The 72,089-nt window shown below is 37.8% G+C and overlaps 3 protein-coding genes and 1 long non-coding RNA gene across 8 annotated transcripts; 3 read left to right on the forward strand and 1 right to left on the reverse strand.

The window, feature by feature from the left end:
• Window positions 1-6,704: 6,704 nt before the first annotated feature.
• LOC104220104 (uncharacterized) lies at window positions 6,705-11,359 on the forward strand. 5 transcript variants are annotated; one of them, XR_011403184.1, is made up of 4 exons: window positions 6,705-6,989; window positions 9,575-9,656; window positions 9,732-9,848; window positions 10,395-11,359. It is a non-coding gene; the product is annotated as an uncharacterized lncRNA (long non-coding RNA). The 5 variants fall into 5 exon arrangements; XR_709429.2 differs by having other exon boundaries at window positions 6,705-9,656; XR_011403182.1 differs by having other exon boundaries at window positions 7,677-9,848.
• A 5,631-nt stretch (window positions 11,360-16,990) lies between these two features.
• Window positions 16,991-19,715, forward strand: LOC104231761 (non-specific lipid transfer protein GPI-anchored 25). Its single transcript, XM_009784813.2, has 4 exons — window positions 16,991-17,419; window positions 18,595-18,630; window positions 18,724-18,810; window positions 19,121-19,715. The coding sequence occupies exons 1-4, from the start codon at window positions 17,053-17,055 to the stop codon at window positions 19,270-19,272; spliced, it is 642 nt and encodes a 213-aa protein (XP_009783115.1). The 5' UTR covers window positions 16,991-17,052; the 3' UTR covers window positions 19,273-19,715.
• A 1,298-nt stretch (window positions 19,716-21,013) lies between these two features.
• On the reverse strand, window positions 21,014-26,758 carry LOC104231763 (proteasome subunit beta type-2-A). The gene is made up of 3 exons (XM_009784814.2): window positions 26,476-26,758; window positions 26,259-26,382; window positions 21,014-21,525 (listed from the first exon to the last, which is right to left on the reverse strand). Exons 1-3 carry the CDS (start codon window positions 26,631-26,633, stop codon window positions 21,193-21,195), a joined length of 615 nt encoding a protein of 204 aa, XP_009783116.1. The 5' UTR covers window positions 26,634-26,758; the 3' UTR covers window positions 21,014-21,192.
• A 17,685-nt stretch (window positions 26,759-44,443) lies between these two features.
• LOC138871792 (uncharacterized) lies at window positions 44,444-45,153 on the forward strand. Its single transcript, XM_070149693.1, has 2 exons — window positions 44,444-44,989; window positions 45,094-45,153. The coding sequence occupies exons 1-2, from the start codon at window positions 44,444-44,446 to the stop codon at window positions 45,151-45,153; spliced, it is 606 nt and encodes a 201-aa protein (XP_070005794.1).
• The last annotated feature ends 26,936 nt before the right edge of the window (window positions 45,154-72,089 follow it).

Genomic DNA, 72,089 nt, shown 5'->3' on the forward strand with positions numbered 1-72,089 from the left:
GGTAGAAGTCTATGATTAGAAAACGAATGTCTATTATAAATAGTAGACTTATCATCAAATTGAATACAAATCATACCATCCGGATTTTGAGTAACATGCGAAAATTCAGTATTTGACAAGTCGTCAGTAATCTGACTTGGGGATATGACAGAATTTAAAGTCCAAGTAGTTGGGAAATTAATTTCCTCCCACCTAATAGGTCTCCTAGTGGTGACCTTGGACCTTGCAAAATTGGTTTCTACCAATATGGTCTGATCCGATGTATCGTATAACTTACATCTAGGATTCAAAGTAGATAACAATTTGAAATAAATCCTATAAGACAGACATATAAGTTCAGAACCAGGCGCATAATTATAACCATGCGTTTTCACATTTAAAGTCAAAGCATCAAAAATATTAACATCAGAAAGAGATAGTTGTAGATTGGGTTGAGTATTAAAATATACTGGACCATAGGCCACTGTAGATTCGATCGAACCCATCAGAGACTGTCTGAAGTTCAGATTTCTAGCATCTCTAAGAGCTGCTAAAAAGGTCTCTGGTAATCCTTTAAGGGTTAACGATTTAAATGCAATTTGAACCATACAAATATGCAGATAATGATAATGATGTTTATATAAATCTATATCATGTTTGTTTAACAAACAAATAGTCTGTTCAGACGAATTTAATGCTAAAGACTGCTCAGTTGTTTTTATCAATTGTTTAGAAGAAAGTTTATCAAACCAACCATAATCATAAATGGTTTTTATAGAAACTTTAGGAATTGTCCATTTATTTAATAAATCAAGGTTTTGAGGTATATCTACCTCTTCAAGTCTAGTACCTTTAGTACTTGTTTCTCCCAGATCCATTCCAAAAGCTTCATATCTATGTTGAATATTTCATATCTATTACATATTTACCATGCCAGTTCTTAGGCTCTGATACCATTTTACACCAGGATCAGGGGTAGGCGGGCGGTAGTCCGCACGGCCATCCAGATCTAGCTGCTTTAGTACCTTTGAAGGTTGGCGGTAAAGATTCGAAATATACGGGAATTCTATTATAATTTAATGACTGTATGGAAGGATCTATATCCTTTTACCCAAGCAAGGGGTCTGTCTAGGTCTGATACATACTCTTATTGAGCTCATGTGTCTAGCAGTTCTAACTGTGAAAGAGATAGCCCTTTTGACAACTTCAGCGGGCTTTAATGTCACAGCTGGATAGACATAGCCACTAAGGCAAAACCAATAAAAGTAGTACCAGAGTCGACTGTACCACCATCTTGGAACCAAGCCAAGAAACTATATTAAAATTTCTTTATATTTTGAAAAAGTCTGGATTCTTCATGGTTAATATGCAAGAGAAATTAGTTCTTCAATATAGATATGAATCTGTTTGGCAGCTTACATAGATATGAATCCGTTTAGCAGAGAAATTAGTTCTTCAACATAGATATTTAGTTGGAATTAATCCTTCCTGAATGCAGCTTACATCAGCACCACTATCAATCATAGCTATGTCAGTTATAGAAAAATTATTATCGATCAAAATAGTACATTTAATATACCATTTATGTGCAGTAATAATTTGCATCATACCTAAAAACATGTCAGATTTTTCTTCAGTCAGATCAGAAATTTCTTTTCCTTTATCATTAGAAAATTCAGAAATTTCTTTAGTCGAAAAATCAGGTAGAGAATTATTTTTCTCAATTTGAGTAATTCGGTGCTAAAATCAATTTGGTGCGGAATCATTAAATACTATTGGGGTCGAAATCCATCTCGGATACAGAAGGAATATCTTTATCTGAAATATTGTCATTGTCTTGAACAATATTTGTTTGAGGGTTAACTTTAACCCTTTCAACCATCTTAACCCTTTCATCAGGTTTATTACTAATTTGACTAGCAATAGTGTGTAAAGAGGATGCACGATTGCGAGCTGGACCGTATACTGGTTCAACAGGGGAAATATGTTGAATAGCAGGTAGAAGTCTATGATTAGAAAACGAATGTCTATTATAAATAGTAGACTTATCATCAAATTGAATACAAATCATACCATCCGGATTTTGAGTAACATGCGAAAATTCAGTATTTGACAAGTCGTCAGTAATCTGACTTGGGGATATGACAGAATTTAAAGTCCAAGTAGTTGGGAAATTAATTTCTTCCCACCTAATAGGTCTCCTAGTGGTGACCTTGGACCTTGCAAAATTGGTTTCTACCAATATGGTCTGATCCGATGTATCGTATAACTTACATCTAGGATTCAAAGTAGATAACAATTTGAAATAAATCCTATAAGACAGACATATAAGTTCAGAACCAGGCGCATAATTATAACCATGCGTTTTCACATTTAAAGTCAAAGCATCAAAAATATTAACATCAGAAAGAGATAGTTGTAGATTGGGTTGAGTATTAAAATATACTGGACCATAGGCCACTGTAGATTCGATCGAACCCATCAGAGACTGTCTGAAGTTCAAATGTCTAGCATCTCTAAGAGCTGCTAAAAAGGTCTCTGGTAATCTTTTAAGGGTTAACGATTTAAATGCAATTTGAACCATACAAATATGCAGATAATGATAATGATGTTTATATAAATCTATATCATGTTTGTTTAACAAACAAATAGTCTGTTCAGACGAATTTAATGCTAAAGACTGCTCAGTTGTTTTTATCAATTGTTTAGAAGAAAGTTTATCAAACCAACCATAATCATAAATGGTTTTTATAGAAACTTTAGGAATTGTCCATTTATTTAATAAATCAAGGTTTTGAGGTATATCTACCTCTTCAAGTCTAGTACTTTTAGTACTTGTTTCTCCCAGATCCATTCCAAAAGCTTCATATCTATGTTGAATCTTTCATATCTATTACACAATTACCATGAAAATTCCTAGGCTCTGATACCATTTTACACCAGGATCTAGGTAGGCGGGCGGTAGTCCGCACGGCCATCCAGATCTAGCTGCTTTAGTACACTTTTAAAGGTTGGCGGTAGTCCGCACGACCAATAAGGATTCGAAATATACGGAAATTCTATTATAGTTTAATGACTGTATGGAAGGATCTATATCCTTTTACCCAAGCAAGGGGCCTGTCTAAGCCCGATACATACTCTTATTGAGCCCATGTGTCTAGCAGTTCTAACTGTGAAAGAGATAGCCCTTTTGACAACTTCAGCGGGTTTTAATGTCACAGCTGGCTAGACATAGCCACTAAGGCAAAACCAATAAAAGTAGTACCAGAGTCGACTGTACCACCATCTTGGAACCAAGCCAAGAAACTATATTAAAATTTCTTTATATTTTGAAAAAGTCTGGATTCTTCATGGTTAATATGCAAGAGAAATTAGTTCTTCAATATAGATATGAATCCGTTTAGCAGCTTACATAGATATGAATCCGTTTAGCAGAGAAATTAGTTCTTCAACATAGATATTTAGTTGGAATTAATCCTTCATGAATGCAGCTTACATCAGCACCACTATCAATCATAGCTATGTCAGTTATAGAAAAATTATTATCGATCAAAATAGTACATTTAATATACCATTTATGTGCAGTAATAATTTGCATCATACCTAAAAACATATCAGATTTTTCTTCAGTCAGATCAGAAATTTCTTTTCCTTTATCATTAGAAAATTCAGAAATTTCTTTAGTCGAAAAATCAGGTAGAGAATTATTTTTCTCAATTTGAGTAATTCGGTGCTAAAATCAATTTGGTGCGGAATCATTAAATACTATTGGGGTCGAAATCCATCTCGGATACAGAAGGAATATCCTTATCTGAAATATTGTCATTGTCTTGAACAATATTTGTTTGAGGGTTAACTTTAACCCTTTCAACCATCTTAACCCTTTCATCAGGTTTATTACTAATTTGACTAGCAATAGTGTGTAAAGAGGCTGCACGATTGCGAGCTGGACCGTATACTGGTTCAACAGGGGAAATATGTTGAATAGCAGGTAGAAGTCTATGATTAGAAAACGAATGTCTATTATAAATAGTAGACTTATCATCAAATTGAATACAAATCATACCATCCGGATTTTGAGTAACATGCGAAAATTCAGTATTTGACAAGTCGTCAGTAATCTGACTTGGGGATATGACAGAATTTAAAGTCCAAGTAGTTGGGAAATTAATTTCCTCCCACCTAATAGGTCTCCTAGTGGTGACCTTGGACCTTGCAAAATTGGTTTCTACCAATATGGTCTGATCCGATGTATCGTATAACTTACATCTAGGATTCAAAGTAGATAACAATTTGAAATAAATCCTATAAGACAGACATATAAGTTCAGAACCAGGCGCATAATTATAACCATGCGTTTTCACATTTAAAGTCAAAGCATCAAAAATATTAACATCAGAAAGAGATAGTTGTAGATTGGGTTGAATATTAAAATATACTGGACCATAGGCCACTGTAGATTCGATCGAACCCATCAGAGACTGTCTGAAGTTCAGATTTCTAGCATCTCTAAGAGCTGCTAAAAAGGTCTCTGGTAATCCTTTAAGGGTTAACGATTTAAATGCAATTTGAACCATACAAATATGCAGATAATGATAATGATGTTTATATAAATCTATATCATGTTTGTTTAACAAACAAATAGTCTGTTCAGACGAATTTAATGCTAAAGACTGCTCAGTTGTTTTTATCAATTGTTTAGAAGAAAGTTTATCAAACCAACCATAATCATAAATGGTTTTTATAGAAACTTTAGGAATTGTCAATTTATTTAATAAATCAAGGTTTTGAGGTATATCTACCTCTTCAAGTCTAGTACCTTTAGTACTTGTTTCTCCCAGATCCATTCCAAAAGCTTCATATCTATGTTGAATATTTCATATCTATTACATATTTACCATGCCAGTTCCTAGGCTCTGATACCATTTTACACCAGGATCTGGGGTAGGCGGGCGGTAGTCCGCACGGCCATCCAGATCTAGCTGCTTTAGTACCTTTGAAGGTTGGCGGTAAAGATTCGAAATATACGGGAATTCTATTATAGTTTAATGACTGTATGGAAGGATCTATATCCTTTTACCCAAGCAAGGGGCCTGTCTAGGTCTGATACATACTCTTATTGAGCTCATGTGTCTAGCAGTTCTAACTGTGAAAGAGATAGCCCTTTTGACAACTTCAGCGGGCTTTAATGTCACAGCTGGCTAGACATAGCCACTAAGGCAAAACCAATAAAAGTAGTACCAGAGTCGACTGTACCACCATCTTGGAACCAAGCCAAGAAACTATATTAAAATTTCTTTATATTTTGAAAAAGTCTGGATTCTTCATGGTTAATATGCAAGAGAAATTAGTTCTTCAATATAGATATGAATCCGTTTAGCAGCTTACATAGATATGAATCCGTTTAGCAGAGAAATTAGTTCTTCAACATAGATATTTAGTTGGAATTAATCCTTCATGAATACAGCTTACATCAGCACCACTATCAATCATAGCTATGTCAGTTATAGAAAAATTATTATCGATCAAAATAGTACATTTAATATACCATTTATGTGCAGTAATAATTTGCATCATACCTAAAAACATATCAGATTTTTCTTCAGTCAGATCAGAAATTTCTTTTCCTTTATCATTAGAAAATTCAGAAATTTCTTTAGTCGAAAAATCAGGTAGAGAATTATTTTTCTCAATTTGAGTAATTCGGTGCTAAAATCAATTTGGTGCGGAATCATTAAATACTATTGGGGTCGAAATCCATCTCGGATACAGAAGGAATATCCTTATCTGAAATATTGTCATTGTCTTGAACAATATTTGTTTGAGGGTTAACTTTAACCCTTTCAACCACCTTAACCCTTTAATCAGGTTTATTACTAATTTGACTAGCAATAGTGTGTAAAGAGGCTGCACGATTGCGAGCTGGACCGTATACTGGTTCAACTTGGGAAATATGTTGAATAGTAGGTAGAAGTCTATGATTAGAAAACGAATGTCTATTATAAATAGTAGACTTATCATCAAATTGAATACAAATTCTACCATCCGGATTTTGAGTAACATGCGAAAATTCAGTATTTGACAAGTCGTTAGTAATCTGACTTGGGGATATGACAGAATTTAAAGTCCAAGAAGTTGGGAAATTAATTAGAAAACTAATCAAATATTATAGTAGAAATAAATGTACAAAAAAGGTAAATACAGATAATTTATAATATTTATATTTTGAATTAATAAATAAATAAAATATAAATAAATAACACTCAAGAAAATTATTGACAAATTTAGATAATTGAAGAATTTTAAACAGTATAACATAAATATAAAAATATATATTTTCAGAATAAGAAAATATATACGTATGTTCTACTCAAAGAGAAGTAGCATCAAAATATTAAGTCAATTGACAAATTAATAAAAAATTACATTTGTAAATTAGTAAATGTATAGTACTAAGTACGGCTAATTTAATAAAGAATAAACAATGAATAAATAATTTATTCAATTACTATAATACTTTGTATCCTTTGATTTTGTATGGATTTTTATTATATTTATGTATACTACATTAAATAATAAAATAATATAATTATTATTTATTAAAATAATATGATATATTAGATCATGATTAATATTCCGTCCAATTATGTGACACTTTGACCCAAAAAAAAGAATTATCTAAAACTACTGGTAGGAATAGTACTGTAGATATTTCGACAGTTTTGGCACATTTCATTTTCGGAAAATTTCCCTCTCGCCGAAAAAATATTAAAAGATTTGCCTTCTCAATCTTCTCTCTTTTATCGGGCAGCGACAAATCTATGGCTTCCTTCGAGACAGGAGCATAACCTTCATAATATTTTTCTCAGCTGTTTTTGTTAGTTTTTTATTTTCGTTCGCTCCGCAGTTGTTCGCATTCGAGAAGGTTTCGGTGTTTAGTAGGTGGGTTTGAGACCGGAGGAGATCTCGTTTAAGGCTTAATTCGGTTTTGAGTCCTCAAATAACATACGGTAAAATCTACTCAACTTTTCTTTTGTTAGCCTAATTTTTTTTATTTGCTATTTGTTGTCGCTTTCTTTTACTTGTGAAGACCAAATGTTAAGTCTCTTTTGCTATTTATTTTGCTTGTGAAGAAATAGCCCTAAATTTATTCTATCAATTCGTTCCTGTCTAAATCTCTGATGTTTTTCTCATGTTTCGTGGTGCAATAGGTGTTACAGATCTAGATTTTCTGTTTCATGTGTGATCTTGTCTCACTGACAGTCTCAGCTCCTATTTCTTTTTGAAATAATTTTATGTCACTTGATTACTCCTTTTTCTGGTACAAGATTAATTAGTTGGAGAAGGGAAACCCTAGTAGCCTTATCTGCGAAGAATAAGATAGGCTTCCTTGATGGGTCTTGTGTTAAACCTTTACCTCATTCTCTGAATGAGTTAGTTATCATGGCTCCTTAACTTACTGACCCATCAAAGTAAGTATCCGGGTTAAGGGCTTGCCCATTGTGCATATGGTTCATTTTTTTTTTTTTTTTGGGAATCAATATATAAAATCTAATCCTGTTTTTTTCTTCTTCTTCTGGTTCCAAATTTTGCTGTAATAATTTTGTTAACATTATTATGTTTGATATGATCTTTCTTTCAGCATTTTTTTTCACTTCATCTTCTTTTCCTTCCATTAATTCCTGTTTCATTTTCAGCCCTTTACAATCACTGAGTAACATAAGCCTAGTTATACGACGACGAACGGTGATTATAAAAAGTTGCGAAAGGTGATTATAAAAAGCTGCGAAAGGTGATTATAAAAAGTTGTTTTTGCTGCCTCCTGGGAAGGAATACTTTCTTTTTGTGGGAGATAAGTCCTTTGAAATCAAGGAAATTGGAGATAATTGGCATGAGACTATTGAGAGGAAGGGGAATTTTGTCAACAGACTATCGGTTGATAGGACTAACTTACTGGGGATTTGCAAATACCTTAAAATTACTTCAAAAGGCAAATGTAGAATCACTAGAAAGTGGGAAATTATGAATCAGTTATATTCATATGTTATCTTTCAGAACTTTAATGTGTATTGTAGATACATCAGAATAGTGTCACAAAAAGGCAAGACGAAGTCCACCATAATCATTCCAGAGATAAGAGTTATGCCATATCAATAATTCTAGCTAGGTATAGCTATGCAGAGATTGTCGAAATCAAAAGCTAGCCCAAGAATGAAGTCAAAGTAGTAGAAGTAGCAAGGAAAGAACAAAATGTGATTGTCATTTATAATGGTTTGCTGAAATCCAGAGTTGAGTATTTGCAGAGGTGCTTGTTGGGTATTTCGAAAACTTAAACTCAACCATCCCAATAAGAGTGAGGTTCAAAGATGGGCAGAGAAGTTATGGAATATACCCGGGGGGTTATAGTTAAAGAGCTAATGGTCTCCTTTTTCTATTTGAATTCCCTTCCAGAAAAGAAGCTGCAAGAATTAAAGTGAGTGCCGGGTCACTTAAATTGCAGGTTACATTTGAAATGGTGGTTGCCAGTGAGTCTCTGTCATCGGAGAAATTGGTGTCAGATATCATATGGGTAAGACTCCTACGTTTCCAACGCATCTATGGTCAGATAATATCTTTCAAGAAATAGGAGATAAGCTGAAGGATTCATTGAAATGGATGAGGAAACCAGAGAAAGGAAGCATATGAGATGGGCAAGAATATGTATTCAATATTCAGGTGTAAAATTACCGGAAAATATGGAATTAATGGTGGATGATTTGGTGTTCTTTGTTCCGATACTGGTAGAATCTAATATTTGGGTTTAAAAAAGTGATCGGAAAGTTGATCGAAAAATCAATGACCCTCATCAAGATCGGGAACATGAGCAAACAACCTCATTAATGCAGTGTGAGAAATTGAATTTTTCCAATGAGGATTCGTCATTAAGGCAAGGCATGCGTGATGAGCGAGATAATAGCTGTGAAGAGCGAGATGATCGGAATCTAGAGGGGGCTGGAGTAATAATGGAGAATGTAACGGTGTAAATCCCAAAAGAAACATCGAGAAAGTTATGGGCAAGCAGACTGTTAACGGACATTACATTGGAAAAAATTTAAGAGGCTCATATAAAGGACACTTTCACAAGTCCCAACTTGCTTTGGACCGAGGCTCATATGAATGGAATGAGGATTCATATCCCTGACCCCAACTTGCTTTGGACCGAAGCGCAGTTATTGTTTCGAAAGTAGGAATTATCTAGTTATCCATTCTCTCTGAATTATAGGTTATGTGATCAAGTAATTACCGATTGATAGTTAAGGTTGATTTCATATTTAGGTATACATCATATGGATTTCTAGTTATATAGCATTTTTTCGGTAAACAATAAAAATAACAATAAAAGATGAGAATGATGTCATCTAAGAACAAATGTTAATCATTTGTTGGAAGAAAATAAGGAGTGTGTATTCCACGTCTCTTGTCATTTTAACATGAATAGGTATTGACATTGTATATTTTTGCTTATCTTTGGATATTCTGTTATTCAGTCCATACTTATATTCTACATTTCTATTCATCAAATATAAGCCTTCAATCGATTCTTCTGTAACTCCAGGTAGCCCTATGGCAATGCTAGTAGCGTTCCACCGACGTTATAAAAGAGATAGTTTTGGCCCCATTATTGTTCCCAAGGACAAGTTTGTGCTCTCTCTCACAATCTCTTTTACTTTATTTCTACCTGAAGTAAGTGGTTGAGTTTTACTTGCTTTCAGATTATGGGGCGACAAACCCAAATATCCTTGCAAAACTTTGAAATTGGGGGTGAGCGTGAAAGAATGCCTGAAGCAATCATACGCGCATTCGGTATTTTTAAAATGTGTGCTGCCGAGGTTCGTACTACTATAAACTAGACAATATCAATTTTATCTCTAAAATTATACTACCTCAACTTTAGAAGGGCTTCTTATGCAATAGAGCCTTTTCTGTGTCTGAGTTGGTTGTTTCTTCTTTCTTTTTTTTTTAAGCTGATTTTTCCATGATTGTTTTAGCATTTGTAATTGGTCAGCTGCTAACTGCTCTAATTCTCTGCTTTGTTGGTGAATTTTTGGTATGACAAATTTTTTTTTGCTTCTTCTGCTTACGTGTTTAAGTAATGGGATTAGCTCAAGTTTATAAATTTAGCTGGATTAGAGCCTTTTCTTTGGCTGGCTAAGCAAGACTTTGTTCCTTTTTTTTTTTCTCTCCTTTTTCTTTTCAGTTGTTTTTTTCTTTTTCTTTTCAGCAGATTTCTTATTGAGTGTTTCAGAACTTGTTGGCGGTATGCTTTCTAGCTGGTCTAATTATACTTCGTTGGTGGGGATCTTGGGGGTTGGCATAATGGTTTATCAGACTTGGCATAAAATTTTCTTTGCTTTTGTCTATTTTGTTGAAATTAGGAGCTCACCTAGAGAACAAGGGAATACAATTCAAGTTTCAGCAATCAGGAGCCCACCTGGAGAACAAGGGAATACAATTCGAGTCTCAGCAATCAGGAGCCCACCTGGAGAACAAGGGAATACAATTCGAGTTTCAGCAATCAGGAGCCCACCTGGAGAGCAAGGGAATGCAGTTCAAGTTTCAGCAATCAGGAGCCCACCTGGAGAATAAGGGAATACAATTCAAGTTTCAGCAATCAGGAGCCCACCTAGAGAACAAGGGAATACATTTCGAGTCTCAGCAATCAGGAGCCCACCTGGAGAACGAAGGGAAGAAGCAATTCAAATTTCAAATAATCAAGAGCCCGCCTGGGGAACAGAGGAAAGGAAACAATAGTCAAAGGAAGACATTTAAAGGGTTCAGCAATCAGGTGCCCGCCTGGAGAAGAAAGGAAAGCATTTCAAAGAATACCATTCAAGTCAGCCACAAAGGAACTTCTGAGGAAAATACAAGTCAACGAGGCAACATCAGTCACAAGATCAAGTTTGAAAATAAATCTTTGTAAAGCATAGATCATAGCTTAGTCTAGCTTCTTCATTTTTGTTATGGGGTAATAAGGAGGTCAGTAGGCAGTATCAGCAGCAGCAACAGCAGTAACAGCAAAACCGCAGCTTCATGGTAGTCTCAGCTACCAAAACTTCCCGAACTACATTGACCTGATTCCTTTATAGCCAAGGATATGTATGAAACCTTTGAAGCAGAGGTTCGGTCAAAAATTTCAAAAAATGCTTCCCACGGAGTGTTCGAACAGGCAAAAATCTCTCGTATTCGCTCACTTTATTTTTGCACGAAAACTCTTCATGTTTCCGGACAAAGAGGGGCAACTGTGAGCATGTAATTTTTGCTTCATAAGAATTACTCCAAAATAATTCCCAAAATTAGGTATTGTCTTTAATTATGTGTTATTTTAGGAATTATTGTGTGATTTTTCTGATTGTTTGCATATATTTATGTGCATGTTTAATTTTATTAATGCATCAAAAATACAAAAATATAGCATTTGCACTTAAGATTTGATTTTTATATTTTTTGGAATTAATTAATAATTAGGTGTTTTACAAAAATGAAAATTCAAAAAATAATAACATATTTTTGTAATTTTAGTCAAATTGTGTGATTTTCTTTTAATTTGACATTTAATTATTTGTGATAATTATTAGTTAGAGTTAATTAGTATTTCTAAGTTAATTTGGTGTTTTATAATTTAATTAGGATTTTAGTTTTAAATTTTTGAAAGAAAAAGAAGAAAAGAAAAGAAAAAAAGAGTTAATAAAATAGAGGAGATCAAATCTGGGCCAAAAGATCCCCAAGCCCAAACAATTATCTAGCCAGACCTGATCCCCAGGCCAGCCCAACCCATTCCCTACCCGGTCCACCCCTACCAGAACCAAACGACGTCGTTTGGACACGTTTTGATCAGGGCCGTCAATTTTATTTGATCGGACGGTCCCAAACCTTCCCCACAACCTTACCTATTCCCATACCCAGACCACTCAGTTACTACACAAAACGACCCCGTTTCATCAGAAAGTTAATCGGAGCCGTTGGATTCCCATCATCCAACGGCCCAAATTAACTGACTAATTTAATATACCAAACACCACCCCTACCCCCACCACCCCACTCGTCTCTTCAGAGACCAAGAACATGCACCACCGCACACCGCCCTCGTTCGCCCACCGGAAATCGCCTCACGGCGGTTCCGGTGGCCCAAACAACCCCAAATTAACACCATCGATTCTCTTTCATCTCCCCATCCCAAATCCCCAAACTGTTTCCTTCAAATCACATCCAAACTTGTCAAATCTTCGATCAAAGTTTGAATCCCAAACCCTAGGGTACCCCCAATCACTCCCAAATTAACACCACACAACCCCCCATAACTCCCTCATACCAAATCCATCAATGGTTTCCTTCGAATCTGACCAGAACTCGTCGAATTTTAAATCTAAGTTCGAACCTAAAAGTTCAAAATCAGTTTCCGTTGATCCTGATAACATGCATCGATCCAAGTCTCTAGTTTTTGTGATTAGAAGGTCGACTCACTACAAAACCGATGCTGTTCATTTGTTCTTGATAAAGAACAAATGATTAGCATTAGTTTGGGGTGAGTCACAGTATCAAAGCCAAACCCAAGTTCGAGCCTGTCCGGTGAGTTCTCTCTTAGTCTTTGTTTATTTACATTAGTTTTATTCTGATATTCGTCTTCCTCATCTCTTTTTCTTTTCCTGGTCAATAAAAATTCGATAAGTACTCTGGTATAAACTATTTATGTTCACTATTTATTTATTTAGATTGGTTTTGTGGATGTGTTTCGTATAATTAGGATATCACAAAACTTTGAAATGGTATCTCGTTTAATCACTTAGGCAGAATAACTGGGATTAGTTCAATAATTTGGTTGAATGTGTATAATAATCAACTGATTAGTATAAGTTTATGCAAGTGGTCACTAATTGAGAAGCTTCTAATAGTGGTAGGGTAGTATTTGCATTATCGAATTAACTAAAAACACTAATTGAGTGGATAATTGAGTGGATCATTAAAGAAATGAAAAGTTGAATTGGTAGTGGAAAATGCAATAATTGAATGCCCATTTAAGGGAGCTGAAAATCAGAGACAAAGGGGGGATTCAGAAAATACTGGAATTGAATACAAAAAAGAAAAACATTCTAAGAGAGAGATTCTAAGAGGGAAGGAGACAGAAAAAAGATACAGAAAGGGAGCTTAAGAATACAGAGAGATAGAGTACAAAGATAGATAAAGGAGAGCTCAAAGACTTTAAGAGATAGAAAATCCAGAAAACCAAAAACGGCTGAAGTTCTGAAACTGCACTGATTTCTGGCACTTTTGCTTGATAAAAATTGATCAAATTCTGTATTATGTGGGTCTTTTGATCTTTTTAATGAGCCAAAATCTCTAAAACCTTTACATTCTGCACTTGAGTTGAGAAATGGTCTGAATTTGGGGGTTCTGAAAGCTTTGTTCTAAATTCTGTTGTTTGGTTACTGTTTGATTGGTTCTGGGCACTGTTTCATAGCTGTGACTGATGCTGCTTAGCTACTGATCTCACATTTCTTACTTCCTCTCATTTTCCAGGTATGCTTCAGCATTTGAGTAGCATATGAGATGTAAAGGGAAACTATGTAGTTGATTTAGATAGTGAATAAATGGCCTCTGTTTTGAATGATCTGTTCATGTGTTTTCTTGTCTAAATTAGTTTGATTACCTGGACATTATTATATTCAGTCATGACTTATGCCGTATATTTTAGGAAGATGCTTGAACTTTGGTTTTTGTTATTTTAATTCTAGATTAGATGAACTCCTTCTCAAATACTTGTGTGTTGGAACTGTTATGAATGAAATTTTAGTTGTTTGGTTGATGTTGTTCATCTAATTTGATTGTTTTTTGTTGTTGTTAATTGTTAATTGAGTCTATGGTTGAAGTTAATCTTATTTTAGTTGTATGAAATCTCAAATGAGATCTTATATTGAATAAAAATTAGCAATGTCAACAATAGTGACTATTGAGCTATATAGATTTGTGGTTGAACTTTTTTCTTGGTTAAAAGACTCATGGACAGAATTGATCCAACAATTTTGCATTTAAATGGTCTGTGAGTGTTTATATAGATTTTGATTTTGTTTGGGTTAAGAGGTAGTCTTTGTTGGTAAACTCAAAAATGAAAAGAATTGCGGCTTTAGATAAAACCAGCATATACAGGTTTTCCCCTTTCTAGAATTGATTTGTCTGTAGACAAAATACTAGTACATGTATTTTTTTATTTTTTATTTTTGTTCGTATGACATTTTTGTTAAATCAAGCAAATGATACATTTAATCTCTTTCTTCAACTTTAAATGCTAAAAGGACTATTTGAACGCTAGTTAGCAATTCTCATCCTAGCAGAAGCATATCGAGCGTTAAAATGTTCTTTTTGCTTTCCTTTATTAACCATCAGTTGCAAATTTAGTATTTTATAAACTATAGGCTTCGACAGAAGGATTAGATTTAAGCGTAAGTGAAAATTTGGATTTGAAACGTTTTATTACTATACTTTGTTGCTTATTGCTAGGGACATGCTTAGGCCGCCCACACCCAGATAGGCAATCTTTAGGATTTTCGATGTTTGCGTGACGTAATTATAATTTCCAAATATAAGTCAAGTATGCGTTCGCGCAACTTTGGGCGACACAATTTTAGTAATTAAAATGTTATTAATTCAATTGTGTACACGTTTGCATGGCACGATTACAATTTCTAAAAAATGAACACTCGTAGTTTGCTTTAGGCTCGATTTAGACTAGTGTTGTGATTACGTATACGTTTCGCGTAACATAATTGCGAATTTGATTCTAAAAAGTGACTTGAGGGATGTGTTCGCGCAACTTCAACCAAATATTTCTTAATAAATAGACAAAAGCATTATTAATCATGGACACGTTCGCGTGACATGATTTTGATGCGCCAAAAGTGTTATTAATTATGTACACGTACGCGTGACATGATTCCTTACATGCAAAAAAAAACGAATATACGTACGCGTGATTCGTTTCAAGACAATTCTATAATTACAAATAATCAAGCTAAAAGCGGTTATAAAAGTTAAGAATACACAATAAGTTTAAAACGTGTAATAAGTCAGATAATTAGGCCAAGTATAAATTGTTAAGCGACCGTGCTAGAACCACGAAATTCGGGAGTGTCTAACACCTTCTCCCGGGTTAACAGAATTCCTTACCCGGATTTCTGGTTCGCAGGCTACAATACAGAGTCAATCTTTTCCTCGATTTGGGATTCGAACCGGTGACTTGGGACACCATAAATTATCCCAAGTGGCGACTCTGAATCTTTAAATAAACGAATCCCGTTTCGATTGTCCTTTAATTGGAAAAACTCCCTTATACACTCCTTCTCGGATGTGTAGTAAAAAGGAGGTGTGACAAGCTTCATTTTGTAAATCTTAGCTAAGGTGAGCTGATGTGGCAGTTAGTTGGAAGATTCCGGAAATTAGTTAGAAGCAGTTAGGAAGTTAATTGTTGTTAAAAGTTAGTTATATGAGCGGAAAAGAGAAAGCATCAAATTAGTTGTATATAAAGATCTCATTGTGCACATTTGGATCTCATTCATGAAATAACATTCTTCTTCTTCTCTAAATTGTTCTTCTCTTAGCTAACATCTCGGTTGATACCCTGATCTAGCCTAATTGTTCTTCGAAATTCTTCATTTCTTAGAACTGTCGACACTCGATTGCACTGTGTGCATCATATATATTGGGTTAATTATTTAAATTTAAGTAAGTTGATTTAAATAAAAATCCAATATTATTGTGCCAGCCTATTTAGATGGATATTATTGTGCTAGCTTATTTAGATGGTTTTCTTCTAACTAGGTCGACCTATAAAGACTAAGCCCATGGCCCATAAGCCTTTTTTAGAGGCTACTCGACCCCTACAACTATATAAAGGGGTCACTTCTCTCATTTGAGAAGAAGAAAAGTGGAGACTACGATTATTACAATATTTTTCAATCCCGCTTAATTTCTTGATACGAATTTTATTGTTTACAATTGCTACACACGATAATTGTATGCCAATGTATAAGGAGATGATGGAATTTTTAATTAAGGAGCTAGAAAATGAAATAGAATGTGATTGTGAAACATGAGTGAGACCACAAAAAAATGTGCTAGTTGGTACGACGATATAAGTAGGCCAAAAAGGCAAAGCTACACATTAGCACCAAAGATGGATCGTAAGTTTGATATGATAGCTCAAAGAGAATGAATGCTCTTATGTTTACTAGCTACATGAGTTTTTGCATCTATCTCTACACGCTATATGTACTTGGATCATTACCAACTGCAACGTGCAATTTTCCATAATTTTCATCCCAAGGGAACATAAACAAGAGGAATTGGCTAAGACGTAAGCTCTCTCTACCTATAACGATTAGTCACATAAGGATAAGAAGGGGCCCTATTTTCTATCAAAAACATTTTAGAGAAATAAAATTCTCAAAAGTTTCAACGGAACATAATAACGAAATCTTTCTATAAATAGTAGTTAAAGTCTAAATATGAATTTGGTCAAAGTTCATTACATCCTTTCAAAATACAAATCTAAGCAAAAGCTTTTGGAATGCAGGGAATAAATAGAAGGTAAAAACTTATCCATGGCACCAAATCATACTAATTTATATTGATTAAATGATAAATTGAAATAAAAATATGGACAATTAACTAGAGTTTAGGATAATAGTATAGGTAAAGTTATGTACCATATATTCATAGGATTGATATAAACATTGTGTGCTAATAGATTAAAAACATGATAACAAAATAAAACAAAGCTAAAAAGAAATACCGGCCTGATACATAAAGAGGACAAAATAAATTAACCATCTAGACCATTTCTGTAAAATCGCGACAAATTAGAGGGTATATCTGTAATAAAGAAAATCTCGTTTCCCGCCATTCGCTACTCTCCTCTTCCATGCACAAAACAGAATACAACTCCAACAAACTTACAGACTCAGTTCAAATCAATCTCCACTAATCTGTTACTCAACAACTCACATACCCGTTTCTCTCTCCTCTCTCTTTTTCTCTAGAACAATGGCCGACGTACTCTTCCTAGTCTCTGTTCTACTACTCGCCGCCGCCGGCAGTACACCTTCGGCACTGCCGTCAACACCACCGCCGTCTTCCGGCTGCGCTGACGAACTAGTGGCATTCTCTCCATGCCTTCCCTTCATTTCCGGCTCCCCGAACAACATCTCCGATTCGCCTCCGGTTCAGTGTTGCGATAACTTCGCGGCAGCGTTTGATGATAATACCGCGATTTGTCTTTGTTACCTCGTTCATAACCCTCAGATCCTTGGATTCCCTATCAATTCAACGAAGCTGATGTCGCTAGCTTCTGTTTGTCCTGTTAAGGAGAAAGAAGGCGAGGAGAATTTATCTCTTGAATCTCTCTGTTCGGGTAATTTTGCTTCCGATTTCACGCTTGTTTACCTACATTTTCTGTGATTGCACATGAATCTTCTAGAAGTATCAAGAACTTTTCGTTATGGACTGATGGTAACATTATACTTGGAAGTAAATGTGTTACTTACTCGAGTCTATAGTTTGAATTAGTTGCTCTGTTTCAAAATGTTTGATGCTTCCGTCTCAGATGTTCAGGCTAATTGTGATTTTAAAAATGTATATTTAATGTTTAATCATTTTCATATGAGGAGAGTTCTAGCTTATGTAATCGTGTAGTTTGTAAATACTTATCTAAACTTTAATTTTAAAAACTGATTCAATTTAGGTCAATTTAGCTCTACAGTTGATCAAAACTGGATAGATGAGATTATGAGAAGTGCCAATATGGGACAGTAGAGAACTATATTACCTATGCTAGAATTTTTGTTGTTTCTTTGAGGGGAAAAAAGGAAAATACTGGTTCTGCTTTTGGCAGCAGTAATTTAATTAAACTTTATAGATTTAGGCGCACTATATATATATTCGATAGAGTTCAGAATGTGCTGCTTACCAACGTAAGCATTTTCCTAATACATGCATTTTAGATTTGGAAGAATTTGCTACATATCTTGTGATGCAGCCGATACAAACGAAGATTTATATAGCATGGAATAATGCATACTGGTAGTATTGATTACTAAGGTAAAATGATAAACCTACGTAGAAAACACATGTTATGTATGCATCATTTGCGAGTAAATATATCCACTTAGTGGATCATGATTCCATAGTTGGATTAACTTGAAATAGTTGTAACTTAGCCATATATGAGTACTCCATCTGCAGCATTACATAGCTAGTTCCAAACTGAGCACTATTCCAGGAACCAATGCCTTAACCAGTTAACCTCTTTCTCTATTGCCCATTTTGTTTGCTAATTTTACACTTGAGTTTCATTCACCACTTACGTTATTCCGGACTCCTTTAGGGGTACATATATGAATTGCAGTATACTTCTAAGAGTTCAGTATATTCATGTTAACCTATTCGACACAAATATGTTAAAGACAAATGACAAATTACATATATAGTTCACTACAAAGAAGATTTTACATTCAAAGATTAGCCATTTCAATTAGTACACAATATCTCGACATAAAAATGCTTACTATTTTTGTTTCCGTGACTCAGGATCAACTATGCTGCCTCCTTTTCGGGCAATAACAGGTAATTTTCCTTTGATCTTTTGCTATTACCAAACTGGTGATGCTACTTATTCACAATATCCTGATCACTTCATTGTGTAAAAATTTCTAGCAGATCACAGGGGTTCAAGTTCGGGTCCAAGGCGTCCTAGCCCTAGCCCTAGCCCAAGTCCTAGGCCTACACCACGCATTCCACACCCAGGTAATCTACACCAATTGGAACTGATATTTATATCTTCTGTTTCTTTTAATGTTTATAACTTTGACATACCAACTGTTCCCTTCAATTTTCATGAATGCCTTGCTACCAAATTTAGGGGCACTACTGTATCTCTAATCACATTCATAAATTGATAAAGCCACAAACTGCATTTCTAGAAGCTTAGATAGAAAACTACGACTACTAGCTTCCAATATGGACGGAAAATGAATGGAAGAATAAAACAGGGGAATGAATTTTGAAGGGGGAAGTTGAGTTTATACTAGAAAAATGAATTATCACTTTATTGCAGGTGATCATGATAACCCTTCACCGCAAGAACCACCAGGACAAGGCAGTTCATCACCACCATCCTCTGTTGTTGATGATAATCCTGCCCCTGCTGCTCAGGCCACACCATCATGTGCATCAACCATAGCCATACGAATACTGAGTTACATATAGGGTTTCTCATTCCAATATTGATTTCCCTGTTTTTCTCTGAATGTGGTGATAATCCTTCTCGTGCTGCCCAGGCCACACCATCATGTGTTTCAATCCTAGCCAAAGGAATTATGATATGGAATTACTATCTCTGTGGTCTCTCTGCCATAATATTCACTCTCCGGTATTTCTCTCGCAAGAACACAACTTAGGTATTACTGTCTGTTTCATGGCTTCATAAACAGACAGGTCAACATATTAATAACTCCTTCTAAAGTGTAAGCATCAGATTGGATTTTGAAAAACACCTATTGTGAGGCTTGGAAGCCCTAGTAGTTTCAATCTGACCTCCAAAAAAACAAAACAGATGTTGCCAGCTTTATCTGTACTGGAGTTATTTCCACTCATTCTGATGCGTAATCTGAGTATTAATCTTGTATTGCAGTTTTCATATACCATTAGTATGTAGTTGACTGGTTTATATGCAATTGCATTAGAATTTTGTGTTCATTATATGTCATCTCAATATATAGTTCACAGGCTTTGTTGGCGTTTTTGCTGGATCAGTGCGATGATCTAATAATGCCTTTATGTATCTACGCTCTCTTAAATGTGCTTTTAGCATATGCTCAATTTAGAAAATACATCAGTTTTGCCAATAAACAACACATATTTTTTCGTTACTTTGCTTTTACTTTGTGCTTTTGTGCACTTAATATTTGTTCTCAGCTAGAGGATTTTATCAAATATCTGCTCATGGACAAATAAGGGAGTTGGACAAGTTAGAATTGCTAATTACTAGTTTGAAGGAAATAATGAAAAAGCTTGTCTTACTAGCTACAGCCATCCATTCTATTAACTTGTATTGCTCTTGTTCGTCCTCTTCCTTTCTTTCAGTTGATCAGTTGGTGTCAACATTTACTGAGCGATAAATTTACATGTCATAAGGACTAGGATTAGATGAAATATGTGTCCGATGCTCTTTCTTTGTTTTTTTTTTCCTAGAGGCGTTAGGGGAGGCCGGAGAAGAAATTGTTAGTGTTTATCCATTTAATATATGAATTATCAAAAGTACTTCTATGTTTACTTTAAGCTCTCTCTTGTTCTTTCTAAATTTGGGGTATAAAAAGGAGATTCCATTAACAATTTTCAAGAAATAACATAAGATGGGTATGTAAACTAGAAATTTTACAGATTACTCAACAAATGACAAACACTTTTATTACTTTGTCCTTTCATTTGTTTCCATTATTCTAGAGGACTTTTTTAGTCTGTCACTAAGTTGGTGTAGGAACTTGGAAACGCTCTCTTTCTTCCAATCAACAAGGCCTTTAAGTTGAAGACAATATACCATCCGCACTCCGAAGTTTGAGAGGGTAAAATGAAGCCCCCCTTTAACATATTCAGAATGCTAAATCTAGCAAGGCTTCTAGACAAAGATGGCCTGATTAGCTCCAAAATGAGCCTCAGAATCTATGCGAAGCAGCTTCCAGCAAACCTACCTCCCAACTGTCTCTTTTAGCATAATAAGTTCTCCCCTGCATTATTCACTTGAAGCTCTTACAGTTCATTTGAAACTTATCCTCCAACACAATCCACATGCTTAATCGAGTCTTTTTAACCAACAGCCTCACTCAAACTAACTCTATTTTGGTCTGAAGACCGACCCCTGTATTACCGCTATTTTCAAACAAATGAAAGAAACGCATGCTAGCATAAAACAAGTGATAGTTGAAACATAAGAAAGTCTCACATCACCAGCTTTCCATCAACATGCAACTTGAAAATAATTAAAACTAAATTCCTTGCTACAACTGGTGTATCAATCAAACAACAAACACTTGTAGCAACAGATATTTTGGCAGTTATAATGACTGAAGTTTTTCCCATCACATAGATTCATATGCTTAAAGAGTAAACATAACAACCAAAAGCAGAGCTTCAAGAGTCGGAAACAGGGGCATCTTTGACAGACTGGCGCCAAGCATATTCCCTAGCTCCATCCTTGTCAACAATTTTAATCACAAAGTTTGGTGGGGCAACCACCAACCTAGATCGGATCTCCATGATGCACTTATCAGCTAAATCGACAGCCTCTTCTACTGTCATGTCCTTCCGGTAGTGCCTATCCATCATGGCGAGAGAGAAATACGAGCCATAACCAAATGCTGCCTTATCCACTTTATGAAGAGTAGCAATATAATCAACGTAATAAAGAGAAGGGCCAGTCTCTTTGTCATAGCCAGCCAGGATAATGTTCACCATGTAAGGATTCTACAAAAACAACATTGCAGTTACCCAATGTGTAGCAGATAACCAATTGCACATCAAAATTCTGAAAACTAGCCCTTGAAAGAATGATGACATTTCAAGGATAAAACAGAGCGGAAGGCTTCTTTCCCCAGCATCCTCTCCATAATAAGTAATCAAAACCAAGGAACTCAAAGTAAATGATAAGGGACAATAAGGGCAAAACTGGCCAAGACACTCTACATTTTGTTTTAAAAAGCTTCAGATGTCAAACAGAAGAGTGTGACACCTTGGTTCCATTGTCATAAATCTGATCATGCTTATAAAGAGAGATGGTAGGAAAGATCAATGATGCACCCATTTAGGTGGACCCTAACAGGTATATAAATCTAATTATTAACACACAGTAGCAACTGAAGAATGCAGCAGAGAATGGATTTATTGGCTTTAGAATTCCACCAGTTCATTACAGTTTCTTAAAAAAGAAAAAAACAAATTATGAGAATCTTGCACATTTTCTTTTATCTACAGCTACACTGCTGCCCAGATTCGGCTTTATTTTGCTTCTCTACTCTGTAACCAAAAGATTAAGTAATATCATTTGTGTGATACTATCAATACTCTTACCATGTAAAGTTAAATCTGAAATCAATCTGTGTGCCAAAAATTCCTTCTAGCTACAGTTCTTGCTGTCTCAGAACATGCCACATAGAAGCTGCCCCTTAAAATATGATTAGTTCTTTCCCTGTGGGGGAAGCCAGGTTCCTTGGTGATAGAGCATGTCAAAACTGTATCTTTGCTACCACCATTCTCCCTTTATCTATCAATTGGTTTTCCACATATCAGACTTCACTATTTGGTATGTAAGATCTCTTCCTAATCAAAACTATGTCTCATAAGCGAGATTGAAGGAGAAATACAAATTAGTATTTCCTAATACGACATTGTTTCCCTTCTCTTTTTTCTTTCTTTCCTTTTCATTTTAGATTCTAACGCAAGACTAGGCTGTATCTTCAAGCAAAGCTCTCTTCTCTAATCGTCTTCTCAATTCAACATAAACTTCAACAACAACGAACCCAGTGTATTTCCATAAATGGGGTCTGGGGGAGGGTAGTGTGAGCGTAGACCTTACCCCTACCTTATAAAGATAGCAATTCAACATAAACTCAGTCATTATTATTTTCATTTTCCCATTAAGTAATTGTATATAATTGAGTTTTAAACAATAGGTGTCTTGGCTTTAAGCATTCTAGAATTTTAACAATAGGGTGTTAATGCATTTAAACAGCTCTTTTTCTTCTCTTCTCTTGAGGTGTTTCATCTATTCCATGGTTTTTGTTATCTTTTTACAGGAAACGCACCTATACTGATCAGTCAAAAACTTGGGGATAAATTGATGAAACTCTAGATAAAGCTGAAGCATTTGAGGACCAAGAATTGTATTTTGTTATCCCCGAGACTTTAAGCAGGAGAAATAGTTTGATTACAATTTTGCTTTCCATAAAGCACTATGTGATCTGTAATGTATCAGAGGAATAGGTACAATGAATTTTCTTGCAACATTTAGCAATGATGATGTCTGTGCTATAAATTGATTCCACTGTCTCCCATGCTAAAGTACCTTTTAATTGCACATATACGTTTTTCTGAATGATGTTCATTTTTTTTTTGAAAGGTTTAAAAAAAATTTGAAAAGGAAATGATGTTCATATGGATATCTACATGATAGTGGCGTGTAATTTGTTAGGGAATGTGGGTTCAAAGATGTCCTAATGAATACGAGTGATTCTTCTCCTGTTAACAGATCCTATTCAAGATTTTCCCCGAACAAGTGATCCAATTCAAGATTTTTAAATGGGTGAATGACTTATCTGCCCACATCTTCCTCATATGCATGCTTCCTCTTAATGGTGGCCAATTCTTAATGACTTCATTTCCAGCTGTAATAACACATTAACCGTAGCCAGTACTCAAGTTGGAGCAAACCCCCTCCCCCTCCTTGTCCAACTTAATTTAGATGGTTGTTCTAAGGTTAATTCAGTTTGAAGTGCCAATGGAGGAACCAGCGCAAGCCGTATGGCAACATATCCTAGGCCTATTTATACTAGTCATAAAAAGAGAGCAAGGTGGTTTCGGTGTAAATGGTTTTGAAGCACGTCACTATTCATTTCATCATACTTCATAACTACAAGATTAACAAGAATACATGGAGGCCATAAAGCTGATTTGCATTAAATGGGAGGCACTTCATTTTACCCGAGTTCTCACTATCCATCAGCACACTTTGTATTTCTGTTCTTTCCCAATTAATCAATTTGTTCAAAAGAAACAATGAAGTTAAGCGAAATCAAATAGGATTTGTGGGGTCTGCCTAAATGCAAACAATTTAAATATTTAGATTCAATCTTTCAGGAGTGCCACGACATATCCTATGGCCTACAGGACTATACCTACCAAAGCGACAAGGCAGATTATATAGAATGCTGCAAGAGTAGCAATGTTAAATGAAAAAGAATATTAGCGCTTACCAAATCCACAAAGAAATGATAAGTTTGATGTGATTCATATAAGATTAGACAAAACTTTTGAGAATTATAAGATTAGGAAAAATTAGACAAGATTTTTAATATTTTATATTATACATAGGAGGTAGGAAAACAGAAATGGGGAGCGGACTACAAGATGGGAATTGAACCCTCACCAACAAGGTGAGAGTTCAGGTAGCCAGCCAGCGGAGCTACTAAAATTCCCCAAATTAGAAAAGATTAAAAATGATTCCCATGCAACAGAGGGTTCAAAGGGCATATACAGAGGATAAAAAGAGAAAAGGTCACTTGAGATAATTTGGTCATGTTTTATGTAAACCTAAAAATGCACCACAGGTGTGATAAATGATGAATGAAGGTGCAAAAAAAGGACCTAAACCTAAAATCATATAAAGGGAAGTTCTCCAAGAGGACCTAAATTTTCTCTACTATCTCTCTAAATCCAATGGATTTATCTAAGAATGAACACAACGTAAGCAAATGATCAGTGTAGATGATCCCAATTAGTTGGATTAAGACTTAATGGTTGATACCTACACTAAATCTCATACTTGCCAGAATCTGTTTAGTTTGCTAAAGGATTTGTATGTCAGTGCAGGAATAAGTGCGAGACCTAGAGAAACTCTAATTTTAGATAACCCTTACTTTGTCTTAAAAGACAAATTACTGAGTATTAAAATAAAGTGGGCCCCAATAGAGCAAAATCAATGTAGAGAATTTATAAGCCACCCTCAATTAGTTAAAAAATTAGTTTGGAACTGAAGTTTAGGTGATTGACCCATCACTATCTTTTAGCAAAAATATATATTGAGCAGACAAACAAGTCTGTGCTTTGAAATCAGGTTAAACGCACAATGATTTTTGCAAACAACCTGTTTTACTTCTACAACCGTGACCTACAAGTCATCAAGGAAGCAACTCTAACATTGCACCAAAACTTGCCCTCTATAGCTTCACTGGTAAATGCACTTATACTACAGCTGAGGAAGAGATATTTATGTTAGGATCAGAAAGGTTCCTCAACGTTGTTTATCATGCAATTATACCCAAACTGACAGATGGGCTACATAGTAGAGGTTATACTAAGTTTTATACAAGGAAGAAAGTTTCTCTACTTCCTGGAACATAAATTTTATCAATTTCCAGATTCTGAAAGGTGCTTTTGTTGTTTAACTTTCTTCCTTTTATTTTTTTTGGGATGATAATTAAACAGTAAGTTATGTAAATCTGAGGGAAAACCTCCAGTTAACATTGTCACCAAAGAAGCTAACACAAGAAGACAGAACTTTCACAAAATTAGGAGTGCAATCAAAGATAACGATCTTCATGGTGAAGCTAATGTATACACAAAATGGAGAGAATTCAACTACATTAAATGACATTAAGTGATGATGTATGATATTTTTACTGCTGCAGACACTTTGAAACACAAGGTTGATAATATGGCAAGACTCAAAAATGCTACAACAGGAAATGGCACAAGAAGTGCCAACCTTGTGCCATTACCAACCGTATGTTATGCCCTGATAAATATGCAGCATGCAACGGCTTAGACACAACAACAGCGACTCACTATTAGACAGAGCAGACAACTACAAGCAGTAGCATATGCCAAACTTGCCAGGACAAACTTACTTTGCTCTCTCAATAACGTTTTCATACATACAAACGTATTAGAAAACCAGAGAAAGATGCTTAATTGTTTCAGCATCTGTTTGAATTTTCAATTTCCCTCTGTCTAGCTTTACAGAACCACAAAATGAAATGGTCCTGAATAGAGAGAAATGGTTTCAAGGATTCACTCCGCTGACCCCAACTACTTTGGAGTAACACTTATTACTTCATTGACAGGGGCGGATCTAGTGAATAAGTTACAGATTCATTTGAACACAGTAGTTTCGGCTTAGACCCTACATATGTGTTACAAAAAATCACTAAATAAGTATAAATAATAGATTTGGAACCCAGTAAATTAGATGAGATGGTGGTAGAACTCCTAATTAAAACTCATAAAGTTCAAATGCTGCATCCGCCTCTGTTGATTGAGTTATAGTTGATTATTGATTTATTAACTGACTGAAACACCAAGCCCTAATTTTGACATTTTGGACTTCTACAAATTTAAAACCCTAGAATTGCACAACAAAACAAAACAGGCCCAAATTCATCATTTAACCACAGTACTAAAACCCTAGATGCTATAAGCAATACCTTTCGTAAGGCTGTAGCAAGCTCGCCTCTTGTAAAATTAGCCGCAGCAGCCGTAGTCAACGGAATACCATTACGGAACTGGTACAACGCCACATTTTTTTGTACATACTCAGTGAACTGAGCTCTGTAATTTCACCCAAAAAACACTCAAAAACTCAACATAAATAAAAAGTTGATGGAAATCGAAAATATGATTATTGAATCTAGGAAATATAACCTGTCGCCGGCTTCACCGCTCGCTCCCATGAGCTTGTGAGAATCGAGGATCATGATTTTATCTTCGTTGGATTTGTGAACCAGTATACTGTGCACCGCGGATGAATCCGCCACCACCAGTGCAAATCCATTGCCCACCATCCCGAACACGCACTCCATCTTCTTCTAGGAAAAAGTTCTGAGGAATTCTCGCACACAAATCTGAGGTTTGGTTTCGAATAAGAGCTTTGAAGGCGTCTGTCTTGGAGAACAAGCAGAGTTTGCTTCAATTTTGAGTTAATTGCACTTTGCTCTATATATCTTATCATTATTATATCAAACTACCTTACACTTTTTGAAATTTAGAATTCTACTACACCAACTTTAATTTATTTTTTGTCCCTTAGCATTGATAAAATTCTAATTATAGTTTTGTGATGTCTGACTAACCACATTTGATCTTTAATATTTGAAATGTGCAATTTTGACCCTTTTACTTGAAAATATTCATTAATTACCTGGATAATTATTCGTTCCATTATTTAGTTACTCATTTCTTACATTGAATTAGTAATGTTACTCCATATTTGAGGGTATTATAGTTCTAAATATTATATATTACCTACATAAAGAGAAAAAAATATACACTTTAACTAGTTGAAAGTTATATATGCTGAGTCCAATATCACAAGGACAAAATACAGAATTTTAAAATAACTAAGGGATCAAAATGCTAATTAATTAAAGAAAAAAACCTTTTGCTTTGACTTTACAGGGGAAAAAAAAAGTGTTATGAAATATTTGTCTAATATCTAGTTTCCTACCCGAAAATACAGAGTTAATAAACACTATTTTTATTTCTATTTTATCAAAATGAACAATTTAGCAGAACTCAATTAATTTTTTTTATGGAAAGAGTAGAACTTCCCTGCAAAAGGAGTGAAAACAATATTAGCCTCAGCAAAATAATGAAGGATTTAGGTAGATCACTACCACTTAGAGCCTATTTGGAGTACTTTTTTTTCTCCAAAAAAGTACATTTTAAAAAATTTAAGCTGTTTGGCTAATATAGGAAAGTACTTTTGGCCAGCAGCAGAAGCAGTTTTTCTGCTTTTGGGAAGAAGCAGAAAATTTTAGCTTCTTCCAAGAAGCAGAAGCAAAAGTAGAAAATTAATTTATTCAAGACAAAACTATCCTCACCGTAAATTTATATTTTTCAAATTATCCCTTACTAATTTAAGTTTCTTATTTTCATTTTTGTTTCTAGTTTTTACCATTCTTTTAAATTAAAGACATTATATATGTGAATCATATTGTAACTTTCCAAGTTCTTTATTGACTTTTCTTGTCTTCGATTTTTCTTTGTGTAATGTCTTGTAACTTTACAAATTATCTTCTTCTATTTTCACACTAAAGCAAATTATCTACATCCTTCTTTGGATATCAATTCTCTTCCTGCAAATAATCATTTATAATTTCTTCTATTACATACTATTAGTTCCTGAATCTTCAAAACAGTCATCAAATCTAATTTGTGAAAATTACGTATAAATTGGTAATAAATTTACAATTGCATCGCATAATCTATCTATATATTATTAAAAGAAGAAGAAAAAACATCCACATTAAGCCAAGTGGCGGCCTCACAATAGGCCACTTGGTAATTTAGGACAAAGTTAGTAAGGTTATGTAATAATTAGTTTCTTTTTGAATTTAAATTTTAAAAAAATTAAATTATATATTATGTGTTGTTAATAATTAGTTACACTTTTTGAATTTGAATTTAAACATACTTAACTATTTTTTATGAATCTTTATATATATATATATATATATATATATATATATATATATATATATATATATATATATATATATATATATTTAAAATTATTATTATTTTACGCTCAATGCCATCTTTCAAGTTTGACACTCAGAATCATCTAGTTACAACAACCATAGCTATACATAATTTCATCCTACGCCATTCTTCTATCGATAAGGAATTCAACTATTATACTAATGAAGATATTACTGCAGAGATTGGGAAAGGAGATGTGCCTTCCGTTATTCCTTTAGAAATGCAAAGGCAAGTCTTAAATATGGAGGCGTTGTGCGATAGAAGTAGAGATGAAATTATTGAGAAATATTATCATATATGAGTAACTTTAATTATTATTTCATTGTGGATTATCAATATATCGTAATTTATGGAATAGACTTCTAATTTATACTGAATGATATATTTTGATTATTCGAATCATGTAACAATAAGTAATTATACTAGATAATATTATATGCTTTGGTATAACTATATATGTAAAATTGATTTAAATCTTTAATATGTTTATACTTTTATGTTTTATATTTTAATTAAATAAAATAAAAAATAATAAAAGTATCTTATGATAAATATTTAAGTTTATTTTTCTCTTTAAAAGGATTGTAAGACTTTTGTACTATCTTTTTGGTAATTTGACACTCAAAAGCACTTCTTAGAAAGATTGGTCAAACACAATTTGTTTACCAAATGTTGCAAAAAGTATTTCTTAAATGAATTGGCCAAACACAAACAATTTTTTTTCAAAAGTACTTTCGAAAAAAGTACTTTTCAAAATAAGCAGATTTTAGTAGCTTGGCTAGACGGGCTCTTAATATAGTTTTTGTCATAGTTTTTGAAGTGATATTCTTTCTTTCAACATTATAGTTTTGTTGAAAAGTCCTAGGTGCGAAAAAGTTATAATCAACACAATATCTCAGGAATTTAACATTCTCAAATTCAGCATCATGATCAAATCTAGTGTAAGCTAATTGACTATCTATTTTTCTTTATAATTTCTTAATGAATGCAACAAATAGTTCATAGTATGTTTTATCTTTAGAGGCAAGAAACAAGGCCCAAGTGAACGTGGAAGTGCCATCAACTATCACAAATATATACCTCTTTCATTCTCTACTTTAAACCCTCATGGGACCACACATTCATATGCAATAGTTCCAAGGATATAGAAACACTTATCATTTTCTTTAATTTGAAGGAGTATTTTCACATGTTTACCTTTTGCACAAGCATCACAAATTTTTTTCTTACTTAATATGAATTTAGGCAAACTAACAACCAAATCTTTTAGAAATTCAACAAAGAGAAACTTACATGTCCTAGCTTTTTGTGCAATAACATTGAATTATATCTAAGTCGTTGTTGTTGTTGTTGTTGTATATCAAGTACACGAGGACATCTTAGTTCAATTTCAGGGGAGGACATAATATCAACTTTATAAACATTCTTATGCATTTTTCCCTTAAGAACCAAGTTGCCAGAATTAAGATTAGTAACCATACATGCACCAGAAGTAAATTCTACCGTGTTCCTTTTATCACACATTTGAGACATACTTAGCAAGTTATATTTTAGACCTTTAACATAGTATATGTTTTTAATTACATTGGAGTGAGACTTACCAATCTTACCTAATAATGCTATCTTCTTTCTTACCATTACTAAATCCCCCACTCCCTCCTTGATAGGCTATCAGTGAGAGAAAATTTCCTCTTATATCTTTATGTATCGAGAGCAAGCACTGTCCACGTCTATATGTTCTTATTTTCCCTCATCTTAACCTGCAAAATAATTTAGCGGTCAGTTAGGAACCCAAACTAGCTTTAATCCCTTTCTTTAAGTAAAAAGATTATCAAATTCTTTTTAGCCTATCCTGGCAACCTTACATTTTTCAATGAGAATTAGGTTTATCAACTTTTTTTTTACAACATATTTCTGAATTGCTTTAAACATAGCAGTGCATGAATCTTTAAAGTGTACGTTATTCCCATAGCGTGTGCACAAATGACTATCACGGATAGAGACATGAGTGATTTTAGAGTTGTAAGCAGTCTTGATCTTGTTATGTCACAATCCCTTAATATTGCTATTGTGTTTTTCATGCAAAGTGATTAATACCTCTGAGGAACTGTTTCACTTTGGAGTTTATTTTCAATTTATGTCTTGTTCAGATTTTTTTGGAGCACCCTATTTTTCTCACATTCAGTAGAGAGATTACATTTAGCCTTTTTCAATATAATCTGTAGATTCTTTTCTGAATCTCGCTAGCATGAAACTTTTCTTTATTAGGTGCATCAAGAAGTATTTTATTCTCATGTTCTAAAACTTATTTTTCATTACCTAGAGTGAGAACCTGGTCTTTTAGATCTTTAACAATACTTTTAAGGTTTTTCTTACTAACTTCTAGGTCATTGTTGTCAAACTTTAGAGTTAAGAGAGGCATACATTTATGAGTTGTTCCTTTTCAGCACAGAGACTATAATATGCATCAATTAAGACCTTAGACAATAAAATTAGTTTCTTTTTATAATAATTATGAATATATTCTTTACTTTCATAAAAGATTACCTTAGATTGTTCATCTTTCACATCAGAAATCTGAGTTGGCCATTAAAGGAAAAGGTCGTCATCATCTGTGTCTAAGTCATCCTTAGACGTCAAAACTGATGCTCAACTTTTTTGTTTTGTTGTTCAAAATAGTCATTTCATTGATTACTTTTCAAATATTTATAATTAAATAGTTATTTATGTAATTTTTATTTAGCTTATAAATATATAATTTGTATTTTTAAAAAAAAAAAAAAATTGGAGTAATAAGTTGATGACAGAAGCTACACCAAAATTATATTTTGATTTTGTAATCCAAACTCTATCATTTCTTTCGTGCAAAGGCGAAAGACTAAATGCTAAATTATTGATCCTACTTAATTCGGATGGGCATTCACCCCAAAATATATACTCAACAGCAACTTTATAGATTGTGTTTAGGGTTATATAGCCAAATTTTATGTGGAAAAATAAGTTAGCTTTTAGAAAATCCATGCATGAGAAGATGACATTTACACTTTTAACCATAACCATTTAGAATTTTAATTATATCCAGCCGTATAAAAAAAAATAAGAATCAATTAATTAAAAGTAATGCAGGTTTTTGTAATGAGTGTGAGTCGATAACTTGAGAATTACTTTTAACATATAGAGTTGATAACTGTTTACCCACAAAACAAATAACAATTGAATTTATATTGTGGTTTTAAGGACACGCGATTTTACTTGGCACAAACTAAGAAAAATGCAAATTGATATTGAAATTAACTGCAAATAGAAATATAGCAAACCAAAAGAAATGTATAGCTTTGATCCTCGAGCTAGGTCGTCTTCGAATCAAACAAATATTTCACTGAGAAATATGAACAGAATAACAGAGTAATGAGAACTTAAGAGAAAGATAGTATATTGCTTTATGTAGCGCCAATATGATATGTTTTACAAATGATCAGACCCCCTTTATATAGTAGGGGAGTCCTACCCTTAATACAATCTTAATTGGTAAGAAATCCCATGATTAGCCGATTAATCGGCCTCTTGATATGTGCCGAGATTATCGCTGTGATCCTTGCCCGATCACGGATATCTTGGCTTTCCAATATTTGGTTCGGCAGGCTTCCCTCGATCTTGCTCGGTCTTTATCCCGCTCGGTCTTGATCTTAGTTGGTCTCGATCTCGATCGGTCTCTGAGTTACGAGCTTGGCTATCTAACTTCGTGTCACGGTCCGATATGATATAGGGTCGAACCCTGGCCGGTCATGCACCGGTCTCGATTAATCATAAAAAGGGGCAAGCCCGATTTTGACCATATACAGATAGTCCCCTCGTCTTTTGGAGAGTAATGACAAGGAACGATTTGAGCCCTCGATCTTCATCTCGATACATCATGACATAAGCATCGTGACGTAAGCAACAAAAGTAACCAAAATGTCTCGTCGATACAGTTTCCCATGCTTTTAATGTGTGCCAGTCGATGGCCGACCACTACCGTATTTTAACCGTCATCTTAAACCTATAAATGTATCTTTCTTCTTTTGCCCAAACTTTATTTTCAAATCTTCTTTGCTCTAATCTTCAAAATCCTTTGCCTTCCTCAAAGCTTTGTATTTTCAGATCTCCAGTGTTTCTTTGCCTGTTTCATCACAAAATACCAAGTGTTTCTTCTCAGTTCCCACCTTCTTCATTCGTAAAAGTAAAATGGCTAAGACTTCAAAAACTGTTCCGCAAAAGGAAACTGTTTCATTGTCACGGTCGACCGGTGAGGAACCGGCGGCGCAGCCATGCCCTGAAGAGTTTTTCCCGGGGGGTGTGTCATCAATTCTAATTTCAAGGTTGAAATAACTTACTCGGTACCGAGCCGATGCGAGCTGGTATCGAGGTATATATATGCTCGATAACCGATAAACTCCTCTCCCAGGTTAAAAAAGATTGCAACTGGGGTAAAAAATATGTGGTGGTGCCTGCTCTAGAATAATCAATCACCACCCACGTGGAAGAGTTCTTAAGTGTTTACACTTACCCCTTCACATTGGGTCCCTTGGATCCGATTATCATAGATTTCTACAAGAAATACGATGTTACCCTCGGTCAGATTCATCCCTCTTTCTGGAGGATAGTGATACTACTTCGTTTCTTCGTAAGTAAAGTCGTCGGGCTTCTTTTCACCCTCGACTACCTCATACGCATGTATAGCCCCTGAAACTATCGAGGAGGACTAATAAAGCTTCCACGTCGGGCCACCAGGGCACCTTTCTCGATCATAGATGAGGAAAAAAATTAGGGTTGGATGGGCCTGTCATACCCCAACCTCGGGAGGCGCGACCGACGCTCAATCAGGTGAACTGACTGAGCAAGCCTTTCTGGACACCTCCTACCCAACTCATTAAGATCAAGGAAACATGATTTTATTTAATTATATAGTAGGAAAGATCGTACATATAACATTGCTAGTTCATTTTATATTACAACTCTTACACCATAGTTAAATTTCCAAAATTTCATACAATTTACAGTTTAGAAGAACAAGAGTTTAGAATTACAACACAGTCCAGTAACCCATCCAACACTCGTACATAACCCACACAAACATCTACGGAGCCTCTAAAGATACAAAAGACAGTTATGATAATGCTGGCAACAAGGCCCCAGCTACACCTTAAAATGCGGTAGTTTATAACAAAAGATACACTGCATGACCCCTGGAAGAAAAGGGGCTCACCAAGACTGCTGAGAGGAGGATGCACCGCTACCTGCAATCGACACTGTCTGCTACGGAACCACCTACATCCATTCAAAGATGTAGCCCCCCTCCACACACAAAAAGGGCGTTAGTACTGTGGAATAGTACTAGTATGTATAACTAAACACCATCTCGTTAGAAAGAACATCAATATAAGAATAAAGTAATCATAAAGATCAACAAAAGCCTTAAACAACACCACATCATCAAATTAAGGAATCATACAACTTTCAAATAATTTCCATAGCTTTAAGTTGGGACATTTAATACTATTACACTATCATCCACAATACCACCGATTTCTTGTGCGGAGTCCGATCACAACCTGATCGGCTATGTTTTCTCATTTGAGACATGTATCTCAATCACAATTTCATTCTCACAATCCGGTTTCAATATCAGCACAGTACCATCATGTGTGCGACATGGCGTCCGATCACGGCCCGATCGGCTAGGCTACCTTACCAAGACATTTTCATATTTCATCAATCATCTCATTTCAGATTTATTTCACATATGTCAATTCATTGGCACTTGGGGCTACAATTTTTACATCATGCTTGGCACTAGGCCACATTTCATAACCCAAGCTCTTTTTCCCCACATTTCACATCATTTTCACTTTCACATTAAACCTTTCAATTCAAGATAATAGGCACATAAAAGAGCAATTATAAGTCGTAAGCATAAAAAGGATTTTACACATTTCGACATAACAATCTCAATTTAAACTCTGCTTGAAGTCTAGGCATTTTAGCACATGTTTCACATTCTTGACACATTCTCAATTGACAAAATAGCATATTGAAAGCATTGAGACATACCTTGCACATATATTCTTGCAACACGATTTCATTTGAAATAGCAACCACTACATCGATCAATTTTCGGAACTTACAACATTTGCATTGACACCAAGGGAATTTAATTTCTAAGAAGAGGGGGTTTTAGCCATACATACCTCAATAGAGCTTTCCTTAAATTCTTACAATAATTTCGGAACCCTTAGCAACTTCGATCTCTTTCACGAACATTACATGTTGAAACTAAAATTAGAGAGATGATCAAGATTCTAGCTCATTTGAACACATTATCAAGCACTAAGTATGCATTATAATTTTAAGCCCTCTTTTTGAAAGATTCTATCCTCCTACACCCCACTCATTACATTTTTAGCTCACAATTTCCCCATACCCTTTTATCATACATGCATGCAAGATAATCAATCCTTATACCCATGAACCCACTTACTACTTATTACATTCTTATAAGATTTCAAAATTTAGAGCTAGGGCACAGATTTTTACATCTTAGAAGAAGGCTTGATAAACTTTACTTGATAATCTTCAAAGATTGGGCAAGGATTGAAGAGTGATTTGGTGAGGATCACTTTCTCCCTCTAAAACTCCTTCTCTCACTCTAAAGGTAGCAGAAAATAGCACAATATGGTCTAATGGGGTGTTTTTAACGGATGAGGTCGGATTTTAAAAGTTCGAAAATAGGAGCCCTGACTCAATCTGCGGTCGCATATGCGACCACATAACTAATATGCGGCCCGCAAAGGGACCGCAAAAGTAGCCCTCAAGGGCTTGAATCTTCTGCCCGGGTATGTGACCAATATGTGTTCATCATACTTGTTCTACGGTCGCATAATGCACCGCCAAACTACCCTTCACAAAAATCCCAAGGAGGTTATGCGACGACTATGTGGCCCACATATCAATTATGCGATCGCATAATTGGCCGCATAGTTGTCCTCAAAATTAGCCAACCTTCTGCCTCACTCTGCGGCAATTATGCGGTCTACATAGCTATTATGCAGCCGCATAATGGGCTACAGAAACACGCTCTTCTGAAAAATATTTTTCCTCAAACTTTTAATGCACAGATCGATCCAAAAATTTCGAACCTTTTATAAATTTCTAACACGTATTCCTAACTTGGCACTATGAGATTTTGAGATTTTGCGTAAAAATTTATGGGGCCTTACAAGGCCGATTTGTTTGAGTGAAGACCTCGAACTTGATCCCAGCCGAAAGTATGCCATTTCCTGAGAAATGGAATATGAGTCATAAGTATAATTTTGTCCTTAATTTCTGTTTATTGTCTTCATTTTTCACCCTTTCTTATTAGTGTTTTACTTGATGCAGTCGTTGCCTGGATGCCGGGTGCGATTCCCCAACTCGAGCACTGGGTTAGGAGCCTAATATCGTAGTCAACACATGTTGAGCACGCATGGCGCGATTTGGCGAAGGGTCAATGGGAGGCTAGTAGTCATGGTAAATTATTCTTCCTGACTTAATAATTTGACCACTGTCCGAATATTTTCCCGAGCTTATGCGTTTCTCTTCTTTTTAAAGTCTCGGGAAGGATGTGATGATGAGGCCCCCATCTGGTGATAACGAAATCCTTCCCCCCACCATCTGTCTCGAAGCCGGTGAGGGAGAAGAAGAGGAAAAAGGCTTCGAATTCCACAAACTTTGAGGGGAAGAAACCCAAAAAGAAAACGGCCCATAAACCCAAGGGGAACATCATCCCTCTAAATTTAGATTCAGTTCACCAGTTAAGGGATAAGGCCGAAAAAGAAGAAGAAGACTCCGGGCTGGTGGCCCGTGTGCGAGCTGGCACCAAGATTCGAGGAACTACTGAGCCGGTAGGAGCTGAAACTACTCTACCTCGACTTGATGAGATTGAGCAGGAAGCCTCACTCGAAGTCCCCAAGCTAGAAAGAGCTGAAGACGCTTCACCTTGGGGTGAGAAGGCTATCGAGAGGCAGTTGATACTAGTGTAGAAACCATGCTCGAGGCTTCCCGAGATGAATGTGGTGCCCCAAAAGATTTACTTGGGGTGATAGATATCGGAGATTCCCCCTCGTTTCCTAGATTCACCGAGTCTTTGATACATGAAGCTCAGGTGGTGGAGACTTGCCACGGGGAAGGGGTCTATGGAGCAGTAGACCCTTTCTAGGGCTATTTTGTTTGAGTGGAAGATTCACCGATCTGGGTGACATGGAGGTACCGATGAAGAGATCGAGTGAGGCATTCTCGAGCTTTAAACTGACCAATCAGTTTCTGACCCCCAGTTTTGATCCCGGGCATAAGCGATCAATTATCATCTCGGTCCTAGAGGATGCTCGAGTTCTTTTTGCCCTCGTAGGGGTGGCTAGCTATCTCTGATGCTTGGTCTCTAAAGAAGATCAAACTAAGATGGATGAGGTGGAAACACCCTTTCTTTTCAACGAAGCCCAATAGGCTCTAAACTGGGTAATCCCAGATTTCATGTCGATGTCAATTTTTGTACTTAGACTTTTCTCCCTTTATATAACTCTTTTTCTATATTTGTAGGCTTCGGTGCTTCATTATGAGGATTTTCTCCGATCTCGAGAGGAACTGAGCCGGTATGAGGTCGAGATCCTAGGGCTTACTAAGGAAAAGGATGCCTTCAAGCTTCTCAGTGAGCAAAGAGAAGCGGAAGTTAAAGGCCTCTGTGCTGAGCTAGAAATGGCTCAGAAAGAACACGCCAAACTGGCCGAACAGATAAAAAAAAATCTTTGAAGTTAATGATGGTGACTCGGGCGTGGTGGCTAATGGTTCGAACCCACAGGTCCAACAAAAACTCGATGTGATCGGGCAACTCTGTGAGGAAGTAGACGTAGTGAAAACTAAGGCCGAAGAAAGGAAGAAGAATATGGATCGCCTTGCCTCAGAAAAGGAGACTGCACAGGCCCAGCTGGCCTCGGCTGAAATCCAACACCGAAGCATGAAAGAGAAAATGTTGGTGCAAGCCAAGAAAATCGAGGAGCTCCAGTCTCAGTTAGGTTCAGCAATTTCTGATCGGGAAAAGCTGGTCAGAAGCTCAAAGCGGCCAAATCAAAAGTCGAAGCGAACAAGGCCAATGCTAATGCAGTGGTGGCTATTTATTGGGCCGATGCCGAAGCTTCTCAGGTCCTAGATAATGAGGTCTCCGAGGTTTCTTAGGTTCGAGAAAATTGGGTCGACGAGCACGCCAAAGGCCAATCTCAAAGGGAGACTCTTGAGGAGATCCATGCTCGGGGCTTCGATCTTACAGCCGAGATCAAGAGCGCTAAGGAGCTCGAAGATAAAGCCAGGGGTTAGATTACCCTAATGACGATGATTCTGAGAGCCTGAGCGGATCCGAAAGTGGAGAGGGCCCCAAGGGGGAAGATGCTGCTCCCGGAGATGACTAGGCTCTTTAGGCTTTTGAGTAGTTTTTGTATTTCTATCGAGGCCGTTTTAGCCTTTTGTAAAGAACTTCCATCGGGCCGTGTTGCCCTTGTAAAAAGATTTTTTTGAATATATAAAACTTTTTCCCTTCCATGGCTTCTAAATGTGTTGTCTTTTTGTTAATTTATGTAAGGGTTAAAGCACCTTAGCATTAAATTATGATGTTGTATTCGAGGGTCCAAGGTTTGAGATGGTAAGGACCGATAATAAGCACTGCCCTCAACCGTTTCTCATCGATAGACCCCAAATGATTATTCAAACTTGAGCTGATGTAGCCCTTAAGCTTAATGATCGAGTGAGAACCTGCTCAAACTCAAAATAATGTAGCCCTTAGGCTTTCTAGTCGAGTGAGAATGATCTCTCGAATTCGAAGTAAAAGAACCCTTAGGCCTTCTAGTCAAGTGAGAATGATCTCTCGAACTCGAAGTAAAAGTAGCCCTTAGGCCTTAGTATTTTTGTTTTCTTTTGTGTCTTTTTTAGGCCATTTGGGTCATTATGAATTTCATATTCAGCCGATCTGGCCTTTGTAAAAAGATCGTTTATATATATATATATATAAAAGGCTTTCTACCCTTTTCGGCTGTCAAATATTTTCCTTTGCTTTATCATTCGTATTTACAAAGGTTGGAATGCCATAGCATGAAAAAGTAACGTAGTGTTCGAGGGTTCAAACAAGACTTTGCCTTTATTGCCTTTTTGTGTCAAGGCATTATTGGGATTCGAAGTTACCAAAGTTTTCTCCCAAAAATATCTCAAGTTTAAGATTCTGTCGAGGGTAGCCTTTTAGAACCAGTTGTGAAAAAAAAAATTCTTTTTTGAAGGATTATTTTTGTTACGGGTTTCGGATGTCTCTGAGCCGTGTTAAATTGGTCGTAGCCTTTTAGTTTGGGATATTCCCATTGGGCTCGTTTTCCCGTTTATTTTATCCAAGCTTGCCCGAGATAACAGTCCCAGAGTAGGGTGGCTATGGCCTTTAGAAACCGAGGAGTTTCCTATTAGGTCTTTTGTCCCCAAAGCCACTAATTCGACCTATTTGAGTTTTATTTTTCTGACGGCAGTCCCCGAGTGTGGAAGTGATTATCCGAACTCTGGTTGTAATTGGCCCTTGAGACCATTTTCTTAAGAGATCGAAAGTATGGGGTCATAAAGTGGAAATTTTTCCAAGACATTAGATAGTTGTAAGGAAAGTACTTCTCTTTATTCTTGTAAAAAATAGTCATACATGGGTACATGTTTTATGTCAAAGCTTGAGCAATCTATGTGGGCATGATTCATTTTGACCATTTGGCCCTTAAAATAAATCCTACCTATTGAGAACCTTTCATTTTGAAATAATTTCCTTGCCAAAACAATTCAATATTCGAGGGTAATCCCCCAAGTATTTGAGCTTGATTGTAGAGAATTCTCGGATACTATAAACACAGTCTTTGATACTGATTCATGATCGGCCTTCAAATCTAAGTTAGCACGATCCATTGTTGCCTCATTAAGAACCTTGCCAAAAAACTCAATTGGGACAAAAACGGTTCAAGGGAAAATGAGTGCAACGCATGCTTTCAGACCTAAAGGTTTTGCGCCGCTCCTTATCGATAACATGCAAGTGTTAGTCAAAAAATAGAAAGAATTGAAAAGGGATCATACCTCAGTAGAATATCGTTTGAAATGAGTTACGTTCCAATTGTTCGGTAGCTATTCTCCATCCATCGTTCCAAGATTATACGATCCTTTCCCTGTGACCTCGAGAATCTGGTACGGCCCTTCCCAGTTCGTACCCAATTTCCCTTCATTTGGATTTCGTGTGTTTAACGTGACCTTCCTCAGTACCAAGTTCCCAACATTAAAATACCGAAGGTTGGACCTTCGATTTTAATAACTTTTGATACGTTGTTTCTGAGCAGCCAATCAAACGAAAGCAGTTTCACAATGTTCATCTAATAGTTTTAGGCTCGTATTCATGGCCTCGATCGATTCCTTCATCGCATATCAAAATTTGATGCTCGGCTCCCCAACTTCGACCGGTATTAAAGTTTCGGTGCCATAAACCAAAGAGGATTGGGTGGCTCCGGTACTGGGCTTCGAAGTTGTGTGATATGCCTAAAGGACTTTAGGCAGGATTTCTTTCCATTTTCCTTTGGCGTCAGTCAACCTTTTCTTGAGGTTTTGTATTAAGGTTTTGTTGGTCGATTCATCTTGCCCATTCCCATTAGGGTGATAAGGTGTTGATAAGATCCTTTTGATCTTAAGGTCTTCAAGAAATTTGGTCACCTTGCTGCCGATACACTGTTTTCCGTTGTCACATGCAATTTCGATGGTATTCCGAATCGACATACGATGTGGTCCCACATGAAGTCGATGACTTCTTTCTCCCTAACTTTCTGGTAGGCCTATACTTCAAACCACTTAGAGAAATAGTTAGTCATGAATAAAATAAATTGAGCCTTACCTGGTGTCGATAGAAGAGGGCCGACGATGTCCATCCCCCACTTCATAAACGGCCATGAGGATAAAACTGAATGCACCAGCTCCCCGGGTTGATGAATCATCAAAGTATGTCTTTGACATTTATCATATTTTTGCACAAACTCCTTTGCATCTTTTTTCCATATCAACCTAGTAATAGTCGGCTCAAATTACATTTCGAACCAGTGATTCGGCGCCTGAGTGGTTCCCGCATGTGCCTTCGTGGACTTCCCTCAGAACATACTTGGCATCTCCCGGTCCAAGAGATATTGATACCGGACCGTCGAATATCCTTCTGTGTAAGGTTCCATCTTCGGACAGGCTAAATTGGGCTGCCTTTGTGCGCAAGGCCCTCGATTCCTTTGGATTCAAGGGAAGTTTTCCATTCTTCAAATATTATATGTATTTGTTTCTCTAATCCCAGGTCAATCTTGTGGAGTTTATCTCGTCGTGGCCTTCTTTGACCACTGACCTCATGAGTTTTATGGCAGCCCCCGAATTTATTTCATTATTTTCGACCGATAACCCTAGGTTTGCGAGAGCATCGGCTTCGCTATGTTGATCTCGAGGCACATATTGCAAAGTACATTCCTTGAATCGGGGTAGAGTTACTTGTAGCTTATCTAGGTATCTTTGCATTCGTTCCTCTCAAACTTTAAAGGTTCCGTTAACCTAATTCACAACAAAGAGGGAGTCGCATTTGGCTTCGATTACCTTTGCTCCCAAGCCTTTGGCTAGTTCGAGACCTGCAATCATGGCCTCATATTTGGCCTCATTGTTAGTCAATTTTACAGTTCTAATAGTTTGTCTAACCACATTACATTTGGGTGGTTTTAGCACGATGCAGAGTCTGGACCCCTTTACGTTCGAAGCACCGCTCGTAAAAAGGGTCCAGATCCTTGAAGATGTACTCGAGTTGACTAATAGTTTTCTTTCAACCTCGGGTATTAGGGTCGACGTGAAGTCAGCCACGAAGTCTGCCAAGATTTGAGACTTGATGGATGTCTGAGGTTGATATTCAATATCGTATCCGCTGATTTCTATGGCCCATTGGCCAATCATCCCGAAGGCTCGGGCTTATGCAAAATATTTCGAAGAGGATCAGTTATTACAACACATATGGGATGACATTGAAAGTATGATTTTAGTTTCCTAAAGGAGCTTATCAAAGTGAGCACTAATTTTTCTAGATGGGAATACCTGGTTTTGGCTTCACCTAGGGTCCGACTAACATAATAGATAGGGAATTATGTGCCTCGTTCTTCTCGGACTAGGACTCCACTTACCACTATCTCAGATACTATAGATACAAGTAAAGTTGTTCGTCTTCCCTTAGCGTGTGAAGCACCGACGAGCTCAAGAAGTATCGTTTAAGCCCTTCCAAGGCCTGCTGACATTCCGGAGTGCATGTGAAGTTATTCTTCTTCTTCTTCGGCAACAATAAGAATCAATGGCTTTTATCGGAGGACCTCAAGATAAATCACCCCAAGGCATTTATGCGCCCTTTTAACCTCTGCACGACCTTTACGTTGTTTACTATTGTGATATCCTCTATATCTTTGATTTTATCGGGATTGATCTCGATTCCCCGATTGGATACCATGAAGCCAGAAAATTTGTTGGAGCCGACCCCAAACGCGTATTTTTCTGGGTTGAGCTTCATGTTGTATTTTTCAGTATGCTGAAAGTTTCCTGCAAATGCTTCAAATGGTCCTCTACTCGCATGGACTTAACTAGCATGTCATGAATATAAACTTCCATAGATTTTTCTATTTGTTCTTCAAACATCCGATTTACTAGTTATTGATAGGTTGCACCAGCATTTTTTGTTCTAAATGGCATTACATTATAGCAGTAGGTACCATATTTAGTGATGAACGATATCTTTTCCTGGTCTTTTGGGTTCATGCGTATTTGGTTGCACCCGGAATAGGCATCGAGATAATTGAGGATCTCGTGGCCGACCGTGGCATCGATCATGCGATCGATATTAAGCAAAGAAAAAGAATCCTTGGGGCATGCTTTATTTAGGTCTTTGTAATCAACATACATTCTAAGTTTGTTTCCCTTCTTAGGGACTACCACCACATTCGCTAACCATTCGGGATATTTTACTTCCCGGATGGAGCCTATTTTTAGAAGTTTGGTTACCTCATCTTGGATGAAAGCGTGTTTGACCTCGGACTGGGGCTTTCTTTTTTGCTTCACCGGATGAAATTTTGGGTCCAAGCTCAGTTTATGGGTGGTAATTTCCAATGGTATCCCTGTCATATCTAGATGGGACCAAGCAAAACAATCCATATTAGCTATAAGAAATTGAATAAGTTTTTCCATGAGCTCGGGGGTTAACCCTATGCCTAGGTATACCTTCTGATCGGGCAGATGTTCGATCATCAAGACCTGCTCCAGTTCTTTGACAGTTGACTTGGTAGCATCAGAATCTTCGGGGGAGATAAAAGACCAAGGAACCCTGAAGTCATCATCTTCGTCAATTCCTTGCTTGTCTGATTGTGTCGAAGCTGGAACTGATAATTGCTATTTGGTCTCCCTATTTCGCTTTCAATCCTAAGTCCTTTGTTAATGAGAGTATTGCTATCGAAATTACTTCATCGACTGCAAACATCTTCTTGGTGGCGGGTTGCTCCCCGTAGACTGTTTTGACTCTCTCTAGCATCGGGAACTTTAGAACTTGGTGAAGGGTCGAGAGCACTGCCCTTACATTATGGATCCACGGCTTTCTAAATAGGGCATTATACCTGATATCGCCCTCGATCACATGGAACTTTGTTTCTTGGACGGTCCTAGCCACGTTTACTAGAAAAATTATCTCGCCTTTGGTGGTTTCACATGCCACGTTGAATTCATTTAGCACTCGGTCCGTGGGCACAACCTGATCCTGTAGGCCGAGCCGTTCTACGACCCTTAATCGAATGATGTTGGCCGAACTACTTGGATCAATTAAAACACGTTTAACTTGAGTCTTATTCATAAGTACAAATATTCCCAGTGCATCTTTATGGGGTTGTACGATCCCTTCTGCATCCTCGTTATTGAAAGACAATGTTCCCTCTGGTACGTAATCCAGAGTTCGCTTCTCCCATATGATCGACTCCTTGGTGCATTTAAATACTGGTCCTTGAAGAGTATCGACCCATCCAACGATCATGTGAATCATGTGATATGGCTCTTCTTGCTCGTTCTGTCTTGAAGACTAACAAAGGAACTTAGACATGGACCAGGTCCATCTTGTGAAGCACATTTATGATCGACTCAAACATGTGAGATGCACGTGAACGGGATAAACCTAACTTATCAAAAGTAATATCTCCTTATCATGATTGAAAAGGTTGCATATTGGATAAGGAGAAATACTCTTTACACAAAGAGAACACGGTTTAGGAAAAGTATAGAGTTAGAGTATGAGATCAACTAGAACTCTTCCACCATGGAAGAGTAGCATCTATATCCTATTCAATCTCTAATTGCTAACTCCTTAAATATTAGTGTTGTTCTCTTTTATAGGTAATGCACATAAGCAAAAGTTAAATATTAATTGAGAACAAAATAGCAAGGCAATTTTGCACGAGATTTATGTGTGATTCAAGCGTGCAATCCTGAAGCTACTTGAACCAGATAGAAAAACCAGTTTCAAGTGTCTATCTTTTATTCTAGTTCAATTGTAGTAAGTGATTTTACATTGTACATTTCAGCTTATTTAGAAGCAATTGTATTAGGTACTTAGAGTTTTTCAAGTTAGAGTTAACCTGAAGTTGTCACAACAATTGAGGTTGTGTGCTACAACGGATTAGAGTTAATCCTATGTTTACAAAAGAGTTTTTGTAAATGCAGTTTTTGGCTCAGTGATTTTAGTGGAGAGTTTGGGAAAATCCTACTGGAAGGTAGGTCGTGGTTTTTTCACCTTTTGAGCCAGGTTTTTTTCCACGTAAAATCTATGTGTTCTTTATTTTCTATATTTATTATTCCGCAACAGTAGTAGTTGGAACACATAGAAGAACCAGGTCCTTCTATAATAAGTTAAGCAAAAATTGGGTACCATACAAATCACCCCCCCCTCTTCTGTGCTATTGAAGTATAAAGCATCAATTGGTATCAGAGCGGGTTATCCTTGAAGAGGCTAACATTTTAGGAACAGATCAAGATGAGTGCACCACTTGAAAACTGGGAAGGACAATCTACTGCTAGGCCTCCACTCTTTAATAGCCAGTACTATTCCTGGTGGAAGAACAGGATGAGAGACCACATCATAGGAGAAGAATATGAACTTTGGGACATTGTTACCGATGGTCCCCTGGCTACTACAAAGAAGAATGATGAAGGAGCGTATGTGCCAAAGACGAGAGCTGACTATACTGCTAAAGATTTGAAGAAATGGGAAAAGAATGCCAAGTTCAAGAAATGGTTTGTGTATGGACTAGGTCCAGACGAGTACAATAGAATTCAAAGTTGTACTACTTCTAAGGAGATCTGGGACACTCTACAAGTGGCCCATAAAGGAACTCTTCAAGTAAAGAGACCAAGAGAAACACTGTTGTATTCTCAGTATGAGAATTTCACCACGAAGGAAGGTGAAACCATCCAAGAAATGTACACAAGATTCACAATACTGATAAATAAACTTAAGTCTCTTGGAAGAATTATTCTTGAAGAAGACAAGATTGAGAAAATTTTGACAAGGGTCTTGCCAGTAACTTGGGAAAGCAAAATCACTGCTATTCAGGAATCAAAGAACATTACCACTCTCAAGTTGGATGAGCTGATTGGAAATCTCACTGCCTATGAACTGAGAAGGAAAACCATGAAGATGGATGCACCCAAGAAGGAAAGAAGCCTAGCTCTCAGAATATTTGAAGGTGCAGATTTAGAGGATGATGAAATGGCTATGATCACAAGGGATTTCAAGAAGTACCTAATGAGAGGAAAGGGTTCTTCAAGAGGTGAAACCTTCAACAAACCAAGGGCCCCTGAAAAACAGACCAACGAGGGCTGCTACAAATGTGGTAAGACTGACCACATGATTAAGAATTGTTCTCACTGGGAAATTGAATGGAAGAAAGAAAGGGTTGAATGAAGAAACAAGAAGAAAGAATGGATTCAACCCAAGAAGAACAAAGGATCAATAAAGGCTATGGTTTCTACTTGGGGAGAAAGCTCAGTTGAGGATTCAGAAGATGAAACTGGAGATGAACAAGCACTTATGGCCATTGGAGAATCAGACGATGAACAAGAGGTAAGTGTGATTCATCTCAAAGACAAGATTAAATTTTTGTCTAAAGAAAATTTATCTGAATTACTGCTAGATTTCATTGATGAGTCTAAGGTCATAAACAATGAGAAGGAACAGTTGTCTAGGGAATGTGTGATCCTAAAAGCCAAGTGCAAAAATCTGGAACTCAGGGCTAGTAAAAATGATGGTAAAAATACTGAGTTGAAGAACCAGGTTCTTGAACTTGACACCAATGTCTTAGAACTTAGTCTGAAAATTTAAAACTGAAATTAGGAACAGGTAAAAAGAAAGCTGATCATACACATCTCACCTTAGAATAAAATCTAGGAAAAATAAAGAATGAGTTGTACGAGAGAAAGGAGCAGATAAGACTCCTAAAAGAAGATCTAGGCAAGGTAAAACATGAACTAGACATAACTTGCAAATGGAATAAGTCCTCTGATACACTATCCTGGCTACAAGAGAACCACAGTAGCAATAAGAGAGGACTTGGCTATGGGACCCCAATACCTAAGTGGGATCCCAAAAGCAAGTACATCACACTTCCTGAGAACAAAATCTACACACATTGTGGCAAGACTGGTCATTACAAAAGTGAATATAATGCAAAATAAAAGGCCAGTCAAAAGAATAAAATCTTTGTTCAAGAGAAAAATAGGCTGCATGGATGGGCTAAAGAGAATCTAATTCACCCCTTTGCCTATAGAAAGAGACCCAAACTAGTTTGCGTTCCTAAGACTAACCCCTGATTTTGTTTTGCATGTCCAAGTGAAGGGAAATAGCCAAATATGGTACATGGATAGTGGCTGCTTAAAGCATATGACTGAAAGTAAGAACCAGTTCCTTTTACTTGAGGACCTAAAAGGAGGCAATGTCTCCTTTGAAAATGGGAAGAAAGGCGAGATCATTGGGGTTGGAAAGGTAGGTAAGACAGACTCACATTCCATTGAGAATGTCTACTTTATAGATGAATATAGCCTAATCAGTGTATCACAACTGTGTGACAGAGGTAACCTAGTAGCATTTACCTCTACTAATTATTTTGTGATTAATCTTACCACTGACAAGATTATTTTGCAGGGAAAAAGAGTTAACAATATTTACATTGTAGATTTGTCCACTCTTTCAAAAAACGAACTCACTTGCTTGAGTGTGTTGGACAATGATCCCCTCCTATGGCACAAAAGACTTGGTCATGCAAGTCTAAATCAACTCAACAAATTAGTCTCTAAGGACTTGGTGATAGGGTTACCTAACATCAAGTTCAAGGAAGACAAAGTTTGTGAGGCTTGTGCAAGGAGAAAGCAGATAAGATCCTCTTTTAAAAGCAAGAAAGTGGTAAACACAACCAGGTCGATGGAATTGGTTCATATGGATCTCTGTGGTCTATTGAGAACATTGAGCAGATGTGGTAAGAAATATGTGATGGTACTTGTTGATGATTACTCTAGGTTTACTTGGGTATTGTTTTTAACATCTAAGGATGAAGCATTTGACATGTTTACTGCCTTTGTTAGAAAAACTCATAAACAACTAGGTAATCAACTTGCATCAGTTAGGTCTGATCATGGAACTGAATTTGAACATGCTAAGTTTGCTAAATTTTGTGATGAGCATGGTATAGATCATAATTTCTCTTGAAGATATGGCTAGGACTATGCTTCTTTCTAGTAAACTGCCCCATAGCTTCTAGGCAGAGGCTGTAAATATTGCATGTTACATCATTAATAGGTGCATGACTAGACCTCTTGTAGAGAAGACTCCCTATGAGTTACTTAAAGGGAGAAGACCAAATATATCCCATCTTAGGGCATTTGGATGCAAGTGTTTTGTGCACAATAATGGAAAGGACTCCCTAGGTAAGTTTGATCCCAGAAGTGATGATAGAGTATTCTTGGGATATTCTTCACCTAGCAAAGCTTATAAAGTGTACAACAAAAGAACTTTGTGTATAGAAGAAAGTGTACATGTAGTTTTTTATGAAACTAACATTCTTTCTAAGAGACAGGAACATGAAAATGAAGCTATTGGGTTGGTAAAAGAATTAAGTGAAGTCACAGCTCAAGCTGAAGCTGCACCAAAAGAAGGAATAGGTGATGGAACAGGTTCTTCCATCCACGTAAACCTGATAAGGGGAACTGAACAAAGAAGAAGTGAATCTAATTTCCAAATGGAACCTTTCTATGAGCCTGTTCCTCAACAACAGAACATGGGAGAAACTCCAAATAGAAATCAGTTGGTTGTGAAACCTTACAAGTATCAAAGTTCTTATCCTATTGAGAACATCCTTACTAACCTAACTTCTGGAGTTAAAACCAGATCTCAATTAAATAATCTGTGTGCTTTTGATGCATTCTTATCTCTTATGAAACCTAAAAATGTTGTTGAAGCTTTGCAGGATGCAGACTGGGTGTATGCAATGCAAGAAGAACTCAATCAGTTTGAAAGAAGTCTAGGGTGGCATCTGGTCACAAGACCCAGGGAAAGATCAGTCATTGGCACTAAATGGGTTTTCAGAAACAAACTTGATGAAGATGGAATAGTTACATGGAACAAGACAAGGCTAGTGGTCCAAGGTTATAGCCAAGAGGAGGGCATATATTATGATGAGACATTTGCTCCAGTTGTAAGACTGGATGCAATAAGACTCCTCATAGCCTTTGCAGCACACATGGAATTTACCTTTCACCAAATGGATGTGAAGAGTGCCTTCCTAAATGGCTGCTTAAAGGAAGAAGTCTTTGTAAAACAATCTCCATTGTTTGAAAGTAAGGGGTGTCCAGATCATGTATACAAATTGGACAAGGCCCTATATGGACTGGAGCAGGCTCCTAGAGCATGGTATGAACGCCTATCCAAATTCTTTCTTGAACATGGATACAAAAGAGGTAAGATTGACAGCACTCTATTCTTGAGGGAAAAAGGTAAGGATCTACTAGTAGTTCAAATATATGTCGATGACATAATTCTTAGGGCAACCACTGAAAAACTGAGTAAGGAATTTGCTAAATTAATGGGGAGTGAGTTTGAAATGAGTATGATGGGTGAACTTAACTCCTTCTTAGGCTTATAAATCAAACAAAACCCAAATGGAACCATGATCCATCAGCAGAAATATACAAAAGAGTTGATTAAGAAGTTTAAAATGGATGAATCAAAAGAAATAGACACACTCATTGCAACAGCTACTAAATTATACATAGATGAACCTGGTTCATCTGTTGATCAGAAGTTGTATAGGGGTATGATTGGTTCACTTTTGTATCTTACTACTAGCAGACCTGACATAGTTTTCAGTGTAGGGATTTGTGCTCGTTTTCAGGCAAATCCTAAGGAATCCCACTTGACTGCTGTCAAGAGGATACTGAGATACTTGAAAGGCACTACTGACCTTTGCCTTTGGTACCCTAAAGGTAGTAACTTTAATCAAGTAGGATATGCTGATGCTGACTATGCAAGTTTCCTTGTGGATAGGAAAAACACCTCAAGTATGGCTCATTTTCTTGGTTCATGTCTGGTATCATGAGCCACTAAAAAGCAGAATTCAATGGCCTTATCTACTGTTGAGGCTGAATATGTTGTTGTGCCTCTTGTTGTGCTCAACTGTTGTAGATCAAACAATAGATGTTGGATTTTGGCATTGAAGTTGGTTGCATCCCTATCTTTTGTGATAACACTAGTGCTATAAGTATGACCAAGAACCCAGTACATCATAAGAGGACTAAGCACATAGATGTTAGACATCACTTCTTAAGGGACAACTATGAGAAATGATCGATTACTATAGAATTCTATGTTACTGATAAACAAATTGCTGACATCTTTACTAAAGCACTTAGTAGAGAAAGCTTTGAAAGAAACAAGTTAGAATTAGGGATGAGTAAGATCACCTAATGGGACCATTTTAGAATGCACAATGAAAAAAATTGAAAAAAATTGAATTTTTTTGGCTAGGAAATCTGGAACTTGTGTAAATATCTAGATTAATATTTATTCAGTTTCATACTGTAAATAGTATACTCCTATGACATGTGTTGATATGACTCACTAATCTCTAACAAAAATTTCTCTATTTTGGTGAATTGAGGCATGATCAAGAGGATTCTAAATGAAGAACCTGGTTTATCAATATTGGTTCATCTGAATAACGATGTATGTTTTCTATACTCTGCACAATTAGAAGTATAAATATTTAAATCATGAGCAGAGTCCTACCTATGTTTAAAAACATCAGAAAATCCTATCCGTTTATTTTTGAACCAGTTCTGTCTCTACTAGAATTCTTACCACATAAAATGCCTAAAATCTAGGGAAGCTTAAGCGTTCATTCAACCTGAAATTTCAGGTTGATTAGACCTCTAATTGACTGCAAAAAGCTACCGTTAGTCATTAAATAAGTTTCTCTTTAAATATCCATCATCACCCTCTACCACCCTCATTATTCTAAACCGTCAAAAATTTCCTTCACTCTCAATTGTTCTCTCTTCCAAAAGCCTAACTCACAAACTCTCTCATGAAATCAGTTACAATGTTGAATCCTCAAAATAATCTAGGTACTCCTCCACCACCCTCTCTTTATGGTTCATCCACACCTCCTCCACCCAGTACAAACCCCCAGCCTAAGAAAAGACGTGTCAAAATGCTCTCTCGAAAAACTGTAGCCACGGGTGCATTGTCGAAGAGATTAAACGCACAATTGAAGGCTACCCAAGCTCAAGAATCTGAACATTCAGGCGATTCCTTCAAGTCTGCAAGTAAGGGGGAAAGACCTGCGTCTTCCGACTTTGAGAAAATTCAGAGTTCCCCTTTTGAGGTACGTTCTCTATTGGTTGAAAGTGTAGAAAATAGGTTTGTTCTTGTTGGGACTATTAGAGATGTGAAAATGCCTGAATTAAGAAGGAGAGAAGATAAAAATAAAAATGAAAAAGAGAAAGAGAGAGAGAGAGAGATGGTGCAAGCTGTGATGTGAGGGGAACAGGGGTAGAAGTGGTTGATTCGTCACCCATCTCTGAGATGATTAGACCAGCAATTTGTGGGGCTGAGGGAGATATTATAGGAGAAAGTGGCAAGAACACAGGGGGAAGTGGATCAGGGGAGGCTACTGAGGGTTTAGTAAATTTGAGTTCTCATGTGGATGAACCCGGTTCGTATATTGAAGAAACCCTAGCAGATCTTCTTAAGAAAGTGGATGCTAGTTATAATCCCAAGAAAAGGAGAACTTCAGCGCCCAAGATTCCAAGCACTACAAAGAACACCAAGAAAAGAAAGGCCAATTACCCAACAATTGCTGAAATTCCCTTGCCAAAGGGAAGAGCCACAAGAAGTATGGTGAAATAGAGTGAGAGTGAATTACAAAAAGATTTAGCTGAAAGGAAGAAGAAGAGGATAGATAAAGTAAAAGCTAAGGTTGCAGAGACTTCTAAGGCTGTTGATGTTGAGGAGATGGAACAGGTCCATCAGGAGGAACATACAACTATGGAGGTTCAGACCCCCAAGCCTAAAAAGACCAAGACCACTTCCAAGAAGTCTTCATCAGAGTCTAAGGTTGTTGAATCTTCATTGGCCAAGAGGACAAGGTCTATAATGAAAAACAAACCAGTTAGAATTGCTGAGGATGAGGAATAGAGTGATGAAGAAAAGAGTGAGTCTGATAGTGAACAAGAAAAGCTGGCCAAGTTTGGCAAAAGAAAATTTTTGAAAGGTAGATTGCTGAAAGACTTGGTGGAACCAGGAATGGTTCATTTGGTTGATGCACTAGCTGTTCAGGGTTAGAAGGACATGGTCCTTCAGATGGATGGAAGGCTAGCTAGGAATGAAATCATTGAATTCATGGCCAATACAGAGGTCAAGGATGGCAGAGTCACCAACCAAGTGAAAGGAGTTCAAGTGACCTTCGATGCAGAGAAGCTGGGAGAGATTATTGACATCCCTGCTGAGGGATATGATGACTACACTAGGCAAAGATGGCCAAATCTGGATTCCCTTCCTCCTGCCCTTGAAATCATTAGGAGATTCTGTGATGTTGAAGAAGTGAATGAGGCCAAGTCTGTGCACAAGAGTGAATTTAAGCCACAACACAAAATCCTATTTGAGTTTGTCAACAAGTGCCTACTGCCCAGGTAGGAAAGAAGGCACATTGCTAACTATATGGACTTAGTTCTGATGGAGTGCCTTGAAAGTGGAAGGCAAATCAACTGGCCTGTATTCATCATCAAGCTACTAGACAGGGTTATAAATCGATCCAAGGCCCATGCCACCCCTTATGAATTTATTCTGACTACTGTTCTGGATCGGTGCAAGGTACCTCTGAAGAAGTGGGAAATGGCCACAAGCAAGGACCATTTTAGCATTAATACTCTGATTGCTTGTGACTATCTAGTAAATACCATTCCTAATGAACCTGGTTCATCAAAGAAGACATATATCAATAGTAAAGTCAGGGCTCTAGTTTAGGAAAGTGGGGCTAAGGATGCTGAGATTGCTAGGTTGAAGGCTTGCTTAGCAGAGGTTGAATCTGAGAGGGATGCTCTCAGGACTGAGCTCACCAAGGAAAAGGACAAGAATGATGAGATTCTTCAAAATATGTTGAACCTTCTCCAAGCCCAAAACCAACCATCTAGCTCTCCTAAGCCTTAGGACTTCTAGTCTTTATCTCCTGAACCTGTCTAGTACCACCAGTGACCCAAATTAGGGATTTTTCTTTCTTTTGTTCATATTTTGAATACTTTTGCTTTCTTTTTGTGGATTGTGGTAGCAACATATCTTCTATCAATGATATTTAATCTTTTGCTCTTGCTAATTGTTAATATTTCCTTGATAGTTTGAATATGTTTGCTTGATTACTAATAATTAATCCATGATTGCACTTGCAGTTGCCCCAATGGCCATGAGTAATTGTTAAAATTCTGGGACTCACACTTTGTTTATGCAACTTTTCGATGATGTCAAAAGGGGGAAGAGATATTGTGCTTTATATATTCTGAACAAGTGATGTTTATAACCTAATGAACCTGGTCCTTGATGATAAGTAAATTTTTCTAACTTTGTATTGATGAATAAGCTGAGTTCTGACAGGTCCTAAGTGAATGAAAAGCACAGAGTTTGTCATCATCAAAAAAGGGGAAATTTGTTGGCTCAAGTAAAGGTGAAGTTTTGAAGACTGACAAAGGAACTCAGACATGGACCAGGTCCATCTTGTGAAATACAGTTATGATCAACTCAAACATATGAGATGCACGTGAAGGAGATAAACCTAACTTATTAGAAGTAATATCTCCTGATCATGATCGAAAAGATTGCATATTGGATAAGGAGAAAGACTCCTTACACAAAGAGAATACAGTTTAGGAAAAGGATAGAGTTAGAGTATGAGATCAACTAGAACTCTTCCACCATGGAAGAGTAGCATCTGTATCCTAGTCAATCTCTAATTGCTAACTCCTTAAATATTAGTGTTGTTCTCTTTTACATGTAATACACATAAGCAAAAGTTAAATGTGAATTGAGAGCAAAATAGCAACGCAATTTTGCAAGCAATTTATGTGTGATTCAAGCGTGCAATCCTGAAGCTACTTGAACCAGATAGAAGAACCAGTTCCAATTGTCTATCTTTTATTCTAGTTTAATTGTAGTAGGTAATTTTACATTGTACCTTTCAGCTTATTTAGAAGCAATTGTATTAGGTACTTAGAGTTTTTCAAGTTAGAGTTAACTTGAATTTGTCGCAATAGTTGAGGGTATGTACCACAACGGGATTAGAGTTAATCCTAGGTTTACAAAAGAGTTTTTGTAAATGCAGTTTTTGGCTCAGTGATTTTAGTGGAGAGTTTGGAAAAATCCTATTGGAAGGTAGGTCGTGGTTTTTTCACCTTTTGAGCCAAGTGTTTTTCACGTAAAATCTCTGTGTTCTTTATTTTCTGTATTTATTATTCCGCAACAGTAGTAGTTGGAACACATAGAAGAACCAGGTCCTTCTATAATCAAGTTAAGCAAAAATTGGGTACCACACAAATCACCCCCCTTTTTGTATGGTATTGAAGTATAAAACATCAGTTTATTCGCTTTGTCAGTTCTTTGAGCATATTTATGATAGCAAGATTGGTCTCTGATTCCTTCTCATTCAATTCCTCGAAGCTGATTCGACCCTGTGTACAACTTCCTAGGATGGCTCGAGTTCGACCTTGCTTGGTGTGTGGTTCTGATTTTGGAGCTGAGCTATTGCTGCCTGTTGGGCCTGCAACATTTCGAAGATCACCCGCAGGCTGATCCCGCCATCTTCACTGCCATGTGCATTCTGAGTAGCTGATCGGGTACCCCTGCGAACACTGCTTTCGGGATCGACAACCAAATTTTCATTGATGGTTACATGCAAACTGACATCGATTGGATCCACAGCCGGAATTCCATCGAGGCCAGCAGGGGGTACAACGTTTCCTGGTGCAATGTTCTCATTCTTGTCATGATGGCTGAGATCATTGTCGATGTGTTGAGGTGTTGGCTGAGAGTTTGATATTTTCTGATCCTGTAATCAAAGATACTTCAAAGAATAAGTGTAAAATAGTGTGTGTTACAAAAATTTGTACCAGACAATCACTATTATCTTTAGCCCCACGGTAGACGCCAAACTGTTACCCAAAAAATGGATAACAATTGAATTTATATTGTGGTTTTAAGGACACGTGATTTTACTTGGCACAAACTAAGAAAAATGCAAATTGATATTGAAATTAACCGCAAATAGAAATATAGCAAACCAAAAGAAATGTATAGCTTTGATCCTCGAGCTAGGCCGCCTTCGAATCAAACAAATATTTCACTGAGAAATATGAACAAAATAACAGAGTATTGAGAGCTTAAGATAAAGATAGTATATTGCTTTATGTAGCGTCATGATGATTTGCTTTACAAATGATCAGACCCCTTTATATAGTAGGAGAGTCCTACCCTTAATACAATCCTAAATATGATAAGAAATCCCATGATTAGCTGATTAATCGGCCTCTTCTTGATACGTGCCGAGATTTCCTCCGTGATCCTTGCCCGATTGCGGATATCTTGGCTTTCCGTTATTTAGCTCGGCAGGTTTTCCTCGATCTTGCTCGGTCTCTATCCCGCTCGATCTCGATCTTGGCTGGTCTCGATCTCGGTCCCTGAGTCACGAGCTTGACCATCTAACTTTGTGTCACGGTCCAATATGACATGGGGTCGAACCCTGGCCTGCCACGCCCCGATCTCGATTAATCATAAAAAAAGACAAGCCTAATTTTGACCGTCAACAATAATGGAGTTACTATAGTAGAGAAATCCTTTTTGTACACGTAGTGATCCTCTAAATATGCACTCCAACATATATACTAGTAATCGTTGTAATAGGAATCAAAGTAGTTCTAGCAATGTGGTGCAACCCTAGCACCACACATAATTAATGCAATATTATCCTTCTTACCAAAAAAAAAACATATTAGAGCTGGTCAAATTGCCGCAAAAAGCCCTTTACAGTGTTATTATATAAGTTAGATTCCTTTATACGGTAAGAGAGTTTATTGCCAAAACAAATATATTATAGGAGCGGAGTAATTTTTGTATATTAAAGTTTTGAATTGTCTTTAGTTCCACGCAAGAAGAGGAATAATAGAATTTTTAACGAAATAGGCCGATCCAAATTCGCAAATTTCACATTCTCATTCTCTGCTCAATATTATATTGCATATTCATATGCTTTTTCTTTTTTCTTTTGTCCAAAAAAAAAAACTCTAATTTCTCATTCGGCCGACGGTGGAGCAGGCGATCCCACTTCACTGATGTTACCGATGACAATAGCTGTCGGGGGTGGCACGGTGGTTGTATCCTCGTTGCGGCCTAAATATTGGTTGATGTAACGAGCTGTTGCGGGTGGTTTGGGACAAATTGGTGGATCAACTGGCTGACAAGGTGCTCCATTCTTCATATCACAGCGGCAAATCCAATAAGGAATTCCTCCTCCTGGTGCCACGCAATAGGAATACACTAATCCAATGCCTCTGTAGCACGGTCGACAAGTTTCAGCGCATGCATTTTTATCAGGGCAGCCACCCGGTGTGCTGTCTAAATAGCAAGCTTCTGCTGATGGTGCCATACTTTTCACTACCATAAAAAGAAGGAAAAACAGGTTCAAATTAAAATTCCAAACAAAAATTTCGATTATCTTATCTTGAGGTACCTACTATTACTAGTAGTATTTATTGACGTTTTGTGAGATTTCTTTTAAAAAGTGTTTGTTTGTTGCATTCAAAAGTGAGCTTAACAGTTAATGAAATGAGTGGAAACTATGGAATATCAGGTTTTCAAATTTCAGAAATAAAGAAATACTAATTATATTAGTTACAAGTTGATAATTTCTTTCATTGATCTACCTAAACTTTAGTGGGTAGAGACGTAGAGTGTGCTAGTGTGAGCTAGAATAACAAATACTCAGTGTAATACTCCCTGCGTTCCAAACTGTTTGACTGGACACGAAGTTTAAGAAAAAATGAAGAATTTTGGAATTTGTGGTCTTAAACAAGTCAAAAGGGGCTCTGAGTATTTATGTGGTTATAAAAACTTCTCATTAAGGGTAGAATTGTAAGTTTAAGCTAAATTGTTTCCAAATTTAGAAAGGGGTCATTCTTTTTTAAATGGAAAAAAAAAAATAGGTTTAGATAAACCGGAAGTAGTTAAAGTGATGGAAGCTGAGTCGGAGCTTCAAACACACCACTATATTAATCAACATTAAAGAAAAAAGAGAGGAGCTAGATTGTGACATGTACCTGAGAGGTATATCAGCAAAACCAGAGTCAAAGTAGAGTACCTAGCCATGTTGACCATCTTGAATTAGAAACCAAACTGTTTTAGAGAGTGTCTTGAAATTTCAATTAGCTTAGGAGACTTTTATAGGCAAATTTTTGGAGATTATCTGAATCGGAGAGCCATTCTCATGTGATCCCATCTAATATTATCGATGGTTGTCATATTTTCTAGTTACCAAACATATGAACAAAGTATTAAATGTGTTTCTTCAAAATGCATTGGAGTTCACGTTTCTTACTATAAATTTCAAATTATTATAGATTTTAGGAAAAGAATGGGATTAATGTGATATTCCTTTTATTTTTTTATTTTAACTTTTTCCAGAAAAGAAGGTAACGCAAGTAGCAAATGCAATATCTAATTTTTCTTTTGGATCGAAGAGGAGTTTAATTTAAGATTGGGATTAAGTGTGACTATCTTTACTTTTCACGAATATAAAAATAAAATAAAATGAATCAAACTGGCAATTTTATCTTTACACTATAGTCGAAGAAATTACAAGAGGCCAAATACTCTTATAATCTAATAGAACACTCATTAGTTTAGTTTGTAATTATGTCAATTCTCGCACAAAGATACAAGTGATATCACTTCAAGAAAAGATTGTTCGCACTCAATACATACATTAAATTAAAATAATTCGGATAAGTTTTTCCGATGTGATCTCTGCCAAACAAATTAACAAGGAGATTATTGCATATGAAGGTGTTGAGAATGGCCTAAAAGCTGGTCAAACCAGCTTAAAAATATTTCTTGACTTGTTTTTGTGTTTGATAAGTGGAGTACTAAAATACTTTTATGCCCAAACAAGCCAAATATCATAAGTAGCGGTTGCTCAACTCATTTGGTCAAACTATGGGTGGCAAACGGTCCGGGTCCGGTCCTAAATGGGTCTTGCGGGCCAGGCCTAAACGGTCCGGTTCTAAGTGGGCCTGTGTTTCGTGGGCTGAGCTTAAACGGTTCCGGGCTTCGTGGGCTTTTGGGTGTAACCAGACCGGACCGGGACCACGAACTAATGGTCCCGGGTTATGTGGGCCGGACCCGGTCCTAAACGGGCCGTAGTGGGCCTTGACTATTGTTTTTTTAAATTTTTTTATCTAAGGCAATTTCTTGTAAATTGTATAGCTTATATATATTATATATACTATAACTATATCTATAATATACATATATACTATATAAATTGCTTATATGTAAATATATATATATGACAGCCTGACTTTTGTTTTAATTTTTTTATCTAAGGCAATTTCTTGTAAATTATATAGCTTATATATATTATATATACTATATCTATATCTATAATATACATATATACTATATAAATTGCTTATATATATGTCCGATTTAATAATGTAAGATGGGCCTAAGTGGGTCTGGCCTATTTTTTTTAAATTTTTTTATCTAAGGCAATTTCTTGTAAATTATATAGCTTATATATATTATATATACTAAAGAGGCAAATAAGTTGTTATAAACCAAGGAACAAAATACATAATTTGATGATGCAGGACACAAGTTTCATAAAATTCTTGAGAAATACTATTCAAATCATCTTTACTATAAGTATCGAAAAACCACGTTTTAAACTGGTTCCATTTATCACTAAAAAATTCCTTTTGAATATATTTTCGTGCCTGAGAACCGGGGCTAAAATCGATTTGGTGTGGAATCATTAAGTACTAAGTGTATAGTATATAAGCTATATATATATATATATATATATATATATATATATTAAGATGAACTCGGTATCAAAGTTGCAAATTAAAGTTTACATTTAATACTTCAAATTAACGTTCAATGCTTTCAACATAATACTTCAAATTAATCGAATAAACTAAAAACTTAAGCATAATACGTCTAATAATTTTAAAATAATACAATTTGTCTCAAATCAACTTAAAATCTTAAATACGAATGTCTGGAGAACGCGCAAGACAATTCTTTATATGCATCCTTAAATAGCGTGTGTCCTTCAACTTTGGAGGATGAGTGTAGACTCGACCATAGTTCTTGCACTTTATTATGTAAACTTCTTCATTTTCTTCTACCACATTAAAGTGTTCCAAAATAAATGGGCGCAATCTAGAATCACCGAGCATGATTTAACTTGAATTAAGAATTTGAGTTTGAGAAATGAGAGATGAGTGAAGACTTGAAGACTTGAATACTTCAATTTGAGTTTGAGAAATGAGAGAGATTGATGATTTTGTGAGAAAAATAAAAGAATGAGGGGGTATTTATAGTTGAAAATAGGAAAAAGTGTAATTATAAAAGGTTTGAGGTTAAATAAAGTTGGAGGGTTAAATGTCTATTTAAAAAGCCCAAACGACTATTTTTGCAGGCCAACTACCATTTTTAAATGTTGCAACGGCCAAAAAAAATTTGGATTTTTTTTAAAAAGTAGCCGTTGGGCCCATTTGAGCCCGTTTAAGACCGGTTGAACCGACCCACTTAGGACCCAGTCCCGAGCCCAAACGGTCCCGGTCTTAACGGGCTTCTTCAATGAACCAGCCCACTTGGGCCTCAAGCTCCTGGTCCCGGGCTTAAACGGGTAGGCCCGTTTAGGCCCACTATCTATATGAGCTCGCAGGCCTAGGAAGGCATTGGGCCTAACCGGCCCACTTGCTACCCTTAAGTCAAACCAATGATTTTACTTTATTTGACCTAGTTATTACTTATAATCCCTAAAATATCTTTCAATAGTCCTTCATATTGTCTTGCCTGGTCAAATTTAGACGACTTCTTCGTCAAACCCAGATCCTTTTCTTAAACTAGCAGTATACGGTTAAAATTGGAGAGTCCAATTTTGGGATCATCATGGCATTCTATAGCTCATTGCTAGAAGGCTTAAGGCACAGCTCGAGGTTTGATGAACCAGAAGGCTCAAGGCACAGCTCGACCTCGGGGCAGTACAAATCGGTGGCTATGATAAACGAGTGGGAGATTCCCAAGGCAAGTGGTTAGAACTGACCAAGTCTATAAGAATAGTACAAGTCCATATCGTGGCATTAAATGGCTGTACCAGCCGCATATCTTTGTAATAAACGCATATGTACTATATTGTGATTCCCCCTCCTATATAAAGGGGCCCTTGTCATTTTGTAAAGACACATGATATTCAATACAAGAACAAGAACATTCCCGGCTCTCTAACTTAAACGCTCTTTATTGTCTTTTCTTTGATTTATTGCTTACATTTATTGTGCTTCATTGATTGTTCTTCATTTATTACTCATCATTGATCATAAATAGCCATCATTAAGGCCCTTAGGACTGTTAGTCCCCCATTGATCGATCCCAGTCAAGCATTTAGCTCGACCCCGAGGCCCAGCCAGACCGAGGCCCTGATCCACAACTGTTTGGTTTGGATAATAACGCTGCTCTTTACTCTTACTTTACTTTTCTAACTCACACTTAGCATCTACTGCTTAACAACTAGCATTAAGATAAATCACGTATTTTTAGAACCACAAAATCAAATCTAATTGTAATTACCATTTTTAAGTTAAATAGTTTGGCGCTCACCGTGGGGCTAAAAATAATAGTGATTGTTTTTGTGCTGGTTTACTAAATAACATAGGTTATTCTTTACACTTTTTCTTGCCCAAGAATCTTTGATTTCAGGTCAAAATGTCTAACTCAGTAAATGCACATGAAAACAACGATCTTGGAGACCATGGAGAGAATGGTGTAGTTGTTCCAGGCGTCGGTGTACCACTGTAAAACCCTGAGGATGCACCAGAGCCAATCCTCGCGGATGTGGTCTCACACAATGCCCAACATGTTGATATAAGCTCCCACACTAACATGAGTATACACCAAGAAAACCTACAAGAAGCTCAGAAAACCCTAGCTCGGGAGGAACAAGAGGTTAGCCTTCACGTCATTTTTGAGATGTTGCAGGCACAACAGCTGGCGATTGCTCAACTGCAAAGCCACTAAAAAACTCCAAGCACAGCACCACCGGAAACGGCCCCTCAAGCTGAACAGGTGCCGGAACGATCGAGCGACAACGGATCGACAACTGACCCCGCTATTATGAAGATGCTTGAGGACCTCACAAAGAGATTGAATCGGGCGAAAAGAAGATAAAAGCTAATGATAAAAAGGTTGAGACCTACAATTCAAGGGTTGATCAGATCCCGGGCGCACCCCCGATCCTGAAGGGTGTTGATTCAAAGAAATTCGTACAAAAGGCATTCCCGTCAAGTGCGGCTCCAAAGAAATTCAGAATGGCCGATCTCCCGAAGTACAATAGAACCTCAGATCCCAACGAGCACGTCACTGCTTACACTTGTGCCGTAAAGGGAAACGACCTGAAGGACGACGAAATTGAATCTGTCCTGTTGAAGAAATTCGGGGAAACACTTTCAAAAGGGGCCATGATGTGGTATCACAACCTATCCCCGAATTCGATAGACTCATTCACCATGCTGGCAGATTCATTTATAAAGGCACATGCCGGTGTCATCAAGGTTGCTACAAGGAAGTACGACGTCTTTAAAATTAAATAGAGAGAAAACGAGATGTTGCAGGAGTTTGTATCTCGCTTTCAAAGAATGGAGTTACCACCAGTCTCCGATGACTGGGCGGTGCAGGCCTTCACCCAAGGTTTGAATGAACGAAGCTCGGTAGCTTCGAAGTAGCTAAAACAGAACTTGGTTGAATATCTCGCCGTGACTTGGGCGAATGTCTACAACCGGTATCAATCAAAGAGGGTCGAGGACAACCAACTAGGAGCCCTCTCGGGCTCGGTATATCCTAGTAGGCTCCTAGCAAAGGGCTAAAGCCAAATAAGGAAAGGTACCAACCATACACCAAAGATCGAAGAAACACCCCAAGGCATAACATACCCCGAAATGACCGAAGAGCAAATCAAGGTCAGAATCCTTGGGGACTCGTGAGCAGAGCCGGATTCGATAGATACGCAGGAACGATGGAGGCACCCCGAATATCTAAGTACAACTTCAACATCGATGTTTCAGACATCGTATCAGCCATAGGTAAAATCAAAGATACCAGGTGGCCAAAACCCATACTATTAGACCCGTCACAAAGGAACCCTAACCTGATGTGCGAATTTCACGGCACACACGGTCATAGGACCAAAGATTGCAGACAGCTACGAGAAGAAGTAGCCCGACTAATCAACAAAGGGCATCTCCGAGAATTCCTCAGTGACCGAGCCAAAACTTAATTTCGGGAAAGTGAGACAAACAGGAAAAATGAAACGGGAGAGCCACAGCATGTCATCCACATGATTGTTGGGGGAATCGACATCCCACAGGAGCCCATTATCAAAAGAACAAAAATATTCATCACCAGGGAAAAGAGAACTCGAGGTTAAATACCCAAGGACGCTCTCACATTCAGCAACGAGGATATCGATACCCTGTCTCAGCCTCATAACGAAGCATTGGTAATTTCTTTTCTTGTGAATACATTTCAAATTAAACGTGTACTTGTGGATCCAGGTAGCTCGGCCAACATTATCAGGTCGAGGGTGGTAGAGCAGCTCAGACTGCTCGACCAGATTGTGCCCGCTTCTCGAGTCCTCAACGGATTCAATATGGCGAGCAAGACAACAAAAGGGGAAATCACCCTCCCGATCAACGTGGCTGGCACAATCCAAAATGTCAAGTTTCATGTCATCGAAGGAGACATGAGATACAAGACCTTGCTCGGAAGGCCATGGATACACTACATGAGAGCAGTACCATCAACCCTTCATCAAACGATGAAGTTTCCAATAAAGGACGGAATAAAAACTGTATACGGGGAGCATCATGCTGCAAGAGAGATGTTCGTAGTGCACGATGTGGCACCGACATCGATACATTCAATATCGAAGGAGCCAAAGGATAAGCAAACAATGAAGTAGCAATCACAAGCTATATCCTCGGCTGCACCCGAGTGAACGAACAAAGGACCGTACCGTGTTCCCGGAGCAAGCAGTTGAAGCATATCGAGGCTCGAAACGCCATCACAACTAAGGTATAACCACCTCCCTTTTTATTTACGTCTTACACTAACCTGTGTACAGGCATCCAGTTAGAAGAATCAAAGTACCTTCCAGCTTGAAGACCTTAGGTTTTAAAGCATGCGTTGCACTCTTTTCCTTTGATCGGATTTTATCCCAAGAAGGGTTTTACCTGCAAGGTTTTTAACGAGGCAACACTATATGCTACCTAAGGAGAACTTAACAAGTATTCAAGGCTTCTCTCCATTCAAACTCGAATACTGGGGGGCATCCCCCCAGGAGATCATCTCCCTGGAGAAATCAAGATAAGCCAAAGAGGGTCTCAATAGAAAAATGATGTATCGGGCCAAACGGTCAAAAGAACCGTGTTCGCATAGAACAATCGAACCCTCAACAGGGAAAACTATGTAACACTTGTGCCAAGTAATCAAAGGAGTATCTTTTACCACCAAAAACGAAGTCTACTATTTTTACAAGAAACGACTCCAGGGCCAGAAACTTCCCGAACACTCGGGGACTGACATCAAAAACTCGAAGCGGTAAAACCTCCAGGTTGAAAACTTCTAACTCGTAAGCCCTAAACAAGGCAACATCAAAGTTTACAAAGAATGGCTCTAGATCCAAAAAAGTGCTCGATGTCTCGGGGACTGTCGCCGACTGTCACCCATCGAGCTATCAAAAACTTGAGGCCATAAGGCCCCGTGCGGGCAACCTCGAGCTCATAAGACCTCCATGACCTCCATAATGCAATACCAAATCTGTAAGACCTCAAGCAAGACATGAATCATACTTGTACCAAGAATCTATAAGACCTCAAGCAAGGCATGAATTATACTTGTGCCAAGTAACCTATCTGTAAGACCTCAAGTAAGGCATGTTCAAATTTATAAGACCAAACAAAAGGTATAATCCCTATCTTAAAGTTAAGGCTATATATTCGAACTTGTAAGACCCCTAAAAAGGTATACCCTCGATATAGACGCCAAAGCTACTTTACTCGGGGACTAAAAGGCTATGGCCAAACACAATGACTATGGTCATAAGGCTCCGTCCAAACTAATGTGACTCAGGGAAGCCTGACTGTCGCCATAAAATCACAAGCCTTCAATTACTTCGAAAATACTTCGAAAAGAACCGATTAATCAGGCTACCCTCGGCATAAGCAAAAGAACTTCGATCATATCAGCTCCAAACAATAAAAAGTCTTTGAAACAATTCCACCATCGAGCGAAACCTCCCGAGGTGCTCACTTATAATTACATAACGGCTTACAATCGAGGTTCTTATCGAACCATCGAAGAGTCGGACGAACAGACAAACTTCAAAAAAGTCTTTAGCGAGGGAAAAATGAAGCCTACATTAGAGGTCGTACCGACCCAGCGCGCGCGTAAGAGCCTAAGCGCTAGCCTATATTAGAAGTCGTACCGACCCAACACGTAAGAGCCTAAGCGCCAGCCTATATTAAAGGTCGTACCGACCTAACGCGTAAGAGCCTAAGCGCCATCCTATATTAAAGGTCGTACCGACCCGACGCGTAAGAGCCTAAAAGCCAGCTTATAATTTAAAAACCTAAAGGCCGATGAGCTCAAAGTCGAAATCTGACTCGAAAACTGAGCCCGACACGGTTAACTAAAAACCGCCTAAAGGCAAATGCGTAAGAGCCTACGGGACAACCTAACAAGCCTTAGGGCCGATTTGTAAACCTAAGGGTTTTTTTACCTCGAAGTCCAGTTCATCTGGATATTCATTGACAAACGTCAAAATACACGACAAAGAAAGTCATACACAAGCAAAGAGAAATTCATGAAAGGAGAAATAGGCTTCTTTTTATATGTGTGTAGACTTGTGATTTTTGACCCTCCTCAAGATTTTTCATATTTTAGCACGTAAATATTTAATTTAGGCCTAATATCTCTATTTCAACTTGACTCTTTTACTTTATTTTATTACAAGAAAATAAAAATTACAAAAAAATAGTTTCATTAATATTTTGTAGTCATTTTTAATCTTGAAAAATACCAAAAATAATTTTGTTTTTACACTCAGCCTTATTTTAATAGTTATTTTACTTAAGTAGGATTAATTGGTAAATAAGGTCGTATTTTTAATCTTGTTTACGGAGAAAAAATAAAATTTGGGCTCAAACATCCCATTTTTAGGTCTAATTTTTAGACCTAACCCATAATTCCTAGGCCCATACCCTATAATCTAAATATAACCCTAAAACCCTAAACCTATAAAAGGAATCTAACACCTAACGCCTAAAATAGGGAGAGAAAACCAATCCGCCGTTTTGAAAAAAGGAGCATCCCCATCAGATTTTCGTTCCTTTGCTTGAGAGTCCAAAAGCCTTGGGTTTGATCTTATTCTTCATGAGTACAAAAAACCCTAAAGGAACTAGCTAAAAGACCTAGACCTAGGGATAAAGGCTGGGCCGTTTTTTTTGATTAAAAAGACCTACACAAAAAAGGTTGAGCTCCTTCTTCGACTTGGAGCTGCTGCTGCTTCTTCTTCAATCAAACGACAACCCCCATCTGAATTCCATCTTCTTCTTCATTCCAACAATAGCTTCCAGCAGCCTAACGCCGGACACACACACACACGCACCAACAGATCACCGTTCTTCCACATTTGAGCTCGCCGAAAAACGTATAGCTTCAGTGACCCTCCATCGAAGCCGGCGAAGAGAGTTCGAACCCAGCAGTAAGTCCAGCTCCAAACTCCCCGAAATTACACCAGACCAGTGTGAAAATCAGTTTGAAATCTCCACCCAAATCCAGTCGAGTTGGGTTTGTTCAGTTTCGTTCGATATTCCGGCGAGGTTCCGGCGCTGCTACGTTTTCTGTTCGAGTCCGTGTCTGTTAGTCGAGCGTCGAAACAGTATTCCAAATGAAGCTGCGTTTCATCGGAAGTTCAGGTTGGTTCCTTTCATTTTGTGTTTTTGTGGTAATTATGGAACTGATTATTACCTTCTAAGAGAGTAACTTCTTCTTTCTCCTATGTTTTTTTTGTTTCTTTTCCCTTCTCATTTTTCCTTGATTTTCAAAGTAATGAAGTTTCTATCTGTATAAAATAATTTTTTTTAGTGATGCATAGTTTAAAAGAGAACTCTTTGAATTATTCCTTGCTATGAATTTTTGTCAATTTGTTGTAGCAAAGAAAAGATTCGGAAACTATACATCTCTGCTATTAAAGGCGATATGGGTTTATTGTTAATAAGTTTGTTACAAGATTCCTTTGAAGAAAATTAATAATCTACTTTGTATTTCGACTAGAAAGCTAGATGCCTAGTGATATGTAGTAATAAAAATAAGCAAAATAGAAATGGGTCGGGTGGTGAAATTTTTTAAAACAGATCAGGTAAAACAGATTGTGGACACGTTCGCGTGACATGATTACGATTTCTAAAAAAAAACAAAAAAATCGGAGTATGCGTTCGTGCAACTTTGGCCAAACTTTCTTAATAATAATAAAGCATTATTAGTAGTGGACGCGTTTGCGTGACATGATTTTTGACGTGCCAAACAAACGGGTACATGTAGCGTGACCTTGTTTAAAGATAATTTCTTAATTAAAAAAGGCAAAAGCACACATGTTCTAAAAGTGAGTAATTAAACAATTTTAATAAGCCAAGTATGATCAAAGCGACCGTGGTAGAACCAGAACTCGGCAATGCCTAACACCTTCTCCCGGGTTAACAGAATTCCTTACCTGGATTTCTATGTTCGCAGACCGTAAATAGAGTCAAATTTCCTCGATTCGGGATTTTAAGCCGATGACTTGGGACACCATAAATTATCCTAAGTGGTGACTTTGATTTTAATAAATAATCCCGTTTCGATTGTCACTTAAATTGGAAAAAACTCTCTTATACCCCTTGCGGGGTGTAGGAAAAAGGAGGTGCGACAATGTGTATGCGAAAAAATACAAAGCTTTATTTACAATGTTCTCTAAGAGCCTTTTATGCAAAATCAGAAAGGAAAGGCCTAGCCTACGTTCCCCTCGGGTACTGTGGCCCTAACGGCCTCTTCCTCATTATCTTCAGCATCGGAGGCAAGGAACTTGGCGTCGTATTCATCCGCTTGGCCTGCTCTATCTCTTTTGAGAGATCGAAGCCCCTAGCGTGGATCTCCTCGAGGGTTTCCCTCTGGGATTTGCACCGGGCATATTCATTGCTTCTGCTCTCCCGATCGGAAGCCCCTCTCAACTCAGACCGAGCGTCGGCAACATCTTTTAAATAGACGACCACTTTCTTATCAGCCTTAACTCGAATCTCTTCAGCTTGAGCCCGGGCGTCCACGACCTCGGTCTTCATCTTTAAAAGGTCAGACTCGAGACTTGCAATCCTTCTCGTCTGGACCAAGCTGTTTTCATGAGCGTTCCGAAGCTGCACCTCGAGGGCAGAAGCCTTGGCCAAAGCATTCTTCTTGGCTACAACTTGGGTATCTATCTGAGCCTTTATCTCATCACACTCATACTTGGCCTGGCCAACTTCGCCCCAAAGGCGTTCCAGGTCCTCCGCCTTCTCTGCAATTGAAATATCAAAATGTTAATCTTCGAAGATAGGAGAAGAAGCATGCATCCCCTCGAAATAAAGGTTATTTGTTTCTCGAGGTGGCCCTCGTAGTTCAGGCTTCGATTCATCTCATACCGAAAGTGTCTCAACTCCGTTTCCCTTTTATCACAAAGAAGCTAGAGGGATTTCTCCTCGCCCAAGGCTTTCCGCAGCCTAACCTCACGGCGGAGCAACTCGGACTTGAGCTTGTTGAAGGCCTATGAAAAATAAGCTCAATGAGAAAATGAAAATGTAAAATAAAAAAACCAACAAAGTCAACCAAAGTTCACCACAGAACAAAGCCGCTGAGCCTCATCAAAAGTTGAGCGTGCACCTACTGGCCTGGTCTCACCGGCCCCAGTTGAACCGATCTCGGTGGGGACATGGTCTCTCGAGACCCCGCTTGATTTAGGCGGCCCCTGGCCCCAACCATCCCTCGAAGTACCTTCGACACAAGATGAAGATGGCGACAGAAAACCTATATTCCTCGAAGTACCTTCGACAGGAGATGAAGACGACGACAGAAAACCTGTATCCCTCGAAGTACATTCGACGAGAAAAGAAGATGGCGGCAAAGGAGGAGCCATTTTTCTGAGGCTAGCAGCCTCGGGTGCTGCAAGCTCGCCGATACATCTCTTTTGAACCTCTGAGCAGGGCTTGCCTTGCTATGAGCGTCCTCGTTTCTCGAGGATTCCTTTCGTTTGTTATCATCCTTCGGCTTCGAAGCCGACAATCCTTCCTCTTCTCTAAGGGGGCACGGTCCCATCTCAAAAAATTCTCCAATGCCTGCGGTGACGAAGTTAATACACATAAAAGAAAGCACCTTTCAAAGAAAATAGACCACGCAGCACGTATCGTGGTGTTTGGCCTCCCATCTGCCTTTGGATAGATCTCGCCACTTATGCTCATTGTAGGTCGAGCAAGCTGCCAGTTTTCGAGTCCAATTTGCCAGGTCGGGGACCTCATTTGGCAGCCACGGGATTGTTGTAGAGAAGGGGAGGAAAACATATTTACGGAGTCTACCTCCACCATGAACAAAAATGATAAAAGCACAAGTGTACCACTTACGTGTGAAATTCCATTTCTCAGGAAATTGAAGGAACTCTGCAGGGATTATATCAACAGTCCACACTCGGACAAATCGACTCATCCACCCTTGGTCCCCGTCTCTTCATTACTGGCAATAAAAGGCCGGGTGGATCGACGTCATAGAGTAATCAAGCCTCGGTAATGCAAGGGCTGGTACAATCTGATAAGATGGCCGAGGGTAAACTCAAGCCCCACTTTATCTGCAAAATACCTTATCATCAACACTATCCTCCAAAATGATGGGTGAACCTGTGCTAGGGTAACCCGATATCTTCTGCAAAACTCGAGCACGACTTTATCAAGAGGGCCCAATGTAAAGAGGTACGTGTATACGTTCAAAAACCCCTCTACATGAGCCATAATGCTCTCTTCCATGGAAGGTGCCTGCAGTACCACCTTTTCTCCCCATCCGCAGTCTCTCCTAACCGCCTCGAGGTGTTCCACTCCTATTGATAAGATAACCTCGATGCATGCTCCTGATGGCCCTGAACATTGGACGGTCTCTCTAACGTAAAGTACCTCCTTGAGACAAAAGATCTCGAGGTTAGCTCACCGGACGCTGGCGGTGTACCACCGACCGAGTGGGAAGCAGAGGCGGAACTCTCCTCTTCTTGGTGAACAAATTTGGGCATAGCAGCCATAACTACAATGAAACAAGAAGAGGGAGATGAAAATTTAAATGAAAGCTTTGAACTAAAACGATGGAAACACTGACGCAAGGAGGAAAAGCTTTACAAAAATAGCAAAGTCCTCAGATAAAAGGAAAGCAAGCTCATATATAGAGCAAGCGGCGACTGCTTGCCTACCTTAAAAGCCAATTAATCCTGACTAGGACATTATCACTTTTGGGGAAGTGTACTGACGGGACCACCTCGGCCACTTCATGGCCATGTCATACGAACAACGCTGTCATACGACGTTCGATGGGTCAAGATTCCCGTATCAATCTAGCCTCAAGATGGTGCCCGATCTTGATGATCCCTATCGCTATAACTATAGTCTCTAAGGAGCTATCAATATCAATCTAAGCCTCGAGATGGTGCCCGATATCGAGGATCTCTGTCAAAATGAAAATAAGCTCTAAGGTGCTATCAACATCGGTCTAGCCTCAAGATGGTGCTCGATTTCGAGGATCTCTGATATTGAAAAAAGGGCTCTAAAAGGGCTATCAATCTAGCCTTGGGATGGTGCCCAGTATCGAGGATCTCTACTATCCCAAGTATGGGCTCTAAAAGAGCCAACATCAAAATTCAAAAGACTAGCTTTGCATAAGCACTAGAAAATAAATTTGAAGGCTTGGAACAAAAGGGTCTCTTTGCATTCTCGGAAAATTCATTTACAGAATGTGTTTTCACAAAACTCCCCCGAGGAGCCCATACATAAAAGAAAGAAAATAAGAACAGAAAGAACGATGCGAGACTATTCCTCACCCTCGCTACCGTGTGAATCACTTCCAAAGTCTTCATCTGAAGTAGTTGAAGGTGTTGTTCTTTCCTCCAAAGTTTTGGCTTTGTCGATCTCAATAGAGAGATCAACACCTTTGGCGCTTGCTTCCTCAAAGGCCTGCCTCCGAGCATAAGCAATGGCCGGAACCAACTTCTGCTCGGCCTTCTCGGATATCTCCCTGGATCGAGCATTTGTAGTGGCAACATCTCTCTTGTATGAGGACACATCTTCATCGGCCCCAACCTTGGCCGCAGATAATGTAGTGACCTCTTTCCGAACACTTCAAAGAAGATCCTAGGTCGAGGCCAACTCTCCCCGTAAAAGATCTCTCTCCGAGGTCACGATCTTATTCTGCCTCTTCAGCCCGAGGATCTCCATGTCCTTGGCTGTAACCTCTTCCCAAATTTGCCCGACCAGGGCATCCTTTTGCCCAATCTGCAAAGGCGAAGCAAGATAATAAGCACCAAGTTATAAGAATGTAAAAGATGAACACACGAATGTCGTATTACCTGCTCGGCAAAGCTAGTCCGTTCCTGGTGCACCCCCTCCAAGCTTGCCCGAAGCTCACCCAACTCCTCTTCCTTTCAGGCGGAGAAAGCCTTCGCCTTATTTAGCTCCCAGGTGAGCTTCTCGAGTTCCTTCTCACGGCATGAAAGCTTGTCTTGGAGCTTATAGAAGGCATGGTCATACAACTTCTTGAAAAGCAGAAAAGTTGAAAAGACAAGGGAAAAACGTGAAGCGCAAATGGTATGTCGAGAATATTACATGTTATTAAAGCTTCTCGGCATCCGTGAGAGTGACAGGGGCGTCGAGGTTTGTTTCCACGTCGATGCCGATGAAGTAGTCCTTGAACATATCATCCTCTCCCCGAGAGGCCCCCACATCGGCAACATCCTTGTTCTGAGCATCCCTTATTTCCCCCGGAGAAAATGCAGGGCCCGATTCAAAGCCGCCCACGGTATCTATATCTATAGGGGCCTTTTCTTGACCCCAAAGAATTTTGAAGTCAGGCCCTCCAAAATTTCCAGTCGAGGGTTCGCTGGCACGGACTATACCATGTCCAACTCGAGGCTCCGGGACTGCGTCCAAACCTTCCTCGAGGGTCTCTTCAGCATGAGTTTGGTTCACATCGGTCATCCTCAACTCGTCAGCTTTTCGACCAACAGCTTGTGGAGCTTCAGTACTCCGTCTTAACCTTTGTACCAAAGGGCGATCATCATCATCATCCTCATCCTCACAAAGACTTGCCACAGCAGTCGAAGTTGAGACCGTGGCATCGATCTTAGTTGGAGGCTCGATCGACGCCCCCTTCTTCCTCTTCTTGCCCTTGCCAAGTTTCGGGTCCCGTTCTTCACCAAGAGGAGGCGATCTCATCAGCACGCCTTCCTCGAGGCCTATACAAGCATGACGTATTGAACTCACTGCCATAAAGAATACTCATAAGGAATTTGGTAATGACGACAATGAAAACCATACTATGATTCTTAGCCTGCCACCGCGTCTTGGCCAAATCACGCCAAGAACGCTCGCTGTAAGGGAAGGCAGAGTCTAGCTGTCTGATCCATCCCGGAAGGTCCTAAACTACGCCGGGGTACCAAACAGTGGCTGCATAATCAAGAAAAAATCATTTCAGGAAGGGAAGAAGGGGCAATAAAATGTGCTCGAGGTAGAAACACTTACGCTTCATGTTCCATTCCTCTGGGAATGGCATCCTACCGGCAGGAATAATGTTCGAGGTTCTTACTTTGACAAACTAACTCATCCATCCCAGGTCCTTGTCCTCATCGATGCTCGTAAAGAATGTCTTGGCAGATCGAGGATAAAACTTGACTAAACTTTGGAAGAGACGAGGGCTGTACAATCTAACTAGGTGATTGAGGGTAAAGGTCATTCCCTCGACCCGGTTGGATAAATATCTAAGCATATAAACAATCCTCCAAAAGAAGGATAAATCTGACCGAGTGTCACTCGGTATTCACGACAAAAGTCGAGAATCACCGGATCTATCTGTCACACTTCCTTTTTGCGCGCCCGCCCCCAAAGGGTTAGATGCGCGAGGGAGTTTTTCCAATTTAAGTGACAATATTCAAAATGAGATTATTTATTTAATTCAGAGTCGCCACTTGGGAAAGGTTTGGCTTTTGGTGTCCCAAGTCACCGGTTTATCTTGAATCCCAAATCGAGGAAATTTTTGACTTTCCAAATGAAGTCTGCGAACCAGAAATTCTAAGTAAGGAATTCTGTTGACCCGAGGGAAGGTGTTAGGCACCCACGGATCCCGTGGTTCTAGCACGGTCGCTTAAATTGTTATAATGGCTAAATATTTGATTTTAATACATGTTATAACTTGTGTGCTTTTATTAAGTTTAAACCGCTTTTATTATTATTTTTAATAGAATTGCAACGTCGTGAAAATGCATCTCGAACCACGTCACAATCAATGCACCCGTGGTTGTCGACACATTTAGACTCCGTTGAGATTTGGATTTGGGTCACATCAATGTGCACCCGAATTTAAGAATGTAATTTAATTAAGTCTCACCTAGAGCAACTAACGTACTGTTATTTTGGGAAGGCCGTAAAATTCGCTAAACGGCCTGTCCCGAATTCGAAGTATTTTAGTATATACATTTAGAGGGCCCCGCAGCTTATTCGCTTTT

Source organism: Nicotiana sylvestris, chromosome 1, assembly GCF_000393655.2.
Source record: "Nicotiana sylvestris chromosome 1, ASM39365v2, whole genome shotgun sequence".
Lineage (NCBI taxonomy): Eukaryota > Viridiplantae > Streptophyta > Magnoliopsida > Solanales > Solanaceae > Nicotiana > Nicotiana sylvestris.

Excerpts from the sequence above, each read along its gene's own strand:
- LOC104231761 (XM_009784813.2), top strand. The coding sequence starts at position 17,053 with ATGGCCGACGTACTCTTCCTAGTCTCTGTTCTACTACTCGCCGCCGCC. Across the intron at positions 18,631-18,723 it reads TCCTTTTCGGGCAATAACAG|ATCACAGGGGTTCAAGTTCG; the intron begins GTAATTTTCCTT and ends AATTTCTAGCAG. Across the intron at positions 18,811-19,120 it reads ACCACGCATTCCACACCCAG|GTGATCATGATAACCCTTCA; the intron begins GTAATCTACACC and ends ACTTTATTGCAG.
- LOC104231763 (XM_009784814.2), bottom strand. The coding sequence starts at position 26,633 with ATGGAGTGCGTGTTCGGGATGGTGGGCAATGGATTTGCACTGGTGGTG. Across the intron at positions 26,383-26,475 it reads AGCGGTGAAGCCGGCGACAG|AGCTCAGTTCACTGAGTATG; the intron begins GTTATATTTCCT and ends GTGAAATTACAG. Across the intron at positions 21,526-26,258 it reads TTGCTACAGCCTTACGAAAG|AATCCTTACATGGTGAACAT; the intron begins GTATTGCTTATA and ends TTGTTTTTGTAG.
- LOC138871792 (XM_070149693.1), top strand. The coding sequence starts at position 44,444 with ATGAGTGCACCACTTGAAAACTGGGAAGGACAATCTACTGCTAGGCCT. Across the intron at positions 44,990-45,093 it reads TTTTGACAAGGGTCTTGCCA|GAAAACCATGAAGATGGATG; the intron begins GTAACTTGGGAA and ends TGAACTGAGAAG.